The 72,089-nt window shown below is 39.0% G+C and overlaps 1 pseudogene; it reads left to right on the forward strand.

Moving 5' to 3' along the window:
- Nucleotides 1-39,244: 39,244 nt before the first annotated feature.
- LOC110139328 (myosin regulatory light polypeptide 9 pseudogene) lies at nucleotides 39,245-39,817 on the forward strand (annotated as a pseudogene).
- Nucleotides 39,818-72,089: the final 32,272 nt, after the last annotated feature.

Consider the following 72,089-nt stretch of genomic DNA (forward strand, 5'->3'; position numbering starts at 1 on the left):
GAAACCTGTATGCAGGTCAGGAAGCAACAGTTAGAACTGGACATGGAACAACAGACTGGTTCCAAATAGAAAAAGGAGTATATCAAGGCTGTATATTGTCACCCTGCTTATTTAACTTATATACAGAGTATATCATGAGAAATGCCAGGCTGGAGGAAGCACAAGCTGGAATTAAGATTGCCAGGAGAAATATCAGTAACCTCAGATAGGCAGATGACACCACCCTTATGGCAGAAAGTGAAGAAGAACTAAAAAGCCTCTTGATGAAAGTGAAAGAGGAGAGTGAAAAAGTTGGCTTAAAGCTCAGCATTCAAAAAACTAAGATCATAGCATCCAGTCCCATCACTTCATGGCAAATAGATAGGGAAACAGTGGAAACAGTGGCTGACTTTATTTTTCTGGGCTGCAAGATCACTGCAGATTGTGACTGCAGCCATGAAATTAAAAGACACTTACTCCTTGAAAGGAAAGTTATGACCAAACTAGACAGAATATTAAAAAGCAGAGATATTACTTTGTCAGCAAAGGTCCGTCTAGTCAAGGCTATGGTTTTTCCAGTGGTCATGTATGGATGTGAGAGTTGGACTATAAAGAAAGCTGAGTGCCAAAGAATGGATCTTTTGAAGTGTGGTGTTGAGGGATCCAACCAGTCCATCCTGAAGGAGATCAGTCCTGGGTGTTCATTGGAAGGACCGATGTTGAAGCTGAAACTCCAATACTTACTTCAGCCACTTGATGTGACGAGCTGGACTCATTTGAAAAGACCCTCATGCTGGGAAAATTGAGGGTAGGAGGAGAAGGGAACGACGGAGGATGAGATGGTTGGATGGCATCACCGACTCAATGGACATGGGTTTGGGTGGACTCCAGGAGTTGGTGATGGACAGGGAGGCCTGGCATGCTGCAGTTCATGGGGTTGCAGAGTTGGACATGACTGAGTGACTGAACTGAACTGAAAGCTTTTGATTTCTCCTTCATATTTGAATGAGATCCTTGCTGGGTATAGTAATCTGGGTTGTAGGTTTTTCTCTTTCATCACTTTAAGTATGTCCTGCTCTTCCTTCTGGCCTGAAGAGTTTCTATTGAAAGATCAGATGTTATCCTTATGGGGATACATTGTGTGTTATTTGTTGCTTTTCCCTTGCTGGTTTTAATATTTGCTCTTTGTGGTTGATCTTCATTAATTTGATTAATATGTGTCTTGTGGTGTTTTGCCTTGGGTTTATCCTTTTTTGGGCTCTCTGGGCTTCTTGGACTTCAGGGGCTATTTCCTTGCCCATTTTTGTGAAGTTTTCAACTATTATCTCCTCAAGTATTTCCTCATCCCCCCCCCTTTTTTTGTCTTCTTCTTCTGGGACTCCTATGATTTGAATGTTGGGGTGTTTAGCATTGTCCCAGAGATCTGGTACAGGGATTTTCAATGTGCCTATTACCCAAAATGTAGCATCTCCCCTGTTATTAATATCCTCCCCATTGATGAAACCATACACATCACATCACAATATGAGTTTAAATAAAAATATAACTGGAGATAGAGAAAGAGTGTGCCATGCAGGAAGCTTGCTTCTGATCTCAAATCCTGGATAAAACACGTTTTGATCTACTGACTTATTCAAGCAAGAAGCAAGGATCACAGAGATAATCTCTAAGGTATTTCCTGCCAGGACATGAGCTCTTGAAATTGGGTGAATATTTCGTGTCTCAACCAAGCCGCACTGACTTCTAGACACAAGTGAGACAATGTGCCAAAGGTCCGTAACTGTCTCACCTGAGATAAACTTTCTTCCTCTCAGGGAAAAAGGCAGCATCAGTCTGTGAAATTGCTTTTTGAAAATCAGACATAGGCTTCACTCTTTGGGCCAGCTCAGTGCTTCTCAAAATTTACTGAATTATTGAAAATAATGCTTCCTAAAGACAATTTTACTTTGCTATGGTACTGAAAATAGCTTATGAAATTCTCAAAAACATAAACTTAGCATTTTCATGTAATTATGAAATAATATATATATTGTATATGAAAGTCAGAAAACATCAAAGAGCTGAGAAGATAACACAAATTGAGTATAAATATGTTGGATTTTTGGATATACATATACACACATATCTTTGTGTATATATACATATATCTGTGTAAAAGTGAAAGTCGCTCAGTCGTGTGACCCCATGGACTGTAGCATGCAAGATTCCTCTGTCCATGGAATTCTCCAGGCCAAAATGCTGGAATGAATAACCGTTTCCTTCTCCAGGGGCTCTTCCCAACCCAGGGATCAAACCAGGTCTCCTGTAATGCAGGTAGATTCTTTACAGTTTGAGCCACCTGTTGGGCTTTTGTAAGTATTCACTTAATTCTCAAAACACCCCAATGAGTTAAAGACAATTACTTTCCATTTCGCAGATAAGGAAAATGAGGCTTAGAGAGGTTAAATGACTTGACTTAATTCATACGGAAAATTGTAGAACCTGAATTTTAACTCAGGCACTGTGACTTACATCTCTGTTCTTCAATTTCTGCTGTGCGTGTGGGCACAGATATGTATGAAGAAATTTAGGGTAGTATTGTATATACTCTATGGAAACCTGTTTTTCAACTGATTGTAAATATTTGGCTTAAATTGAAGAAAGTAGAGAAAACCATTAGACCATTCAGGTATGACCTGAATAAAATCTGTTATGATTATACAGAGCAAGTGACAAATAGATTCAAGGGATTAGGTCGATAGACAGAGTGCCTGAAGAACAATGGCCAGAGGTTCATGACATTGTACAGGAGGCAGTGATCAAGTCCATCCCTAAGAGAAAAAAATTGCAAAACGGCAAAATGGTTGTCTGAGGAGGCCTTATAAATAGCTGAGAAAATAAGAGAAGAAAAAGGTAAAGGAGAAAAGGAAAAATATATACATTTGAATGCAGAGTTCCAAAGAATAGCAAGGAGAGATAAGAAAGGCTTCCTCAGTGACCAATGCAAAGAAATAGAGGAAAATAATAGAATAGGAAAGACTAGAGATCCCTTCAGGAAAACTAGAGATACCAAGGGAACATTTCATGCAAAGATGGGCACAATAAAGGACAGAAATGATATGGATCTAACAGAAGCAGAAGACATTAAGATGAGGTGGCAAGAATACACAGAAGAACTATACAAAAAAGATCTTCACAACCCAGATAATCATGATGGTGTGATCACTCAACTAAAGCTAGACATCCTGGAATGCGAAGTCAAGTGGGCCTAAGGAAGCATCACTATGAACAAAGCTAGTGGAGGTGATGGAATTCCAGTTGAGCTATTTCAAATCCTGAAAGATGATACTGTGAAAGTGCTGCCCTCAATAGGCCAGCAAATTTGGAAAACTCAGCAGTGGCCACAAGACTGGGAAATGTCAGTTTTCATTCCAATCCCAAAGAAAGGCAATGTCAAAGAATGTTCAAACTACTGCACAATTGCACTCATCTCACATGCTAGGAAAGTAATGCTCAAAATTCTCCAAGCCAGACTTCAACAGTATATGAACCGTGAACTTCCAGATGTTCAAGCTGCATTGAAAAGTCAGAGGAACCAGAGAGCAAATTGTCAACATTTGTTGGATCATCAAAAAAGCAAGAGAACACCAGAAAAACATCTATTTCTGCTTTATTGACTATGCCAAAGCTTTTGACTGTGTGGATCACAAGAAACTGTGGAAAATTCTTCAATTCTTCAAGAGATGGGAATACCAGACTACCTGACCTACTTCTTGAGAAATCTGTATGTAGGTCAAGAAGCAACAGTTCGAACTGGGCATGGAAAAACAGACTGGTTCCAAACCAGGAAAGGAGTATGTCAAAGCTGTATATGGTCACCCTGCTTTTTTAACTTCCATCCAGAGTACATCATGAGAAATGCCATGCTAGATTAATCACAAGCTGGAATCAAGATTGCCAGGAGAAATTTCAATAACCTCAGATATGCAGATGCCACCACCCTTATGGCAGAAAGCGAAGAAGAACTAAAGAGCCTCTTGATGACAGTGAAAGAGGAGAGTGAGAAAGTTGGTTTATTTGATTTATTTATTTATTTTCATTTATTTTTATTAGTTGGAGGCTAATTATTTTACAATATTGTAGTGGTTTTTGCCATACATTGACATGAATCAGCCATGGATTTGCATGTGTTCCCCATCCTGAACCCCCCTCCTACTTCCCTCCCCATCCCATCCCTCTGGGTCATCCCAGTGTACCAGCTCTGAGCACTTGTCTCATGCATCCAACCTGGACTGGCGATCTGTTTCACACAAAAAATTGATAACATATATGTTTCAATGCTATTCTCTCAGATCATCCCACCCTCGCCTTCTCCACAGAGTCCAAAAGTCTGTTCTATACATCTGTGTCTCTTTTTCTATCTTGCATATAGGGTTATCATTACCATCTTTCTAAATTCCATATATATGCATTAGTATACTGTGTTGGTGTTTATCTTTCTGGCTTACTTCACTCTGTATAATGGGCTCCAGTTTCATCCATCTCATTAGAACTGATTCAAATGAATTCTTTTTAATGACTGAGTAATATTCCATTGTGTATATGTACTACAGCTTTCTTATCCATTCGTCTGCTGATGGGCATCTAGGTTGCTTCCATGTCTTGGCTATTATAAACAGTGCTGCAATGAACATTGGGTTGCACATGTCTCTTTCAGATCTGGTTTCCTCGGTGTGTATGCCCAGCAGTGGGATTTCTGGGTCATATGGCAGTTCTATTTCCAGTTTTTTAAGGAATCGCTACACTCTTCTCCAAAGTGGCTGTACTAGTTTGCATTCCCACCAACAGTGTAAGAGGGTTCCCTTTTCTCCACACCCTGTCCAGCATTTATTGCTTGCAGACTTTTGGATAGCAGCCATCCTGACTGGTGTGTAATGGTACCTCATTGTGGTTTTGATTTTGATTTGCATTTCTCTGATAATGAGTGATGTTGAGAATCTTTTCATGTGTTTGTTATCCATCTGTATGTCTTCTTTGGAGAAATGTCTGTTTAGTTCTTTGGCCTATTTTTTGATTGGGTCATTTATTTTTCTGGAATTGAGCTGCAGGAGTTGCTTGTATATTTTTGAGATTAATCCTTTGTTGCTTCATTTGCTATTATTTTCTCCCATTCTGAAGGCTGTCTTTTCACCTTGCTTATAGTTTCCTTTGTTGTGCAAAAGCTTTTAAGTTTAATTAGGTCCCATTTGTCTAGTTTTGCTTTTATTTCCAATATTCTGGGAGGTGGGTCATAGAGGATCTTGCTGTGATTTTTGTCGAGAGTGCTTTGCCTATGTTTTCCTCTAAGAATTTTATAGTTTCCAGTCTTACATTTAGATCTTTAATCCATTTTGAGTTTATTTTTGTGGATGGTGTTAGAAAGTGTTCTAGTTTCATTGTTTTACAAGTGGTTGACCAGTTTTCCCAGCACCACTTGTTAAAGAGATTGTCTTTTCTCCATTGTATATTCTTGCCTCCTTTGTCAAAGATAAGGTGTCCATAGGTGCATGGATTTATCTCTGGGCTTTCTATTTTGTTCCATTGATCTATATTTCTGTCTTTGTGCCAGTACCATACTGTCTTGATGACTGTGGCTTTGTAGTAGAGTCTGAAGTCAGGCAGGTTGATTCCTCCAGTTTCATTCTTCTTTCTCAAGATTGCTTTGGCTATTCGAGGTTTTTTGTATTTCCTTACAAATTGTGAAATTATTTGTTCTAGTTCTGTGAAAAATACCGTTGGTAGTTTGATAGGGATTGCATTGAATCTATAGATTGCTCTGGGTAGCATAGTCATTTTCACAATATTTATTCTTCCAATCCATGAACATGGTATATTTCTCCATCTATTTGTGTCCTCTTTGATTTCTTTCATCGGTGTTTTATAGTTTTCTATATATAGGTCTTTTGTTTCTTTAGGTAGATATACTCCTAAGTATTTTATTCTTTTTGTTGCAGTGATGAATGGTATTGTTTCCTTAATTTCTCTTTCTGTTTTCTCATTGTTAGTGTATAAGAATGTAAGGGATTTCTGTGTGTTAACTTTACATCCTGTAACTTTACTATATTCATTGATTAGCTCTAGTAATTTTCTGGTAGAGTCTTTAGGATTTTCTATGTACAGGATCATGGCATCTGCAAACAGTGAGAGTTTTACTTCTTCTTTTCCTATCTAGATTCCTTTTATTTATTTTTCTTCTCTGATTGCTGTGACCAAAACTTCCAAAACTATGTTGAGTAGTAGTGGTGAGAGTGGGCACCCTTGTCTTGTTTCTGACTTTAGGGGAAATGCTTTCAATTTTCCACGATTGAGGATAATGTTTGCTGTGGGTTTGTCATATGTAGCTTTTATTATGTTGAGGTATGTTCCTTCTATTCCTGCTTTCTAGAGAGTTTTTTTTTTTTTAATCACAAATCGATGTTGAATTTTGTCAAAGAAAGTTGGTTTAAAACTCAACATTCAGAAAATGAAGATCATGGCATCCGGTCTCATCAGTTCATGGCAAATCGATGGGCAAACAATGTAAACAGTGACAGACTATTTTCTTGGGCTCCAAAATCACTGCAGATGGTGACAGCAGCCATGAAATTAAGACACTTCCTCCTTGGAAGAAAAGTTATGAGCAACCTCGACAGCATATTAAAAAGTAGAGACATTACTTTGCCAACAAAGGTCCATCTAGTTAATGTTATGGTTTTTCCAGTAGTCATATATGGATGTGAGTCGGACTATAAAGAAAGCTGAGTGCTGAAGAATTGATGTTTTTGAACTGTGGTGTTAGAAAAGACTCTTGGGAGTCCCTTGAACTGCAAGGGCATCCAACCACTCCATCCTAAAGGAGATCAGTCCTGAATCTTCATTGGAAAGACTGATACTGAAGCTGAAACTCCAATAATTTGGCCACCTAATGCAAAGAACTGACTCATTGGAAGACTCTGACGCTGGGAAAGATTGAAGGCAGGAGGAGAAGTAGATGACAGAGGATGAAATGGTTGGATGGCAGCACCAACTCCGGGAGTTGGTGATGGACAGGGAAACCTGACATGCTGCAGTCCATGGGGTCACAAAGAGTCAGACACGACTGAGTAACTGAAGTGACTGACTGATAAATATTTCTGAAATCATTAGTGTTTTTTATGATATAATTTTGGGATATGGCATAGTTATCCATTGTACAGCAGAATTTACTTAAAAAGACATCATTAGACATAAAGACATACTTTGATAAATATCAAACCCATAAGCATAATGGGGTCTACAAAAAAGCATTCCTAGAAGGAGATTCCTTGGTCAAATGATATGCATATTTTTAAGGCTTTCAATATATATTGACCAAGGTGTTCCAAGAATTGTTGCATTTTTTTCTCTAAAACGGAGGTCTGACTAACCAGTTCTGGCCTAATGTCTGTATTTGCAAGTGAGGGTTTATCAGAACACTTCCAAGCCTGTTGTCTGTGGTCGCAGTTGTGCTAGCAGAGCAGAGTTGGGTGGTTGTGACTGAGATCATATGACTCACGAACCTGGAAATACTTATTATATGACCTATTGGGGAAAAGATTTATAACCTCCTCCCTACATATTAGATTTAAAAATCTGTTCTGGTTTTTCTGCCCATCTTGGATATAAAAAGGCAGGTAGACATACATACGTATATATGGTCATAAATTTGGTTTGGTAGACTAAATTACTATTTCAATGTAGGAAAGAAAATTTCTTATCTTTTCTGTCCATTTGCCTGTCTTCTTTTCTGCCCATTATCTTTATTTGTTTTTTTTTTTTTTTTGGTGTTTTTACTCTATATGCCATTTTGTTTCTTGAGTTCTTTATAAGTCAAATATATTTGCAAATTTCCATATATGTCTATTTCACTTTGAGTCATCTATTTTGCATTCTTTGCTACTGCTCTTGATACATAGGAGGTTTTGATTGCTCTATAATTAAAATATGTCAGTATTTTTATTTAGGATTCTATCATTCATTTATTTATTTTTCCTTTTTAAAAAAATTTATTTTAGTTGGAGGCTAATTATTTTACAGTATTGTAGTGGTTTTTGCCATACATTGATATGAATCAGCCATGGGTTTACATGTGTCCCCCATCCTGAACCCCCCTCCAAATTCTACTTAGGAAACCCTGCTTTTCCTTTGTGCTCTGTGCAGTTCATGTGTATTTTAACTTGGCTCTTTTATAGTTTACTTATTTATTTTTTTATCCATTTATTACTATTTCTTTAATTCATCTAAGCTATATTTTGAATGAGTCTTTAAGTGAAGAACTAGCTTAAACTGTCTAGTCAGGCAATTATCCACCATTATTGATGAGACTATCTTTCCCTACTGATTCACAATTCCACTGTTAAGATCTGCTAAATTCTGGTTCACATGAGTATCTATTTCTGACTTCTGTAATGGTCCACTCATTCTGTCTGTACTCATTTTATCCACTAAATTCATACACAGTTATAATTGATGAACATAATTCCCTCATTAATTTTTATAATTTTTCTACCTCTTCAATCCTGTTTATTCTTTCAATTGAATGAGTATTAAAATTATTTTTTCAGTTTTTTTTTTATTGGAATATAATTGCTTTACAATGTGGTGGTCTCTGTCATACATCAAGACAAATCATTCATAATCATATATATAATTCAGTTTTTAAAAAATTTATCAGAATTTAAGTTGAAATTCATTAGAACAATACATTAATTTGAGAGGGATTGAATCCTACCATATTAATTCTTTTCATTGAATCAGATTCTTTTATGTTTCTGAGAAATATTCAGGAGCTTAAACAGTATAGATCCTGCACACACTTTGGATTGCTTATTCCTACATAAACCAAATTTTCTGTGCTAATAAACTTTCATACATGACATTTTCTAATTGGATGCTATTGGTATTTTAAAAAGCTATTATTTTTCTAAACAGTTACATTTGTGTCTGCTCTTAATGTAGATTATTCCTCAGTTGATTCATTTTAGTTTCCTAGGTGAAGAATCTTTTAAAATATTATAGTTATGATTTAAGCTTTTTATTATCAGTCAGAAACTCCAGATAGTGTCAAACACTAGGAGTAACAGTAGGCATCTTATCTCTGCATCATTTCTCACTTTAAAGTAATTCCTTGAATGTTTCTTAGTTATATATGAGGTTGGCTTCTGGGTTAAAATCAATTTTTGACATGTTAAGGATCTATCCTGTTATTCGTTTCTTATTAGGCAATCATTTGTTAAAAAATAAGTAGTTATTGAAATTTGGCAAGTGGCTTTAGATATTCAGTTCAGTTTAGTCACTCAGTCATGTCCAGCTCTGTGGAATCCCCATGAACCGCAGCACGCCAGGCCACCCTGTCCATCACCAACTTCTGGAGTCTTACCCAAACCCATGTCCACTGAGTCGGTGATGCCATCCAACCATCTCATACTCTGTTGTCCCCTTCTCCCCCTGCCTTCAATCTTTCCCAGCATCAGGGTCTTTTCAAAAGCTCTTCACATCACGTGGTCAAAGTACTGGAATTTCAGCTTCAGCATCAGTCCTTCCAGTGAACACCCAGGACTGATCTCCTTCAGGATGGACTGGTTGGATCTCCTTGCAGTCCAAGGGACTCTCAAGAGTCTTCTCCAACACCACAGTTCAAAGGCATCAATTCTTCTGCGCTCAGCTTTCTTTATCGTCCAACTCTCATATCCACACATGACCACTGGAAAAACCACAGCCTTGACTAGATGGATCTTTGTTGGCAAAGTAATGTCTCTGCTTTTTAATATGCTCTCTAGGTTGGTTATAACTTTCCTTCCAAGGAGCAAGTGTCTTTTAATTTCATGGCTGCAGTCACCATCTGCAGTGATTTTGGAGCCCAGAAAAATAAAGTCAGACACTGTTTCCACTGTTTCCCCATCTATTTGCCATGAAGTGATGGGACAAGATGCCATGATCTTAGTTTTCTGAATGTTGAGCTTTAAGCCAACTTTTTCCACTATCCTCTTTCACTTTCGTCAAGAGACTCTTTAATTCTTCACTTTCTGCCATAAGGGTGGTGTCATCAAACTTACTGATAAATACTGTGGATCTAGTGACTTTTATAAGGTTACCAGTTATGTTTTAAATTTGTTTCTCTCTAGCTAGTGATTTCTCCCAACATTTTTAAAATTTTGGATTAGTTTAAGAAGTATGCCCAATCAGAATATGATGAACTGTCCTGGGTCCCGAGGTTGAAAACGACAGTACCTATATGCATGTATGCTTTTCTGTATCATTTGTTTTCAGTAATAACTTCCTGCTCTCAAAGTCTCTGGAATCTACAAGCCCAGACATACTCTGCTTTACCCTCTCTAGTGGGTAAAATCACTCATCTGCAAGGTGAGAGATGTGGTTGGTAGGCTACAACAGGGAAGGGGTTCTTTTGTTTTCAGTCTCATCCTCAGAGGCAGCTAGTACTGCCAGTGACTAGGCTTTTGGAGGATTCTGTAGTGTACACTGGTTGGTTGTACCCACCCCTGGCTTCAGATTCAGCTCTTTGAATCTGTTAAGTGAATTACTACTACTCCATCTGCTTCCCTGTTTCCCAAGTTCTATTGCTCCTGCTCATCTCTTTGTCCTTGTGGATTTATACCCTTTAAAAGTCAATTCTGGGAGGATTTTGTGAGTCGGTGAAGCTACTTGCATTATTTACTTTTGTGTTTTTCATTATTTTTAAAAAAAAATTTTTGTATTAAAAATTTCAAGTCTATGAAAAGTTTCAAGAACATTTCCTTTAGATGTATCGATTATTATTGATTTGTTTTAAATCTCTACATATCTTTGATATATATATATGTTAGTATGTATACACACACACACACACACACACACACACACAAATAATTGGAGAGTAAATTGCAGATGTCATGATCCTTTATTCCTAAAGGCTTTAGTATCTATTTCCTAGAAGCAGAACATTTCTGACAGTCATGACACAATGATAACATTCAGGAAATCTGGCACTGTTGCAACACTGACGCACTGTTGTATCTAAGAGAAAGCCTGTGTTCAAACTTGGCCAGTGTTCCTAGCAGTGTCCCTTTCAGAAACTCAGGTTCTTACACTGCATCTAGTTGTCCCATTGTTTTTGTCTCCTTGATGCGGAACAGTTCCTTTCGTTTGAAGAACTTCCTTGGTCTTTCTTCATCTTTCATGACATTGACCATTTGCAGAGTAACAGTTGTTTGTACAGGTTAGCATTTCTGGCAAGACTGCTTTGTAAGTGATATTGTATCTTTCTAGTCATGAAATTAAGTCAAATGTTCTCAATTTCTCCACTATTCTTGATGTTAAATTTGACCACTGTTACAGGCAGAACTGTATTTCTCCCCAACACATATGTTGAACTTTTAACCCCCAATATATGATTGTATTGGAAAACAGAGTCTTAGGAGGTAGTTAATGTTAAATGAAATCAGAAAAGTGGGCCTGACTCTCCAGAATTGGTGTTCTCATAAGCAGAGGAGGGGATGCCAGGAGTCTGTGTGCTTAGGGGAAAGACCATGTGAGGAAACAGCAAGAAGGCAGGTGCCTGCAAGCCAAGGAGAGGAACCTGGCTATAAACCAACCTGTTGGCCTTTGATCTTGGACCTCCAGCCTCCAGGAATGTGAGAAAATAAGTGCCTGTTTTTTAAGCCACACAGTCTGTGGTATTCTGTTATATCAACACAAGCAAGTTAATAAAACTGCTTAAGGTTCTGTCTGCAAGAATTCTCCATTTTAAAGGAAAATTCATCTTTCTTTATATAATCAACAAGTAATATTTGAGGAGGTACTTTGAGGAGATATTTTATAAATATCTTAATACTCATCAAATTTTAACTAAGTTTCTTTCATTAGCGTTCTTCCTTGAACAATTATTCACACAGTGGTTTCAAATGGTGATTTTTTTTTTTTTACCTCTATCATTCCTTCCACCTTTAGTAACTGGCGATCTTCTATTTATTTATTTGTTTATTTTTTCATTTATTTTTATTCATTGGAGGCTAATTACTTTACAATATTGTAGTGGTTTTTGTCATACATTGACATGAATCAGCCATGAATTTACATGTGTTCCCCGTCCCGATCCTCCCTCCCGCCTCCCTATCCATCCCATCCCTCTGGGTCTTCCCAGTGCACCAGCCCTGAGCACTTGTCTCATGCATCCAACCTGGGCTGGTGATCTGTTTCACCCTTGATAATATACTTGTTTTAATGCTGTTCTCTCTGAACATCCCACCCTCGCCTTCTCCCAGAGTCCAAAAGTCTGTTGTGTATATCTGTGTCTCTTTTTCTGTTTTGCATATAGGGTTATCGTTACCATCTTTTTAAATTCCATATATATGCATTAGTATACTGTATTGGTCTTTATCTTTCTGGCTTACTTCACTCTGTATAATGGGCTCCAGTTTCATCCATCTCATTAGAACTATTTATCCGTTTATTCGGCACGGTCTCCTGAATATTTTATTTTAACCCATTAGGTAGTACATTTTACTGACCTTTTTCTTTTGGATGATCAAAATGTCCCAGATTCAGCCAGTGTCGCCTTCTTCAGGCTGACTTACTTTCCGGCACATGGTGTTCTTTCCTACTCCACCTCTTATGTCTTTCATACTTAATACTGCAAGGAGATCCAACCAGTCCATCCTAAAGGAAATCAGTCCTGAATATTCTCTGGAAGGACTGATGCTGAAGCTGAAACTCTAATACATTGACCACATGATGTGAAGAGCTGACTCATTGGCAAAGACCTTGATGCTGCGAAAAATTGAAAGCAGGAGGAGAAGGGGATGACAGAGGATGAGATGGTTGGATGGCATCACCAACTCAAGGGACATGAATTTGAGTAAACTCCAGGAGTTGACAATGGACAGGGAGGCCTGGCATGTTGCAGTCCATGGGGTCACAAAGAGTCGGACACAACTAAGTGACTGAACTGACTGATTGCCTTCATACCTGGAACAGGCCGTTTCGCTAAGGAACCCTTGTTTCTCTGACTGGGGCACAGGGATGGATGTTGCAGCTGAGGTGTCATTTTTCCTTGCCATTTCAGAAGACAACCAGGGCAAAAAGTGTGAGGGAATGACTTCAGAACAATATCTGAAATTCATGTTTTTGTCTCATCTCCCTTTATTCTAGTTCATTTAAAAATTTTCCTTTTTGATTGCTTTTATTTGCTAGAAAACTAAAATATGATGTCAAATTCAGCTGAGGTCAAGGAGGTAAAATAAATAGTTGGAGTTTTGAGGAAAAAGAAATGTGAAATGTAATCACAGAGTAAACTGATTATAAGAATATCATAGGATTATGAGTTATCCTTGAGGGCCCACTTAAGCTTTGCAGGAATAAAGTGGATCTAATCTCCATATTTCTGCATTTTGTTTTTTTGTTTTTTTTTTTTTTTTTTGTAGGCCAAGGTCTATAGCTGCAGAACAAGCCAGAACTGAGCTTAATCAAGCTCAGATTTTGCTGACACATATGATGAAGTCAAAGAAGTTGAGAATAAATGCAAGAGAGGGATTAAAATGATCACAGAGTCTAACTAGATAAACAAGTGAGTAGGGAGATGCACAGTGAAGAAGCTGCATGGTAAAGGACAGGGGGTCAAAGGAAGTTGGCTGGAAAGTTGAATGATGTTGATCAGAGATGCAGATCCTTGCAATGGGAAGTCAGGAAATGCTGCTAATGTCAGCACTGAAATTTGATTAGGGGTGCATGGTAGACTGGACCATGTGACAAAACACTGAAGGAAAAAATAAAGAAACTGAGAGGCCAGGGTTTGGATGGGACTCTCCATGTTGATGTTGAAATGAAGAATCACCATAGGAGTAGTGGTAACAGTGAAATGAAGCAGGACCCTACGGCCTTCCCACCCCACATCCTCCACCTGCCTTCTGTCTGTAGAAGAACTTTAGCCACATGATAAGCTTTATCAGAGAAGAGAGAAAATGCAGAAGCAAAAGAAAACAGTCAAACAAGACCAAATAACACTATGGTCATTAAGAAAAGTCAAGGACCTTTAATTCCTTCTCAAGGGCTACGGGTGATATTTTTAGGCAAATCCTTTGAGCTGCCTTGTAGATACTGAAACCTCTACAAGGTAGAAGAAGTTAACTATGTGATGACCAGATTGTAGCCGTTGACATAATCTGCCACAATTCTGGGGTCTTGCCTCAAAAAAAAAAAGGGGGGGGGGAATCAACCCTGGAACTAAAGTCTGGCTGTACTTAAAACAATCAACACTGATCAGATCACTGCATGACGGATTTTAAGATGACTGTCACACTGTTCTCCACAGCGGCTGTACTAGTTTGCATTCCCACCAACAGTGTAAGAGGGTTCCCTTTTCTCCACACCCTCTCCAGCATTTATTGCTTGTAGACTTTTGGATAGCAGCCATCCTGACTGGTGTGTAATGGTACCTCATTGTGGTTTTGATTTGCATTTCTCTGATAATGAGTGATGTTCAGCATCTTTTCATGTGTTTGTTATCCATCAGTATGTCTTCTTTGGAGAAATGTCTGTTTAGTTCTTCGGCCCATTTTTTGATTGGGTCATTTATTTTCCTGGAATTGAGCTGCAGGAGTTGCTTGTATATTTTTGAGATTAATCCTTTGTCTGTTGCTTCATTTGCTATTATTTTCTCCCAATCTGAGGGCTGTCTTTTCACCTTGCTTATAGTTTCCTTTATGAAGAACAGTGTGGAAATTTCTTAAAAAACTGGAAATAGAACTGCCATATGACCCAGCAATCCCACTTCTGGGCATACACACCAAGGAAACCAGATCTGATAGAGACATGTGCACCCCAATGTTCATTGCAGCACTGTTTATAATAGCCAGGACATGGAAGCAACCAAGATGCCCATCAGCAGACGAATGGATGAGGAAGCTGTGGTACATATACACCATGGAATATTACTCAGCCATTAAAAAGGATTCATTTGAATCAGTTCTAATGAGATGGATGAAACTGGAGCCCATTATACAGAGTGAAGTAAGCCAGAAAGATAAAGACCAATACAGTATACTAACACATATATATGGAATTTAGAAAGATGGTAATGATAACCCTATATGCAAAACAGAAAAAGAGACACAGATGTACAGAACAGACTTTTAGACTCTGTGGGAGAAGGTGAGGGTGGGATGTTTCTAGAGAACAGCATCGAAACACGCATATTATCTAGGGTGAAACAGATCACCAGTCCAGGTTGGATTCATGAGACAAGTGCTCGGGCCTGGTACACTGGGAAGACCCACAGGGATCAGATGGAGAGGGAGGTGGGAGGGGAGATCGGGATGGGGAATACATGTAAATCCATGGCTGATTCATGTCAATGTATGACAAAAACCACTACAATATTGTAAAGTAATTAGCCTCCAACTAATAAAAATAAATGAAAAAAAAAAAAAGATTACTGTCAGATGCGATCAGGCGCATTCAAGGTGGTATGGCCGTAGACAGCTAATCAATGAATATAGTAAACTTGCAGGATATAAAATTAACACACAGAAATCCCTTGCATTCCTATACACTAACAATGAGAAAACAGAAAGAGAAATTAAGGAAACAATACCATTCACCATTGCAACAAATGAATAAAATACTTAGGGGTATATCTACCTAAAGAAACAAAAGACATATATTGAAAAGTATAAAACACTGATGAAAGCAATCAGAGATGACACAAATAGATGGAGAAATACACCATGTTCATGGATTGGAAGAATCAATATAGTGAAAATGAGTATACTACCCAAAGCAATCTATAGATTCAATGGAATCCCTATCAAGCTACCAACGGTATTTTTCACAGAACTAGAACAAATAACTTCACAATTTGTATGGAAATACAAAAAAACCTCGAATAGCCAAAGCAATCTTGAGAAAGAATAGAACTGGAGAAATCAACCTGCCTGATTTCAGGCTATACTACAAAGCTACACTCATCAAGACAGTATGGTACTGGCACAAAGACAGAAATATAGATCAGTGGAACAAAACTGAAAGCCCAGAGATAAATCCACACACCTATGGACACCTTATCTTCGACAAAGGAGGCAAGAATATACAATGGAGAAAAGACAAACTCTTTAACAAGTGGTGCTGGGAAAACTGGTCAACCACTTGTAAAAGAATGAAACTAGAACACTTTCTAACACCATCCACAAAAATAAACTCAAAATGGATTAAAGATTAAACATAAGACCAGAAACTATAAAACTCCTAGAGGAGAACATAGGCAAAACACTCTCTGACATAAATCACAGCAGGATCCTCTATGACCCACCTCCCAGAGTAATGGAAACAAAAGCAAAAATAAACAAGTGGGACCTAATTAAACTTAAAAGCTTTTGCACAACAAAGGAAACTATAAGCAAGGTGAAAAGACAGCCTTCAGAATGGGAGAAAATAATAGCAAATGAAGCAACAGACAAAGAATTAATCTCAAAAATATACAAGCAACTCCTGCAGCTCAATTCCAGAAAAATAAATGACTCAATCAAAAAATGGGCCAAAGAATTAAACAGACATTTCTCCAAAGACATACAGATGGATAACAAACACATGAAAAGATTCTCAACATCATTCATTATCAGAGAAATGCAAATCAAAACCACAATGAGGCACCATCTCACGCCAGTCAGAATGACTGCTATCCAAAAATCTACAAACAAATGCTGGAGAGGGTGTGGAGAAAAGGGAACCCTCTTACACTGTTGGTGGGAATGCAAACTAATACAGCCACTATGGAGAAGAGTGTGGAGATCTCTTAAAAAACTGGAAATAGAACTGCCATATGACCCAGCAATCCCACTCCTGGGCAAACACACCGATGAAACCAGAATAGAAAGAGACACATGTACCCCAAGGTTCTTTGCAGCACTGTTTATAATAGCCAGGACATGGAAGCAACCTAGATGTCTATCAGCAGATGAATGGATAAGAAAGCTGTGGTACATATACACAATGGAATACTACTCAGCCATTAAAAAGAATACATTTGAATCAGTTCTAAGGAGGTGGATATAACTGGAGCCTATTATACTAAGTGAAGTAAGCCAGAAAGAAAAACACCAATAGAGTATACTAATGCATATATAAAGAAATTAGAAAGATGGTAACAATGACCTATATGTGAGATAGCAAAAGAGACACAGATGTATATAGAACAGTCTTTTGGACTCTGTGGGAGAGGGCGAGGGTGGGATGATTTGAGAGAATAGCATTGAACCATGTATATTACCATATGTGAAACTAATCGCCAGTCCATGAGACAGGGTGCTCGGGGCTGGCGCACTGGAATGACCCAGAGGGATGGGATGGGAAGGGAGGTTGGAGGGGAGTTTAGGATGGGGAACACATGTACGCCCATGGTGGATTCATGTCAATGTATTGCAAAAACCACTACAATATTGTAAAGTAATTAGCCTCCAATTAAAATAAATAAATTTTAAAAAAGTTGACTCTTAGAGCTGACTGTGTTGTTTCTGCATTTATCTTCCTCCCTCTGTCTATATACCCCTGAAATTCCCCTTTAAAAGCTCTTGCCCACTGATTATCAGCGGAACATTGGCCTTTGGACATGAATCCACCTTCTCCCTCAATTGCCAGCCTCCAATATAAAACAATTTTTCCTTTCCACTGATCTTGCCTCTGGAGTGTTGGCTTTCAAGCAGTGAGCCACCAGATGTGACTTCAGTAAGAACTAAGAAAGTCACAGGCAAGTCTCAATCAGTCTCTTGTGGGGTCACTGCTTCTTTCTCCTGGGTCCTGAAGTAATGCTCAAAATTCTCCAACCCAGGCTTCAACAGTATGTGAACTATGAACTTCTGGATGTTCAAGCTGGATGTAGAAAAGGCAGAGGTATCAGAGATCAAACTGCCAACATGCGTTGGATCATTGAAAAAGTGGAGAGTTCCAGAAAAACATCTACTTTTGCTTTATTGATTACACCAAAGCCTTTGTGTGGACCACAACAAAGTGTGGAAAATTTTTCAAGAGATGGGAATACCAGACCACCTGACCTGTCTCCTGAGAAATCTCTATGCAGGCCAATAAGCAACAGAGCTGGACATAGAACAACAGACTGGTTCCAAATTGGGAAAGGAGCATGTCAACCCTGTTTATTTTCACCCTCTTATTTAACATATGCAGAGTACATCATGCAAAATGCTGGGCTTGATGAAGCACAAGATGGGATCAGGATTGCCAAGAGAAATATCAATAACCTCAGATATGCAGATGACACCACACTTATGGCAGAAAGCAAAGAAGAACTGAAGAGCCTCTTGATGAAAGTGAAAGAAGAGAGTGAAAAAGCTGGCTTAAAGCTCGACATTCAGAAAACTAAGATCATGGCATCTGGTTCCATCACTTCATGGCAAATAGATGGGGAAACAAAGAAAACAGTGGCTGACTTTATTTTTTTGGACTCCAAAATCACTGAAAATGGTGATTGAAGCCGTGAAATTAAACAGCACTTGCTCCTTGGAAGAAAAGTTATGACCAACCTAGATAGCATATTAAAAGGCAGAGACATTACTTTGCCAACAAAGTCTGTCTGGTCAGGGCTATGGTTTTTCCAGTGGTCATGTATGGATGTGAGAGTTGGATTATAAAGAAAGCTGAGGGCCAAAGAATTGATGCTTTTGAACTGTGGCATTGGAGAAGACTCTTGAGAGTCCCTTGGACAGCAAGGAGATCCAACCAGTCCATCCTGAAGAAATTCTACCCTGAATATTCATTGGAAGGACTGATGCTGAAGCTGAAACTCCAATGCTTTGGCCACCTGATACAAAGAACTGACTCATTTGGAAAGACCCTGATGCTGGGAGGGATTGGGGGCAGGAGGAGAAGGGGACGACAGAGTATGAGACGGTTGGATGGCATCGCTTACTCAATGGACATGAGTTTGAGTGAACTCGGGGAGTTGGTGGTGGACAGGGAGGCCTGGCATGCTGCAGTCCATGGGGTCGCAAAGAGTTGGACATGACTGAGTGACTGAACTGAACTGAAGAAAGTCACAAATAAGGTATTAACAAGTTACTAGCAACTGGGGAAGGGTTGACTAGAGGCTCAATGGACAGTTCCTACAGGTGACATGTCCTTCAGAAAAGCTGTGATTTATGAGAAAAGAGGCAGAAAAATTATCTGAAGGTGTTAGCAAGGAGCAAGAAGGACCCACTCTACCTCCAGACCCTGGAAAATATGCAGCATTGGAGGAAAAAAGGCCTCACTGAAGCAGCTATTGGCATAGTCCTCAGAATGGAATCAGATTTCAGTTCCAGCAGAGAGTAAGGCCAAGGCTCAGTTATGAGTTTGATGGTGAAGCGTATTTTATTGATAAGTAGCCTGCAAGTTGCAGAATTCCCAGCTTAGAAGGTCTCAGAAGGGTTGGAGGTTGGGTAGGATTAGGGGTCTGCAGAGCTGTGTATGATGATTCCAGGTTACAAAAGGTAGTTTTTAAGTCTGGGACTGAGCTCAACAAAGATGTAAAGCAGAAAATTAATTCCACTGTTTTTTTGGGGGGTTGGAGGAACTAAATGAATCTTACCTTTTCTTATGAATATCAGTAAAATTAGAAAATCATGTATTTAACTTAATGGTCATAAAGCGAGATAGTGATAAATAAGGTCAAAAACTTGAAATTAAAGCTGAATTTTGATAATATGGGGTGAATGTTGGTCTCACATATTTGTGAACAAAAGACATATAGGTATTATGTCTTAAATACTCTTGAGCACTGAACACTAAGCAGGTATAACAGAAGTAATTTGAAATAATCTTTACAAAGTAGATATTCTCTGGCATTAAATGGAAGTCTTTGTTATGAGCTATTAATTATTATTTGAAAATGCTGCTTGTTGAATTATTTCATTCAAAATGACTTGCTACAGTACTGTAGGAGAACTGATAATTAGTAAAATCAGATTATCAGGACAAAATGAAAGAATAATAGACAAAACAAAATCAAGTCGGGAAACAATAGGTTTGACATTTTATTGGTGGATTTGAAGAAGAATCAGAATTAACCTTTAGAAGCAGTGTGCACTTACTCACTTTGCTTTCTTTTTCTTTTTCTTCTCCATTAGGAAAGCACATTTGTTCTATGTCTCACACTTTCTGATCCCAGAGTCTGATTTTTTTGTGTTTGGTAACATTCTGCCCCTCTAGCTGCATCATGGATGAGGTTATGTCATTGGGTCCAAGAACAAGTGAGAGGAAGGTGTCACGGCGAAGACGTAGTTTCACCACCCACCAAATACAAGAGCCCAGCCCTTTGCGGATAATCCTTCATGTTATAATTAGGCTTACTCCTGTAAGTCTGATTGTCACCTGTGAATGCCAACTACGCTTCCATATCGTGTTTCACATTTTATCTCCAGAGACCGAGCGCCCAGGAAAAAAAAAAAAACAAACAAAAAAAAACGGCTTAAAGAATGTGCAAATTCACACCCCTGAATTGCTTAGAAATTCCTTAGCCCTAACTTAGTAGCTGTCAGAGGAGCTATATTTGCTTTCTATGACTGATGTGAAACAGCAGTTCAAGGATCACTTATTTTTCATTCCATTATTACAAATGAAACTAAAAATAGAAAACAAGGGCTTTGCTCCAAAGTTTAATAAAAAAAAATCACCCTGAACAACACATGCCACACACCAGCATGACAGCCAGCTTGGAGACGTCAGCAAGCCCTTTTTGGACTGCTGAAGGCACCCACCCTTCCTTCTCTGAGCAGGAAGGTCTGTGAGGCGGTGTTTTCCTTGAGCAAATAGGACTCAGGGCCAATGTAGGTGTCCTGGAAAATTTCACCAGGACAGGCCACTCTTCTGCATGGTTTTAATGCAGTCATCATCTCCACAATATTTCTCCTGGCATTGACATTTCCTGGGAGTAATTTGAAAAAGTGGAGGCATAAGCAAGGAAATGAAATATTTCCATTTCTCTACTAACTTCAGAGCTGAGGAGGAGATAAATGCCGAGGCTGAAACCGTGAAGGAAGGCTGGCTGTTCCCAGCAGAGGGGTGGTTACCACTTGATGAGAACAGGAGGGAGAGGCTGAGGAAAGCGTCGTCTACCACAGACAGGGCACGAACTTGAGCCTGAGGCTAGCTACATCATGGGTCTCAGCACACGACGTCTACCTTGAGTTCAGATTTGTTTTATTGGCATGCAGTGCGGCAAGAGGGCTTCCCTGGTGGCTCAGTGGTAAAGAGTCTGCCTGCGATGCAGGAGATCCAGGTTTGATCCCTGGGTTGGGAAGATCCCCTGGAGAAGGGAATGGCAACCCACTCCGGTGTCCTTGCCTGGAGGATCCCATGGCAGGGGAGCCTGGCGGGCTATGTAGTACGTGGGGTTGCAAAGAGTTGGACACGACTGAGCGGCCGACACTTCACTTTCACAGTCAGTGTGGTGAGAAGTCTGTCTAGGATCTAGGTGGATGTGTTTGAAGAGCTGGATCCTACAAGGCTACTCTTTTTAATTCTCCTCTGAGTTTGTTGACAGCTCAGGTCAGGCAAGCAGACCTCAGCCTAAGTAATGCTGGGGAAGGAGCTAGTGAAGGGGAGGTGGAAAGGGGTGAGAGGAGCATGCATTACCTCCGAAATAAATAAGGACTTTTCAGGACAGTTATACTGAATTTCAGCTGCTGCCTTAGTCATACAAATAACACTTAAAACAGCCTTCCCCCCTCCATACCTCCCTCTCTCCCCTTTCCGTCCTTCCTTTCTCTCTCTTTCACTCGCCATTTCCTCCTTCCTACTTTCCTTTCTGTTTTTTTTTTTTTTCTTCTTTTACTTGTCAGACAACTTGTGATTTGTATTGCGTTAGTGCCATGTGGTGATGTGTGTGGGTTAAGCCTTGGTATAGTATTAAGTTGGGATCAGGTGGGTTTCACTTTGCTGATAAAAGATGTGAATGTAAGCCCACTCGCCATTTTTTTATCCTCTCCTCTTCCAGATGCAGAATGGTCTTTGATTCTCTTTAATTCCCACCTCCCTCACAAGCTTGTTCGTTTTATTATCCGCAATGATGCTGTTGTCAGAATCTCTTTAGAGCAGTGTTTTTCAAACTGACCTATACTGGGTCTTGAAATTAATTTAGTGGGGTGTAACCAGCATTTAAATAAATGAAGAAGAAGGGAATATGTGAAATTAGGATACACATTCCAAAGTATAATACAGAGTCTTGTTTTAATGAAATGGGTTTGATTATCTGGATATGGCTATACTGTGGGCTTCCCAGGAGGCTCCATGGTAAAGAATTTGCCTGCCAATGCAGGAGCCACAGGAGAAACGGGTTTGGTCCCTGGGTCTGGAAGATCCCATGGAGGAGGGAATGGCAACCCACTCCAGTATTCTTGCCTGGAAAATCCCAAGGACAGAGGAGACTGGCAGGTTACCATCCATGGGGGCACACAGAGTCAGACATGACAGAGAGACTGAGCATCCAAACACTATGGCTGTACTAGAAAGCCATGCAAAACACACCCCTACACGTGGGACGCAGATAAGAAAGACTGAAACTCCTTGCTGAGGGATGGTGAAGATTGAGTGGTGGCGAGGGATGGCGGGGGCCCCAGGAATGTGGCCACAGCAACCCACAGACATACGGTTTGGTTACTTGAGGTGGCATCTTATTCAGATACTGTTTGTCTGTCTTCTGAGCCTCTTGGAGTTGCATTAGTTTCTGTTTCCCAAGGCTTCTCCTTTAGATAGTTTTGTAAGACCCCACCATCCTTCTGGTACATTATTTTGCAGCCTAAATGAACCAGAGTTGAACCATAGTAGCTTGGAAAAGTCTCTGAATTATGTCTTCATATAGAAGAGTTAATGTTAATCCACCTGATACTAATGTTGCAAGAGTTCTCATACAGGCAAGGTCAGGTGTAACTGGTGTCACAAATCCAAAATTAATGTGGTTTACTCCCTTTCCCTTTTTTTACACCAGGAAAAGCCAAGCTGAATTCACTAATTAGGGTCAAAACAGATCCTCCAGTGAAGCAATATTCTGATTATTGGTGATGTCATTTAAAGTTTTAATGAAGTTTAATATGCCACATCACTCTTAATTAATGTTCACTGAGAGCCTACTGTTATACTTGGCAGTTAGACTTGGAAAGGATTGTAAAGGCTAAAATCACCAGATGAAATGATTTGAAGTATGAAAATTTGTTTCTGTCCTAATAATTCAAAAATATTAAATAAAGGGTTTAGGATCTAAGCAGAGTCCTGGGCTACAAGTAAAATACATGTTTGTGTGTGTGTGTGTGTGTGTGTGTGTATAGAGAGAGAGCTTCCTTTGTTCCTAACTGTACAAGATAAGATGTAATCTAAGTATTCATCAATAGGGAATTTTAACAATTAATTGGATATTTATACAATTGACTATAAAGCAATGAAAAAATTTAATTGAAAAAAGCAAAGTGTAGAGTGATGCTTATAGTAAGCCCCATTTGGTTAAAAAATAAGAATATTACGTATTTGTTTGGTTAGGCATAGAAACACCTATGGAAGGAGCCATAAGAAACTGATGCCTTTGGCAAAAGAGACTGGAAGACAGGGAAGGCTACTTTCCTATATCTTATGAACATTTTGAATTTTGCATTAAAAAAGCCAGCAAATTTAAAATTCAAAACATTTTTTTAATGTACTAATCTTTGACCCTGGCTGTTTTGGGACTTTTTTAAAGCTTCTTTTTCTCTTTTTTACCCTAGCCTTGGTGTGATGAAAATTAGACTTTCAGAATTCCCCATTTGGGAGAATGTGGAATTGAGAAGAATTATTAGCCTGGATGAATCCTGAGATACCAGGGACCCTGCAGCCCGTGACCTTCCAGGATAAAGTTTGGCCCTTGTCCCTTGGACCATGTGTGTTCTGGCATGTTTGTGTGAGCAGCAGCATCTGTTTCATTATTTTGTATAGAGTTTGATCACTTGTACATGTTTCTACAAATGGCAGGTATTTAAACATAACGCCAAATGTGCACAAATAAAAATGCCCCCAGTGATGAGGATTCAGTTGCTATCATAACTCATCAGTGCTTCTGAAACTGACCATTTTATGACACCCAGGATTATCATTTGCTAAGACAGACACTTGGTACTATCCACTTCTTATCAAGGCATCACTATGAATATACATGATGACCAAATGACCAAAAATGTATTTTATATTTAAAGCAGGTGAAAAAGTCTGATGCAATATGCTGGTATTTAAAAAGGCACTGAATCCTACAGCATAAAGAACAATACTTAGACTGTAATCTTCTAAAGAATCCAAGAGAAAGGAAAATAATTAGATAATAAGATACTTATTTGTACATTTGTTTAATAATTTAAACACTTATGCTTCCTATATCTCTATTTTTCCATGTTCTTTGAATTTTTCTAGTACTCAGAATGAAATAGATCTAACATGGCTCTGTATTTTTCCCTTTGAGCCTTCATTTAGATGATATTAGCATATTTGATCAATAAAAAAAATATTCTGTCATATTGATAGCATATTTTAAGAACTTGACCTAAACTTCTTGACACATATTGGATAAGTGGGTGCATTAAAAATATTCAAAGGTTCTATGAAGTTTTGTTAGTAGAGGTATAATTTTAAGATAAAAGTTTAAACTTTCACTGTTTTGCATATAGTGTTATCATTACCATCTTTTTAAATTCCATATATATGCGTTAGTATACTGTATTGGTCTTTATCTTTCTGGCTTACTTCACTCTGTATAATGAGACAAGTGCTCGGGCCTGGTGCCCTGGTAAGACCCAGAGGAATCAGGTAGAGAGGGAGGTGGGAGGGGGGATCGGGATGGGGAATGCATGCAAATCCATGGCTGATTCATGTCAATGTATGACAAAAACCACTACAATATTGTAAAATAATTACCTCCAACTAATAAAAATAAATTTAAAAAAGTTTAAACTTTCAGGTTCAATTCCATAATGTTTAATTCACTGCATGCATTTTAAAAGGTGTCGTATTTTCCACTGATGCAACTTTCATACCATCTGTTTGGTGAGGGGATATTTGGAATCATGCCAGCTGGCAGCAATAGGTATTGTTGAAGCTTCAATTTGACACTTAATACCCTCCTTTGTACCCCTAACACTTATCCATTCGTCCATGAATAAATGTACCTGAGCTAAGCTGACGGATTTAAACAATTCAGCCATCCATCCACAGGGTTTTTCTCTCTCTCAAACACAAAAGGATCATGGTAGAATCTACAGTAAAGATGATTACCTCTTCCACTGCTGCCTATGAATTTTGGAACAGAGAATGTTTTATCTAATTATTTACCTATCTATATCACTGTCTCTAGGTTTATATCTACACATAGATTAAGGTTTCTCACTATGAAGTGAGCCTCCAGAAGACAGCAATAGAAAGTATAAAGCAGCAGTATGAGGAATAATGAAAATTCTAGGCTGAAGGACACTGATGACTCTGGAGAAGATGAGGAGGAAGGAGAAGAGAGTCCTTTTGCAGTGTAACAGATGTCTTAAAACCAAAAGAGATCTTAGGTTTGGCAAGAATTCATAAAAGCTTCAGAGATAACCTCTGTTACCAAAGTTGACATCATCTTTCTTTATCTAGCAATCGCTTAACTTCAGCAATACTGGCACTTTGGGCCAACAACTTGGCAAGGACACTGTTTCAACTTGAAATAAAGATATTAACTTTTAAACAGAAACGCCCTTAGGTTTTATCTGATTATAAAATTGTTTTAAATAATGCAAACAAATGAAAAATTTAACTTAGATACTGAAAATGTTGTTATAATTTCAGGTTTTTTTTTTTATAATAATACATGCCCAGTGGTGCTCTGCCTTTTGATACTGTTGAATTGATGCTTTTGAACTGTGGTGTTGGAGAAGACTCTTGAGAGTCCCTTGGACTGCAAGGAGATCCAAACAGTCCATCCTAAAGGAAATCAGTCCTGGGTGTTCATTGGAAGGACTGATGCTGAAGCTGAAATTCCAGTATTTTGGCCACCTCATGTGAATAACTGGCTCACTGGAAAAGACCCTGATGCTGGGAAAGATTGAGGGCAGGAGAAGGGGATGACAGAGGGTGAGATGGTTGGATGGCATCACCGACTCGATGGACATGCGTTTGAGTAAACTCTAGGAGTTGGTGATGGACAGGGAGGCCCGGCATGCTGCGGTTCATGGGGTCGCAGAGAGTCGGACACGACTGAGCGACTGAACTGAACTGAATTGAGTAGTGCTTTTGCTACTTGGCTTCTGGCTTCCAGAGAAACTGTGCTACATACAGAGCAATATTCAACCAGAAATGCATTTGGTTATTTAGATAGAGGTATCTGCATTTGTTTTTCCAATTTTGCTTCCAAAAACATAAACACTCACATGGATTATTCTACTGAACTGTTTCATCAGGAAACATGGCAAGTATACATTCTTGAACTGATTAGGAATACTGACCTTATTTTGAGACTAGACATAGAGAAACACTATCAATTTATCAATCATATACATGAAACAGCGTTTCCAGTTTTGCTTTCCGTAGGGGCACACTCTTATAACTGTATTGTGTATCTACATAGAGATACACAAAGAGATCTAGAGAGTGGGGCTTTAGGATTAAAACCATAAACTTCGCTGTAAAATAAGTTTTGAGGTCAGATCTCAGCTCACCAGTTATTGGCTATATGACTTTGGGCAAACTACTTAATCTGAATGTCAGTTTTCATTTGTAAAATGAGGAAAGTAATTTTATACCTACATCAGCGATAGAATTAAATGTGCTGTGGGTAATGTGTATTTTTCCTCTCTGGTCGGTTAATTTCCTTTCCTGTTTTTTTTTTTTCTTTGTCTGATATCTTAATATTTTACTTGTTGATAATCAAGTTTTGTATTTAATGCCAATAACTTATTTGTTGTAAACAATTTTTCCCAATTCATACATAGCCTTGCATTGTTTTTGATATTTTAAATGTGCAGTTTCAGAATTCTGATATTGGCAAAATTGCTTTGTTCTCTCTAAATTATTTCTTTCATTGTGTTTTATGTTAAGAAAGGCTTTCCTTATCTAGAGATCAGGTCCTCTCAGATACATATACAGTTGACCTTTGAACAATGCCAGGATAAGAAGCATCAACCTACTTCATATCGCGCAGTACTATAGTACACATTTATTGAGCAAATCTGTGTGTAAGTGGACCTGTGTAGTTCACACACACACACACACACACACACACACACACACACACTTGTCCCTCAGTATCCACAGGGGATGTCAGGACCTGCCCATGGGTACCAAAATCCATGAATGTTCAATTCCCAAATTTACTTTATCTGCTGATTCTGCATCCACAGATAAGGACTGACTGTATGTGTATTTCATGATTTTTATGCTACACTTTACATTTATTTATTCAATTCATTTATTATATATTTAGTGTATAATGTCAGACAACAACTTAAATGAATGTTCTTCCAAATAATTGGACAATTTACCCAAAGGCAAAAAGCTTCCCACATTTTCAAGTTTTTAAAAAAATAATACATTAAGTTCTGATTTTGCTAGGATTGACTTGAAGCTATTTTTTTTCTGTTACATTGGTCTCTGTTCATTCTTCTGTCAGTTCTTTACTGTTTAAAATTTTTCTGTTTATAGCAGGCATTACCATATGTCAGGGCCAGCCCTCCTTCATTAGACATTATCAGAACATAGCAGTCTTTTTTCCTCCTATTTTTCCAAATGTACTTTAGACTTTATGTAATGTTTTTATAATTTTAATTTTTATGTTTTTAAAAATAGTAGCTCCACAAGCAATATTGTGTGGAAGAAATATTCCTATTAACTTTGACTCCCAGGTTTTCTTCAATGAGGCAAATTATTTAGTGGTTATTAACACTGGTTCTGGAGACACACTGGCGACATTCAAATCACCGTGTGTAGCTGCTGCATGTAAGAACTTAGGCAGATTACTAATCTCTGCCTCAGTTTCCTCATCTGGAAATGGGGATAATAATTATAGCCAACACATTGAACTTCTTAGATGGTTAAATAAGTACATCAATGAGAACAATGTCCAGGCTATTGTAGTTGCTCTATAAAACTTGGCTGTTGCTATCAAGTAGCAAATGTTCTTGTAAATCCTTCTAGAGATAGACTGTGCTATGAAACACATGTACTTTAATGTTTTATACAAAAAAATGGAAGCGAAATGTGCACATTCTTCTGCAGTTCTTTTTAGAAAAATCAAATAGATCATGGAAGTCATTTTCCATAAGTATGTGTGTGGGTGTGTGTATATGTGTGTGTGTGTGTGGTATATAGATATAAATATGTATGTATTTTTTAAATTGCTTCATAATAAATTGTTGCATATATTTATTTTAAAAGTCTACTGCTAATGAATATTTAGATGGTTTCCTGCCTTTTGCTACTGTGAACAGTGTGGCAATGGATGGCTTCACCTTTTGCACATTTATAAGTATATGTGTTGATCAATTCCTATCAGTATGGTTGTGGATCAAAGCATATTTTCATATTAAGTAGTAATAAATCTTTTTAACTTGACCTCCACATATATTATATCAACTTGTTATAGACATCAGTGATGTTTGATAGGTTCTGTGTCAATACTCTATTACTAACACAAAAGATTACCAATCTTGGTCTTTGTTAGTCAAAGAGGTAAAAAGTGATGTCTCAGTGTTTTTAATTTGCATTTGTTTAACTATGATTAAGGTTGATTTCCTCTAATGTGCTTACAAAATTGTATTTATTTTTATTTGAATAGCCAATAAATGTCTTTTGTCCATTTTAAAAATTAGTTTGGTCTTTTTTTTAAATTTATTTTTTAATTGAAGGATAATTGCTTTACAGAATTTTGTTGTTTTCTGTCAAACCTCAACACGAATCAGCCATAGGGATACATATATCCCCTCCCCTCTGAACTTCCCTCCCATCTGCCTCCCCACCCCACCCCACTAGGTTGATACAGAGCCCCTGTTTGAGTTTCCTGAGCCATACAGCAAATTCCCGTTGGCTCTCTATTTTACATATGGTAATGTAAGTTTCCATGTTACTCTTTCATACATCTCACCCTCTGCTCCCCTCTCCCCATGTCCACAAGTCTATTCTCTATGTCTGTTTCTCCATTGTTGCCCTGTAAATAAATTCTTCAGGACCATTTTTTTAGATTCCACATATGTGCATTAGAATATGATATTTATCTTTCTCTTTCTGACTCACTTCACTCTGTATAGCAGGTTCTATGTTCATCCTTATATATTGATGTGTAAGAGCTTTGGGATGTTAAGAATATTTGGTCTTTGACATATATGTGGCAAATATATTTTGTCCACCTCTTCACTTGTCTCCAACAGTCTATGACTTTTTTGAGGTGTAGACATCTAAAGTTGCTCTGTATGTCAAGTTAATACACCTTCCTGTGACTTCTGGGTTCTGACTTTTCTTTTGAACTGGTCGTAGGTAACATCTGCTGTTCTCTATATCTTCTGGGTGCTCTTCAGGAATGAGCTCGCGAGAACTAGGGATTAGGAATGAGATGTCGATGTTCTGATGGTGATTTAGCTCAGTTCAATAGGTTTGAGGGCATGCCACCAGAAGATTAAAGTCATGGAGTCAGAGCAAGGCAAGCACCGTCATGCTCATCTGTCACGAGAATCAGCCTGCTGCCTTCCTCCCAGACAGGGACTCCTTGCTGGTGAACTGCCCACCCAGACCACGAGGCATACTATCATTTTCTCCAAATTGGTAACTCCCTTTCTTTGGGCAAGTTACTATAAGTGGAATTTTAGACCCCAAAGCAGGGCTATTCTTAAGATTTTTGATGTCCATTCATATATTCTCTTCCATAATTTGTGGAAATTTTTGCCAACAGTGGATGACAGTTCCCTTTCCTAGAGCCCTTGTTAATTTTTTAAAGTCTCTTCCAATTTTGTAGGCAAAATATGAAATCCCATTAATTGTGTAATTTGTTGTTGGTTTTTTTTGATTGCTGGTAAGGCTAAAATTATTTTTCTTGCTGTTTTTATGTTTTTTCCAAAAAGATTATGTACTTAAGTAATTTCAAAATTTTTTGGTGTTTGACTTTTTATTGTTGATTTATAAATGCTCATTATATAATAAAGTTATTAATCCTTTAACTGTCATCCAGTGCACTGATTATTCAACAATCCAAAACTTCTGGTTTTGTTAATATATATGTATATAACATACTTACACTTAATTTTTACATACCATTTTACCATCTCTCTTACATATAAGTGCGTTTATAAATATAAACCTTTATATAAATATAAATTAATGCCCATAAATATGCATTTTATTGGATTTTAGATAACAACATGATTATAAAGGACATTAATTTACTGCAGCATATTGTTTTGAAATTTATTTTAAAAATGTTATAATTATAAGCCTCTTTGTTAAAATTTTAGTGTCAGTTTTAGAAGTTCTATCCTTCTTGTATTGAGGGCTATGGACATTTTGCTCTGCTATGTTGTTTGAGATGCTTTCTTTTACGAAGTAATCACTTCTAGGAGGGACATCAGCATCATGGTGGTGTGAGACACTTTTTATCACCTTCAATTTAAAAACAGTAAAGCAATGATAAGTCAACGAAGACTCCTCTATCCAACACACTAGGGCACCAGAGAATTCCGCTCATCTGTCCTCCTGAAGGTGGGTGGATTTGAACAGACAGAAGAAGCGAAGCTGCTGGAATAACCCAGGCGGAACCCACACCCAGGCCATCCTAGACTCAGCAGAGGCACCACGGTGCGTGTGCCCCGGATGGAGACAACAGCGACAGCCGTGGTCCCGGCAACGACAAAGCGCCAGCGACCCTGCAGGCGCGGGGCACCGGTGACTTTACCAGCAGAGACAATGGAGGTCCTAAAAAGGGCAGGTTTTCCAATACAGCCAGAGGCAGCCAGAAAGAGAAGCCAAACTCTGGTGCTGTAGCGCCATCTGCTGAAGAAGAGAAGGACATCTAATGATCAAGTCCTGGAATCGTTCGGGGGCTTCCCTGCTGGCTCAGAGGGTAAAGAAAGTGAAAGAAGCGTCCGACTCTTTGCGACCCCATGCCTACACAGCCCATGGAATTCTCCAGGCCAGAACACTGGAGTGGGTGGCCTATCCCTTCTCCAGGGGTTCTGAACCCAGGTCTCCCGCATTGCGGGCAGATTCTTTACCAGCTGAGCCAGCAGGGAAGCCAAAGAATACTGGAGTGGGTAGCCTATCCCGTCTCCGGGGGATCTTCCAGACCCAGGAATGGAACTGGTGTCACCTGCATTGAAGCGGATTGTTTGAGCCTGGTAAAGAATCTGCCTGCAATGGGGAAACCTGGGTTCAATACCTGGGTCGGGAAGATTCCCTGGAGAAGGGAATGGCTATCCACTCCAGTATTTTTGCCGGGAGAATTCCATGGGTAGAGGAACCTGGTGAGCTAAAGTCCATGCGGTCTCAAAGAGTCAGACATGACTAAGCAACTATTATCTTAATCAAGTGAAAAAACAGAAACAAATCCCCTCTCTCTAAGGAAGAAAGGTGTTTCGTATTTCAAGTGCACCAAAAGACAAACAACTTATTAAGCACATGAATAAGCAGAGTATCACAGTATCCTACAAAGAAATTGATAAATTCACAGAATATTGTGATCTGATAGAGAATTCAAAATAGCTGTCATGAAACAACTCTGTGAAGTATTAGAAAATTCATAAAGAAAGTTCAGCGAGCTCAGGAATAAAATTAATGAACAGAAGGAATATTTACCAAAGAAATGGAAACTCTAAAAAGAACCAAGCAAAAATATTGGAGCTGAGTAACTGAATACATGAGATCAAGAATGCATTAGAAAGCCCTTGAAACAGCAGATTATTAAGAGAGAGAAAATTAGTGAGCTCAGTGATAGAAACAATACAGGTAGAAGAAGAGGGAGAGCTAAGATCTTAAAAATTCTGCAAGAACTATCAAACTTCATTAGGAAGTACAGCATGAAGATAAGGGGTATCCCAGAGGGAGAAGGGAATAGGGTTTGTTAAACAAATCATAGCTGAGAGCACCCCAAATCTGGGAAGGAACAGGGTATGCAAGTATATAAAGCTAAGGGAATACCTAGTTACCTCCATGCACAAAGACTGTTTCTAAGACACATTATATTAAAACGTCAAAAAATCAATGAAAAAGAAAGAATTTCAAAGCAGCCAAGGAACAAAGGATGTCTGTCTCAGCAGAAACTCTCCAAGCTAGGGGAGAGTGTAATGACAAACTCAAAATATTGAAGGCAAAAACTGCCAACCAAGAACACCCTGTCCAGCAAAGTTACCCCTTTAGATACGGAGAAATAAAAGCTTTCCTGGACAAGTGAAAGCCGAGGGAGTCCATCACCATTAGGTCTGCCTCACAGGATATTTTGAAAGAGCTAGTCGCCCTTAAAAAGGAAAAGAAAGGGCAAAAATGCAGAAAATCTTAAGTAAGGTGATAAATAGACCGAATCAGAAAATCACAACTCTGTATCAGAAGAGGTTGTTAAACGCTTAATTATAGCATAAAGATTAAAAGGAGAAAAAACAGTAAAAGTAACAACAGCTATTTCAATTTGGTAACAACCTTGCAACATAAAAAGGGATATGTGAGACATAAAAACATAGGAGAGGAAGAGAAAATGGATGGAATCTGTATAGGCAAATAAAGACAAATTGTTATCAGCAGAGAAATGACTATTTTAACTATGATTTTTTTTTTTTGCATAGGAGTATTTATTTGTATAAAAGGATTATTTTAGGAAACACAAAACATAAATCTAGCAGAGACAGGAAACATAAAAAGAGAGGGGAATCTGAAAAAAAAAAAAGAAAACAGCCAAACTAAAATGGCAGACAGAAACACAAGGACGAAGAAACAATGGAGATACAGGACAATCAGAAAACAAAAGATAAAGTGGCATGACTAAGTCTTCATCTATCAATAATCATCCTAAATATAAAAGCATTTCATTCACCAGTCAAAAACAGAGTGGTTGGATGGATTAAACAATAAGATCCAACTATATGCTGACTCTAGGAGAAACACCTCAGCTTTAGAAACAAACATAGGCTCAAAGAGAAGGGATGGAAGGTGATACTCCAAGCAGGTGGCAGGCAACATAAAGAGGATGTAGCCACACTCACATCAAAAGAAATAAATTTCATGCCGAGAGAGGTAACAAGACACAAATATAGACATTTTATGATAAAGGGGGTAATTTTGAAGAACATAGAATCAGTTCAGCTCAGTCGCTCAGTCCTGTCCGATTCTTTGTGACCCCATGGACTGCAGCATGCCAGGCCTCCGTGTCCATCACCAACTCCCAGAGTTTACTCAAACTCATGTCCACTGAGTTGCTGATGCCATCCAACCATCTCATCCTCTGTCATCCCCTTCTTCTCCCGCCTTCAATCTTTCCCAGCATCAGGGTCTTTTTCAAGGAGTCAGTTCTTCACATCAAGTGGCCAAAGTATTGGAGTTTCAGCTTCAACATCAGTCCTTCCAATGAATATTCAGGACTGATCTCCTTTAGGATTGACTGATTTTTATCTCCTTGTAGTCTAAGGGACTCTTAAGAGTCTTCTCCAACACCACAGATCAAAAGCAGCAATTCTTCAGTGCTCAGCTTTCTTTATAGACCAACTCTCACATCCATACATGACTACTGGAAAAACCATAGCCTTGACTAGATGGACCTTTGTTGGCAAAGCAATGTCTCCGCTTTTTAATATGTTGTCTAGGTTGGTCATAACTTTCTTCCAAGGAACAAGCATCTTTTAATTTCATGGCTGCAGTCACCATCTGCAGTGATTTTGGAGCCCAAGAAAATAAAGTCTATCACTGTTTCCATTGTTTCCCCATATACTTGCCATGAAGTAATGGGTTTCCCAGGTGGTACTAATGGTAAAGAACCTGCCTGCCAATCCAGGAGAGATGTAAGAGACTCAAGTTCGATCCTTGAGTAAGGAAGATCCTCTGGAAGCAGGGTGTGGCAATCCACTCCAGTATTCTTGCCTGGAGAATCCCATGGACAGAGGAGACTGGCATGGGGTTGCAAGGAGTTGGACATGACTGAGTGACTTTCACTTTCATTTTCACTTTCAATGGGACTGGATGCCATGATCTTCATTTTTTGGATGCTGAGTTTTAAGCCAACTTTTTCTCTCTCCTCTTTCACTTCCATCAAGAGGCTCTTTAGTTCCTCTTCACTTTCTGCCATAAGGGTGGTGTCACCTGCATATCTGAGATTATTGATATTTCTCCCACAATCATGATTCCAGCTTGTGCTTCATCCAGCCTGGCATTTCACATGACGTGCTCTGCATATAAGTTAAATAAGCAGGGTGGCAGTATACAGCACTGACATACTCCTTCCCTAATTTGGAACCCGTCCATTGTTCCATGTCCAGTTCTAACTGTTGCTTTTTGACCTGCATACAGATTTTTCAGGAGTCAGGTAAAGTGGTCTGGTATTCCCATCTCTTGAAGAATTTTCCACAGTTTGCTGTGATCAAAGGTTTTGGCATAGTAAATAAAGCAAAAGTAGATATTTTTTCTGAAACTCCCTTGCTTTTTTCTACGATCCAATGGATGTTGGCAATTGGTTCCTCTGCCTTTTCTAAATCCAGCTAGAACATCTGGAAGTTCTCAGTTCACATACTTTTGAAGCTTTGCTTGGAGAATTTCGAGCATTACCTTGCGGGTGCATGAGAATGCAACAAATGCAGTACTGAGAGGGAATTTTGTAGCAATTCAGCAATTCAAAACTCAAGTAAGTAATCTAAACTTACATCTAAAGGAAGTAGGAGAAGAAGAAAAACAGAGCTCAAAGTCAGTATAAGGAAGAAAATAAAGATGATAACAGAAATAAATAAATGGAGACTAAGAAACACACCAAAGATCAATGAAACTAAGAACCTATCCTTTGGAAAGAGAAATAAAGTTGACAAACATTTATCTAGACTTGAGAAAATAAAAAGAGAAAAGGGTCAGATAAATAACATCAGAAATGAAAGAGAAGAAATTGCAACAAGTAAAACAGAAATACAAAAGATTATAAGAGAATATTATGATCAGCTCTCCACCAACAAATTGGTCAACATAGAAGAAATGGATAAATTCTTAGAATCATACAACCTTTCAAGACTGAATCATAAAGAAACAGAAAATCCAATTAGACTCATCACTAGCGAGGAGATTGAGGCAGTAATTTTTTTAAAAAATCTCTCAAAAAACAAAACCCCAGTACCCAATAGCTTCACAGTGAATTATACAAAACATTTTAAGAAGATTTAACTGATCCTTCTCAAGTTCTTACAAAAAATTGAATAGGAGGGAATGTTTCCTAAGTCATTTTGCAAAGCTAGCACCATCTTATACCAATACCAGGTAAATACAGCACACACATACAAAATTATAGGTCAATATCTCTAAGGAACAGAGATGGACATACCTCAACATAATACTAGCAAACCAAATATGACGATATATTATAGTATCATAGACCGTGATCAAGAGGGATTTAGTCCATAAATGTAGGATGGTTCAAACCTGCAAAGTAACTAGCATGATAATCAGATTAACAACATGAAATATAAAAATCAACTTATCATCTCAAGAGGTACAGAAAAAGCATTTGACAAGATACAATACTCATTCATGATAAAACTGTCAACAAACAGTATATAAGGAGTATATCCCACATACTAAAGCTCATATATGAGAAATCCACAGCTAACTTCATCCTCAGTGGTGAAAAACTGAAAGCTATCCCTCTAAGATCTAGAGCAAGATGGAGATCCTCATTCTTGCCACTCTTATTCAACATAGTCTTAACCATAATAATTAGGCAAGGAAAAGAAAAGCATCCAAACTTGGATGACGAGGTAAAACTGTCATCATTTGCAGATAACATGAATATATATATACTCATATTATATATATATATATTTTTATAATATATATATATTCATTATATATATATATAGCGCATATATATAATGGCTTCCCAGGTGTTGCTAGTGGTAAATAACCTGCTTGGAAATGCAGGAGATATGAGAGATGTGGATTTGCTCCTTGGGTTGGGAAGATCCCTTGAAGGATACATGGCAACCCAAACCAGTATTCTTGCCTGGAGACTCCCATGGACAGAGGAGCCTGGCAGGCTACAGTCCATAGGGTCACAAAGCATTGGATATGAATGAAGTGACTTAGCATGTACACACACACACACACACACACACACACACGTATAACTTTAAAGTCTCCACCAAAAACTGATAGAAATGATAAATGAATACAGTAAAATTTCAGGGTAGAAAGTCAGTATAAAAATTTGTCTAATTTCTATACACTAAAAACAAACTAGCAGAATGAAGAAATTAAGAATGCAATCTCTATATCTTCTTTGGAGAAATGTCTATTTTGGTGTTCTGTTCAGTTTTTGAATATTTCTCTTCTTTTTATTGAGCTCTATGAGCTGTTGTATATTTTGGAAATTAAGCACTTGATTGCATTATTTGCAAATATTTTCTCCCATTCCATACGTTGTCTTTTCATTTTCTTTATGGTTTCCTTTTCTGGCAAAAGCTTGTGAGTTTGACTAGGCTCCATTTATTTATTTCTGCTTTTATTTCCTTTGCCTTTGGAGACTGATCTAGGAAAGCATTGATATGATTTATCACACAGAATGTTTTGCCTCTGTTCTTTTCTAGGAATTTTATGTGCTGTGTTATATTTAAGTCTTTAGACCATTTTGAGTTTATTATTGTATATGGTGTGAGGATGTGTTCTAACTTCATTGATTTACATGAAGCCATTCAGCTTTCCCAACAACACTTGCTGAAAGGACTAGTTTTTCTCATTGTATATTCTTGCCTCTTTTGTTGAAGATTAAATGATCTTAGGTGTGTGGGTTTATTTCTGGGCCCTACTCTGTTCCATTGATGAATATGTCTGCTTTTTTTTTTTTTTGCCAGTACTGTGTTTTGATTAGCGTAGCTTTGTAGTAGTGTCTAAAGTCTGGCAAGGTTATGTCTTCAGCTTGTGTTCTTTTTTCTCAGGATTGCTTTGGCATACAGATGACCAGCAGTCACTTGGAAAGATGCTCAACATCACTAATTATTAAAGAAATGTAAATCAAAACTGCAATGAGGTATCACCTCACACCAGTCAGAATTGCCACATCAATAGGTCTACAAATAATAAATACTTGAGAAGGTGTTCAAACTACCACACAATTGCACTCATTTCACATGCTATCGAAGTAATGCTCAAAATTTTCCAAGCCAGGCTTCAACAATACATGAACTGAGAAATTCCAGATGGTCTAGCTGGTTTTAGAAAAGGCAGAGGAGCCAGAGGTCAAATTGCCAACATCTGTTGAATCATCAAAAATGCAAGAGAGTTCCAGAAAAACATCTACTTCTGCTTTATTGACTACACCAAAGTCTTTGCCTGTGTGGATCACAACAAACTGTGGAAAATTCTTCAAGAGATGGGAGTACCAGAACACCTTACCTGACTCCTGAGACATCTGTATGCAGGTCAAGAAGCAACAGTTAGAACCAGACATGGAGCAATGGACAGGTTCCAAATTGGGGAAGGAGTATGTCAATGCTGTATATTGTCACCCTGTTTATTTAACTTATATGCAGAGTACATCATGTGAAATTCCAGGCTGGATGAAGCACAAGTTGAAATCATGATTGTCAGGAGAAATATCAATAATCTCAGATATGGAGATGACACCACCCCTATGGCAGAAAGTGAAGAGAAACTAAAGAGCCTCTTGATGAAAGTGAAAGAGGAGAGTGAAAAAGTTGGCTTAAAAGTCAACATTCAAAAATCGAAGGTCATGGCATGCAGTCCCATTTCTTCAGGGCAAATAGATGGGGAAACAATGAAAACAGTGACCGACTTTATTTTCTTGGGCTCCAAAATCACTGCAGATGGTGACTGCAGTCATGAAATTAAAAGACACTTACTCCTTGGAAGAAAAGTTATGATCAACCTAGACAGCATATTAAAAAGCAGCAACATTACTTTGCTGACAAAGGTCCATCTAGTCAAAGCTAAGATTTTTCTGGTAGTCATGTATGGATGTGAGAGTTGGACCATAAAAAAGGCTGAATGCCAAAGAATTACTGCTTTTGAACTGTGGTGTTGGAGAAGACTCTTGAGAGGCCCTTGGACTGAAAGACGATCAAACCAGTCCATCCTGAAGGAGATCAGTCCTGAATGTTCATAGGAAGGACTGATGCTGAAGTTGAAACAACAATGTTTTGGCCACCTGATGCGAAGGACTGACTCCTTGGAAAAGACCCTGATGCTGGGAAAGATTGAAGGCAAGAGGAGAAGGGGAGGACAGAGGATGAGAGGGTTGGACGGCATCACCGACTCGATGGGCACGAGTTTGCGCAAGCTCCGGGAGGTGGCGATGGACAGGGACTGTCCTGGAACTGTGCTGCTGCCCATGGGGTCACAAAGAGTCAGACTCCAGTGAGTGACTGAACTGAACTGAAGAGGGTGCGGAGAAAAGGGAAGCCTCCTATTCTATGGAAAGTAGTATGGAAATTCCTTAAAAGCTAAAAATAGAGCTACTGTGTGATCCAGCACTCCCGCTTCTGGGCATATCCTCAGACAAACCTATAATTCTAAAAGAGACATGCACCCCAGTAATCACAGCAGCACTGTTTACAAAAGCCAAGACATGGAAACCATCTAAGTGTCCGTTAACAGATGCATGGATGAAGATGTGGTCTATATATACAGTGAAATATTACTCAGACAAAAAAGTGAAATAATGCCACTTTCAGAAACATGGATGGGCCTAGAGATAATCATACTAAGTGAAGTAAGTAAGACAGAGAAAGGCAAATATTATATGTGGAACCTAAAAAATGATACACATGTACTTATTTACAAGATAGAAACAGACTCACAGACATAGACAACAAATATGTGGTCCCCAAAGGCGAACAGAGTGGGGAGGATAAACTAGGAACTTGGGATTAACAGATACACATGATTATATATAAAATAGATAAACAACAAGGACCCACTGTATACCACGGGGAACTGGATTCAATATTTCATAATAGTCTATGATGAAAAACCATTCAGGGAAGCGATCTGGTAGCAGTGCCAGGGCAGCAAGGGGATCCCTGACGCTTTCGGATTCTTGCAGCTGAGCAGGGATTTAACTGCCACCATGTTGAGCAAAAGAGCAAAGACCAAGAAGCACCCCCAGTGCACAGCCTCCAATGTGGTGTCCATGTTCATCCAGTCGCAGATTCGGGAGTTCAGAGAGGCCTTCAACGTGATCGTTTAGAACACAAATGGCTTCATCAACAACAAAGACTTGCATGATATGCTTGCCTCCCTGGGAAAAATTCCAGCTGATGAGTATCTGGATGCCACGATGGATGAGGCTCCAGGTTCCACAAATTTTACCATGTTTCTCACAATGTTTGCTGAAAAGTTAAATGGTGCAGATCCAGAAGATGTCATCAGAAATGCTTTTGCTTCTTACTTTGATAAAGAAGCAACTGGCACCATTCAGGAAGACTGCCTGAGAGAGCAGCTGGCCACAAGGGGAAACCGGTTTGCAGAGGAGGAAGTGCAGGGGCTGTACAGAGTAGCAGCTATTGACCAAAAGGGGAGTTTCCATTATATCGCTTTCGTGCACATCCGTAAGCATGGACCAAGACCAAGACAACTGAAAAGAACTTCAGATTCCAGTCACACGCTTCTTTTTGCCACTGAGTATTTCTGAGACTTTCCCCCAGAGCCTATTACATGCCCCTAGCTTTACAGCTTCTGCCTTGCTTGTTGTATTTATTCTCAGCCATTTGGGGAACATTCATCTCTATAATCAGACTGGATGTAGGACTTTTTGTCATTTTCAGAATAGAAAATAGGGTAATTTAACTTACCAGCTGCCCCCTACCCTCCCTGCCCCCAGTAACTGCAGTCTACAGAGGCTTCCCTGTGGCTCAGTGGTAAAGAATCTGCCTTCAGTGTGGGAAACCGAGGTTTGATCCTTGGGTGGGGAAGATCCCCTGGAGGAGGGCATGGCCACCCACTCCAGTGTTCTTGCCTGGAGGATCCCATGCACAGAGGAGCCTGGCGGGCTACAGTCCACGGGGTCACAAAGAGCTGGACACGACTGAACAACTGACACACACCGAGTCAATATATTTTTCCAGAGAACGTCAGTCACTCAATTTTTTCTGAACCATAATCAGATGTTATGATAAAAAAGCATTTGAAAAAGAATACATGTGTGTACACACACACACACACACACACACACACACACACATCTAAATCACTTTGTTGTTTACCTGAAACTAGCACAACACTGTAAATCAACTATATTTCAATAAAAAAGAAAAAAATCTCATTTACAATCTCCAAAAATAAAAAAATACCAGGAATAAATTTAAACACTAAAAACAACACCAGAAATGATAAGATATTATTGAAAAATAAGACACAAAAATGGGAAAGTATTCTGTGCCCATGGATTAGAAGGATTAAACTGTTAAAAATGTCCATTTTTTCCTATAATAGTTTATAGATCCAATGCAATCCCTATTAAAAACCCAATGACATTTTTCACAGAAATAGAACAGAAAATTTTAAATTCATTTACAACCATAAAAGACTGCAAATAGCCAAAGCAATTCTGAGAAAAAACAAAGCTAGAGGCATCGTACACTCTGCTTTTAAATTATAATACAAAGCTGAGTGAGTGCTAAGTCCCTTCAGTCGTGTCTAACTCTGCAACCCTATGGACTGTAGCCCACCAGGCTCCTCTGTCCATGGGATTCTCCAGTCAAGAATCCTGGAGGGGGTTGCCATACCCTCCTCCAGCGGATCTTCCCAACCCAAGCATCAAACCTGTGTCTCTTACATCTCCTGCATTGGCAGGCAGGTTCTTTACTGCTAGCGCCACCTGGGAAGCCCACTACAAAGCTATATTTAACCAAAATAGCATGGTTTTGGCAGAAAACGGACACATGGATCAATGGAATAGAATAGACATCCCAGAAATAAGTGCATACAGATACTGACAACTAATTTACAACAAAGGAGCAAAGAATATACAATGGAGATAGTCTCTTCTGTAAATGATACTGGGACAATGGGACTGTCACAAACGAAAGAAAGAAACTAAAACACTATCCCATGCCATCGACAAAAACTAACTCAAAATGGATTAAAGACTTGAATATAAGACCTGAAAACATAAGACTCTTAGAAGAAACATAAGCAATACATTCTCTGATATTGGTCTTAGCCATCTTTCTGGATGTGTCTTTTCAGGCAAGGGAGACAAGCAAAAATAAATAAACAGGACTGCACCAGACTAAAAAACTTCCACACAGAAAAAGAAACCATCAACAAGATGAAAAGACAGCCTGCCAAATGGGAGATTACTCAAAAATCATATAACCAATGAAGGATTAATGTCAAAAATACACAAAGAACTCACACAACTCAAGAACATTAGCAATAACAAAACCCAAGCTAGTTAAAAATGGGCAGAGGATCTAAGTAAGAATTTTTCCAAGAAGAAAAATAACTCAAAGACACTTGAAAAGATGCTTGACAGCACTAATTATCAGGGAAATGCAAGTCAAAACCACAATGAGATATCACCTCACATCCATAAGAACAGCTGTTATCAAAAATATTAGAAACAGCAAGTGTTGGACAGTATGTGGAGCAAAAGGAACCTTCATAAATTGTTGATGGGAATGTATATTGGTGCAGCCAATGTGGATAACAATATGGAGAGTCCTCAAAATATTAAGAATAGAACTACTGTATGATCTAGCTGTTTCACTTCTGGGTATTTATCTGAGGATATGAAAACCCTAATTCAGAACTATGCATGCACCTCTGTGTTCATTGCAGCATTGTTTACAATAGCCAAGATATGAGAACAACCTCACTGTCCATCTGTGGATGAACAGATTCCACACTGGAATACTGCTCAGCCATAAAAAAGGTGAAATCATGCCGTTTGTGACAACATAGATGGGCCTTGAGGGTTTTATACTAATGATATAAGTCAGATGGGGAAAGAAAAATACCATATGACCTCACTTGTATGTGGAATTTAAAAAAAATAAATGAACAAACAAAACCCAGGGAGCAGAACAGTGGTCACTGAAGGAAAAGGGGAGTGTGAAGGAGGTGTAGTGGGTAAAAGGGGTTAACCATATGGCAATGGATGGATGCCAAACCATTATGTCCACTGAGCTGGTGATGCCATCCAACCATCTCATCCTCTGTCATCCCCTTCTCCTCCTGTCCTCAATCTTTCCCAGCATCAGGGTCTTTTCCAATGAGTTAGCTCTTCACATCAGGTGGCCAAAGTATTGGAGCTTCAGCTTCAGCACCAGACTTTTAAATGAATATTCATGTTGATTTCCTTTAGGATTGACTGGTTTGATCTCCTTGCAGTCCAATGGACTCTCAAGAGTCTTCTCCAGCAGCACAGTTTGAAAGCATTAACTCTTCAGCCCTCAACCTTCTTTTTGGTCCAACTCTCACTTTTGACCATAAACTGTATGAAAAGTTATTGTTACCTCAATTAAAAAAAAAAAAGACTCACTTGAATACTACTGACATATTTTGAAGCACGTTTTTTAGTTACTTTCAAGGTGAATTTCATGCCTCCTTGTGATTAGTTACTTCAATGTGCACAGAATTTTGAAACTGAAGATGCTTCTAAAGGGCTTTTCATTTTGTTGAGCACATGCAATGCTTTCTTAAAGGAAATCATTAGGTTGGAAGTCTGCATAATTCAATTGTTTCTGTACTTCACAATATACATCTTGCTGATCAGTGTACATCATTTTCCTATGTCCTTTTCAATGCTCACCTCAAGAATTCCAAGCCTCAGTTTATCAAATGCAGCAGCAAGTACTGTTACTACTAATGTTGTTGTTGTTTTAGTTGCTAAGTTGTGTCCTACTCTATGCGACCCCATGAACTGTACCCCACCAGGCTCTTTTGTCCCTAGGGTTTCCCAGGCAAGATACTGGAGTGGGTTGCCATTTCCTTCTCCTAGGGATCTTCCTGACCCAGGGATCGAACCCATGTCTCCTGTATTGGCAGATGGATTGTTTACTGCTAAGCCATCAGGGAAGCCCTAATAAAACATGTTACTACTAATACGAAATATGTGTTACATACACTGTGCTAAGTACTGTTCCAAGTACTTTCAGCACATTGTCAATTAATCTTCAACAAAAGTCTTATAAAATGAAGTATATTGTTGTTCCTGCTTAGTGGATGAGGAATTTCAGACATAGGATAATTGCACAAATCATTCAGAGAAGTTAGGGCTAGATCTACAGAACTTCAAGTGAATCAGAAAGCTCTAATTTTATGTAAAATCTTCAGGTTTGTTAACATTGGTAACTAACTCATAAATTTTAAATATTGTGTGAATCAACAAAATCCCAGCAAAAGCCAATGTACCTGCCCACTGAATGTATTATGCAGTATGCATTCAGTTTTTTGACTTAAGACTTAGGATTTCTTGCTCACTTACATCTTCCAAGTATTCCTGTCTTTGCTTATCACTGCTGCCTCTTCTTCATCTTTCTATGAGTCATTTATCATACTTTGGTATCTACATTATTGAATTGAGTTTGTTCATGTGTTTCTTCTTACATTCCTGCTATTTAAAAGAACAAATAAATGCAATTGAAGGAGGGGGTACTGTGGGCAATGTAAATACATTTACTTATCAAAAAAAATTTCACATATAAGTAGACCCATGCACATATTCAAGGGTGAACTGTACACCGAAATAGATTTTTGAAGATGATTTCAGGAAAATGAAAATATTATTCTGAGATGAATCAGGCAATCTTATAAAGAAGCTGTTCCTTGCCTCTTACCCTCTAAAATGTTTTTTGGGACGAATTACTGCAGTGCTGTCTCATTAGTGGGGTACATTGTTTATTCTAGGCTTAAGCTATCTCTCATCTTCATCCTGTTGTCTGTAACCTCCTTTTAGAGTTTGAAAACCCGTCATTTGAAGTTCTTTCCCATGCTCTTTCTTGTGTGACATTGGTCACATTTATGCTCTTTTCTTCCTTTCTTTTTTTTGTGTGTGTATGCATATATGTTGCTAGTGGTACTAGCCTTCACATTTCATCCGCACTTTAATTGGCATATTTCATTTGAATCTTTAGGCTTGTCAGTTTTATGCTGTCTTGCTCACAACATCCAGCAGAGAAATCAGTCCCATCAGCTCTTTCCTCTCCGAGTTGACATGGTTGAAGTGCTCTACAGGAAAGGTAGGCTTTTATTCCAGAAATAGAGAGCATATTCATGAACTGAAGGACTGGTGTGTGACCTGCAGAACCAAAAACAGGATTGACTAAACTGGGACATCTCTGCCTCTTCCTGCTGCACTAAAATAGAATCTATCCAGGTGACCCCATTTGTAGTCTGCTGTTTGAGGGCTTTGTGATAAGGGCTAAATCATTTCAGGGAGTACAATCTAAATGATTGCAGGATTTAAAAGTATATATATTTATGGAATTCCTCTAAATATATAACTGATGCTACATTATATATTTTTTTAAAAGAGATCATCATTGACTCTTTTTTGTAGTTGAAACATTCCCCCTCAATTTTTGTGAACAATCCATTTTTATTCTTATCCAATAATGTTAGCCAATCAAATAGATAGAATAATACATTATAGTTTATCTGTATGTTCCCTATATTCTATGCACAGTTGTTTCATACTCAAGGGGGAGAAAAGACTTTTAAGGCCAAAGAAAGCTGCTGGAGGCAAAGCAGAAATGAAGCTCTTGAAGGAGCCTTCCTGCATCAGGATTTTGCAAGCAACTCGATGACAAACTGCCCAGGAGCTAAGAATGATTTTTACATTTTTAGATGGTTGAACAAAATCAAAGGAAGAATAAATTTTGTGACATGTAGGAATTATATAAAATTCCAATTGCAGTGTCTATCACGTACTGGATTTGTATGTAGTTGATGGCTACTTTCACGTTACAGCAACTGAGTTCAGAAATTGCAAAAGTGACCATGTATTTGATCATCTGACCATTTCCAAAAAGCTTGCTGATCCCTAACCCACAGTAACTTTTTTTCCTATAATATTTTATTCTTAATTTGCAAAAATCAGTGTATTTGATGGATTGCCAACTCATTCTCTTGTAGTCCAGCTACAAGTTTTTTGTGCCCCAGATCATTCATTTACATGTAGGTACTCTGCAAAATTATTTTCAGTCTTAAAGCAAACTCTTTATCCCTATTTCTGTCTCTATTTGTGCAGAAAACATCTTGAGGCTGCACCCAGCCTTTGGCAAAATGGAGAGGAAGAGACAGAAGTGAGACTGGTCTTGGGGAATACTCCCAGTGTGCCTCAATACTCTCTCTTATTGAACCTCACAGCCCTTGATGGAAGTCATTTAAACTGCCAGTTTGCTGCCCAGCAATAATAAACAGCACATAAGGTGATAATGTAATGCAAATTCCACACTCATTATACTGGCATACAATGCCTGCTACAACCTACTCTTGTCTTGTCTTCCATATTCTTCACTTCTGTCACAAGAAGCCTCTCATTCCTCCCCACATGACTTTTGCCTTTCCACTGACTCAGTCGACTTGAGTCTGAGCCAGCTCTGGGAGATGGTGAAGGACAAGGAAGCCGGCTGTGCTGCAGTCATAGGGGTCACAAAGAGTCAGGCACGACTCAGCGATTGAACAGGAGCAACTGGACCTCCCTGCTCATTATCATTATCCTTGGTTTTTAATCTACTCAACATTTGAGATGGCATCACTCTGGTTCAGGTCATATATCATCTTGATTCATTTCATTTCAATGCTATGAACATTTCATGTCTTCAAGATCAGAAGCTGGTTGAAGAGTTTTCATGTCCACTTAGTTCAGTTCAGTTCAGTTCTGTTCAGTTGCTCAGTCATGTCTGACTCTTTGCGACCCCATGGACTGCAGCATGCCAGGCTTCCCTGTCTGTCATGAGCTCCCAGAGTCCACCCAAACCCATGTCCATTGAGTCGGTGATGCCATCCAGCCATCTCATCTTCTGTCGTACACTTCTCCTCCTGCCCTCAATCTTTCCCAGCATCAGGGCCTTTTCCAATGAGTTAAATCTTCTCATTAGGTGGCCAAAGTATTGGAGTTTCAGCTTCAACATCAGTCCTTTCAATGGACACCTAGGACTGATCTCCTTTAGGATGGACTGGTTGGATCTCCTTGCAGCCCAAGGATCTCTCAAGAGTCTTCTCCAACACCATAGTACAAAAGCAGCAATTCTTCAGCACTCAACTTTCTTCATAGTCCAACTCTCACATCCATACATGACCAGTGGAAAAACCATAGCCTCGACTAGACAGGCTTTTGTTGGCAAAGTAACGTCTCTGCTTTTCAATATGCTGTCTAGGTTGGTCACAGTTTTTCTTCTGAGGAGCAAGTTTCTTTTAATTTCATGGCTGCATCACCATCTGCAGTGATTTTGGAGCCCAAGAAAATCCTGTCACTGTTTCCATTGTTTCCCCATCTATTTGCCATGAAGTGATGGGACCAGATGCCATGATCTTCAGTTTTTGAATGTTGAATTTTAAGCCAACTTTTTCACTCTCCTCTTTCACTTTCATCAAGAGGCTTTTCAGTTCCTCTTCACTTTCTGCCTATAGGGTGGTGTCATCTGCCTATCTGAGGTTTTTGATATTTCTCCCAGCAATTTTAATTCCAGCTTGTGCTTCATCCATCCTGGCATTTCACATGATGTACTCTGCATATAAGTTAAATAAGCAGGGTGACAATACACAGCCTCGATGTACTACTTTCCCAGTCTGGAAAAGGAGTCTGTTGTTCCATGTCTGGTTTTAACTGTTTCTTCTTGACCTGCATACAGATTTCTCAGGAGGCAGGTCAGGTAGTTTGGTATTCCCATCTCTTGTCCACTTATTCCTCATTGGATAAATGCCTAAGCTATGACCTTTATATTATTGGTCTTAGGTTTAGGGGTAGAAAACTGAACAATCTTGGGTGCCATTCTGGTTTTGTTTATGTTTGGTTCGTGGAATAAAAAATATGTAAAATACAGAGAATTGCAGGCTCCCAACCCTAGCCACTGGAGATGATGTCTATTTTTAGGATATAAAAGGGCAGAAGCTGTGGTTTCTGATGAGACTATTCACATCCTCCTTCAGTGTTAATCCCATTAATTCTTATCAGGAGGCAAAGTTTCAAGTGAATCCTTAAACTAATAGAAGGGATTAGCATGGAAAATGGAACTTTAAGAGGGAAATTTGGACTTATTAGCAGTCCTGCATTTTTGTTTGCTTTATTTTAATTTTTTTTCCTGATTCATTGATTTCTGCTTTTATCTCAAATTCTGTTGTAGTTTCTCCATTTTGTTTAAATTTTTATTTGTTTTTCATTTTTTGGCCACACTACATGTCACATGGGATATCAGTTTCATGACCAAGGATCAGACTTGCATGCCCTGCATTGGAAGTGCAGAGTCTTAACCACTGGAAGTCCCTGTTAGCCCCATCTTACAGACAAGAGTGGAAACATCTCCATATTTACTATAAGATCTGGGATATAAAACCTGGGCTTCCATACTCACAATTACTCTTTGTCTGTGACTTTCTGATACATCATTTAAAAGTTATCTGATTTCACAGTGGTTCACAGTATGAGTAATACCTATAACATATAATCCTGACAGGTTACCTCATGAGCCAACCAACTTAATTATCTCAAAATCTGGCACATATTAAGGCATTGTTAATACCTCCAACTCAATCTCATAGCTATGTTTATGTTACGGAAGAACCTTTTGTATCTTATTATAGTCTCCCTTTTTTAGTGAAAACATGCAAACATGTCACAGAAAAGAAATGGGTGCAGTGATCTTCGACATGCCCTGTTTCAGAATAATGGCCACATTTTGATTAATACTATTTATTACAATAAGAAAATAGTTATATAGCGGGGTGATAGCAAGTTTCGGGATTTTCTTTAAAATATTTCATAGCAGAAAGAAACTATTCTTTCTAATACTTTGTCTTTTGTTCTCCCCGGCAAGTATGTATTGGCTTTTTGTCAGTTATTGTTATAGGCATGGGCTTCCCCAATGTCTCAGCAGTAGAGAATCTGCCTGCAAGTCAAGAGCCCCAGGAGATGCAAGTTCTATCCCTTGGTTGGGAAAATTGCTTGAAGGAGGGCATGGCAACCCTCTCCAGTATTTTTACCTCTAGAATCCATGGGCAGAGGAGCCTGGAGGTCTACAGTCCATAGAGTCACAGAGTCGGACACAACTGAAGCAACTTAGCATGCATGCACACACATTCTAAGCATTAGGTAATATATTGAGGGGAAAACAGAACAAAATCCCTGTTCTTATGGAGCTTATATTCTCATGGGAGGAATCAGCCAAAAACTGTAAAGAAGAAAAAGAGGAAGGAAGAGGAAAAAATGAGGAGGAAGAGAGAAGATGGAGAAGAAACAAAAATAACAATAGTAATAGAGATCAGTAAAGTTTGTAGATAATTTGGAGGTGAAGCAAGCTAATGAATTATTTCTAATGGGGAAAATCTTGTTAAAGAGGGAAGAATGTAGAGAAGATATAACATATCTGTCTGCTGGGTCAGACTTCTAGCTGTGAAAATTTCATTTCAGAAGAAAAAAAAAAATAAAAGTACCTGAAACCTCAAATCCAAGATGTGTGAAAGCCTCTCTGCTGTTGTAGGTGGTGAATAGATGGAGCACTAGCCTCTCAATCTTCCCCTGACAACTCACTGGCTGTTTCTGTCCCTAAAGAAATAGTGATAGTGATGTAATACACAGCATGGTGACTGTAGTTAATACTATTACAATGTATATTAGAAAGTTGCTAAAAGTTCTCATTGCAGGAAAAGAAATTCTGTAACTATATATGGTGATGAATGTTAACTAGATGGATTGTGGTGTTCATTTTGCAAAATATACAAATGTCAAATCGTTATGCTTTATACCTGAAACTAATATAATATCATATGTCAAATATATCTCAATAAGAAATTTATTATCTGTAGACTTGCCAGAGAAGGTGGTAGAATGTATTTAAAGGTAAATATTTAAACTATGAAAGAGTGGGTAATTCATGGGTCAATTTCTCATCTTTTGGCCAAGTCATGTGGCACACAGGATCTTAGTTCCCCAACCAGGGATTGAACCTGTGCCCCCTGTAGTGGAAGCATGGAATCTTAACCACTAGACCACCAGGTAACTCCCCATGGGTCAAATTTTTATAGAGACAGGTTAGAATGTTTAGAACTCAACTCTGAAGAGGAAGCAGAACATAGTTCTTTGGCAGAGAGAAATAAATATGAAAAATAGGAAGTCTGTCGAAATGTAAGGGTCATGTCAATTGGAGGAGTTTTTGCCCTGTCTCTTACTTCTAGAATTATCATCAAAGCTACAACAAGGCTGATTCATGTTGAGGTTTGACAGAAAATTCTGTAAAGCAAAGGTCAAAGGGAAGGGGAAAGAGAGGTCACATTGGATCATTTCATCCTTCTCAAGAAAAGTAGAAGATTGACTTGGAAAAAGGAAAAAAAGATATCTGGAGAGGCAATGAAAGGTGTCACATAAACAAAATGGATTTTAATAATGTAGCTTACAGACGTTCTCAATCCTTACTACTTAAAAAAAAAAGAAAAAATCTATTTTCTTCCTAATTAACAGTAACGAGTAAGTAATACTCTTGCTACATCCCTGAAAATTTACTCATTTAATCTCAAAATACTTATTTATCTTTGGTCCTAAGTATTGCTATTATTATTGTTTGTGTTATTTTTATTTGCAAATATGTACTACTAATCCACAACACTAGCAAAAGTGGTTAGTGTTGAACCGCCTAGATGAATACCAGAATTCCGATGAAATAAAATTTCAAATAAAGAGTAAAGATGATGGGGCCCCTTTAATACACTGTGAAAAAGTCAAAAGTTGGATGTGACAAAAACATCTAATGTTCCAGGAAGGTTGTTGCTCTTAGCATCGATTCTGTACTGGGATCATCATGATGATAATCTATTACCTGTCCATCCAAGGAAGGTAATTGTTGTATCTAATGATTGCTTTGGGGAAGAAAAGGGTGACTATTCTTAGGTGAAATTGATGCTTCTACCCTGATGCAGATCGGGGACTAGGAATTTAGTGGATGTGACAGCTCCTTTGCTGGAGAACACTGCTCTTTAGCCCTGGAGTCAGGAAGTAGTCAAAAGGATCAATCAGGTAACATCTGAGTTCCATATCTTTCACTTTGTGAAACAGAATTCAATTCCTTCTTTTTGGGAAGACTATGTGATTTAGTCAACAGCAGAATAGAGAAATAATGAAACATTCAAGCCTGAAATAAGAGGACATGCATGCATGCTAAGTAGCTTCAGACATGCTTGATTCTTTGCTACCCTATGGACTATAGGACAGCTATAAATAAAAGTAAGATCCTTCCATGTAAAGTCCTCCTTTATTCAGGGATAGACATCAATCAACCATTTCTACCTCTTGATTTTCCCTCTCGCTCATTCCTGGGGAGATGCCCTCCTCTATGGCCTGAGGAGCTGGACGCCTTCATGAGATGTTACCTGCAGACCTGCCTTTCACAGGCTGCTTCAGACCCTGTCTACTCTCTTTCCTTATCAAGATCCTCAGATTTTCTTCTCTGTCATCACGATGTCGCATTGGGTTTTATGGCCTGAATATCTCCCCCTTACCCTCAATTCTCATGTTGAAGTCCTAACCCTAGTACCTAAGAATGTGACCTTGTTTAGAAATAACTTTGCAAAGTGTTTGAAGATAATCAGGGTAAGATAAGATCATTAGGGTGGGCCCTAGTCCAACATGATAGTGGCCTTATAAATTGGGGAAATTTAGACACAGAGGTGAATCACAGAGAGAACACAGTGTGAAAATGCAGGAAGAAATTGGATGGTGCCTCTTCAAGTCAAAATAACCCAAAGATGGCCAGCAAACCACCAGGCATGGAACAAACATCAGACATTTGAGAAAAGCCTGTAACATGAATATAGAGACCCAAAGGTAAATATCAGGAAAGCAGAATTTGTGAAATGAACTCCAGAGACAATACAGGAGCAGAGGGATATATCAACAAATTCTACACTATTCATAGAAGACTCCTAGAAGATGTTGCTTTTGTAATAATGATAATAATAATAACAATACCCAAGTAGCTATAAAAGAGGGTATATTATTCTGTAAAATGGAAAGAAATATAAAATACAGTAGCAGAAATAGAGCACAGCTAATAGACATAAAACATTGAAGACATTTTTCAGAAAGTAGGAACAAAGGATAAAATAGGAACAAAACTGATGGAAAATAGGAGACTATATATTTAAAAAGCAGAGGTTCAATCCAGGAGTCCTAATATTTGACAGTTCAGAGCTCTGGGCAGTGAAACCAAAGTCAATGGGGCAGAAGAGATCATCAACAGATCTGCCATACAGCCTTTCTGTTGAAGAATCCACCCAACTTCACTCTCAAATCACCAGCTAAATGTGAGGACAGAAGAAATACTTTTTACACATGCAGGGTCTCAAAACTTTATTTTTTTTTATATTTTCTAAAGAAATAGATTGAGAAAGTGCTCCACCAAAACTAGAGAGTAAACAATAAAAGAGAAGAGGCAGGGTCAGAGGACAGAGGGTCTTAACAAAGGAAATAGGGCGAAGGGAATTCCAAGCCTTCTGGTGGAGGGAGGTGCCAGGCCTTCAGCTGGACAACCCTGGGTTAGAGCAGGGCAACTGGAGGCCACCCCTTGGAAGTCTCCCCCAAAGAGCACAATGGACTGGTGAGATACCTGATGTGTTTGTACTGAGATGAATATGAGAGTTAGGAGATTTTTTTTTAATTGTTTATTTTTAATTGAAGGATAATCCCTTTACAATATTGGTTTGATTTATTAGTAATGAATGCACAGAAGACTAAGCAAGCAATCAAAACCAAGTAAACAAATGAGCAACAGTAACAAACAAAAACATCCCAGTCAAATATAAACACTAGGAAAAGTAAATGAAAATTACATATTACAAAGAAAGAAAATGTAATTACACATGTACTATGTGAATGAACTATAACAATGTATATATAATCACAATTTTGTTAAAAATAAATATTGACTTAATAAAAAAACTATGATGATATAACCATATTGTGAGAATGAAGTAAGATGTACATATGTTTAAAAGATGTGGTTTAAGAGATTTAAAACACATTTTTAAAGCATGTGGTTTAAGAGATTTAAAAAATGTGCTTCTGTGTATGATGCCAATGTATATTATCTAAAAATAAAGGTATGACATAAATCAAATCCCTTACGACTATATGGTGGAAGTGAGAAAAAGATTTAAGGGACTAGATCTGATAGACAGAGTGCCTGATGAACTATTGATGGAGGTTCATACATTGTACAGAAGAAAGGGATCAAGACCATCCCCATGGAAAAGAAATGCAAAAAGGCAAAATGGTTGTCTGAGGAGGCCTTACACAGGCCTTAGCTGTGAAAAGAAGAGAAGTGAAAAGCAAAGGAGAAAAGGAAAGATATACCCATTTGAATGCAGAGTTCCAAAGAATAGCAAGGAGAGATAAGAAAGCCTTCCTCAGCGATCAATGCAAAGAAATAGAGGAGAACAACAGAATGGGAAAGACTAGAGATCTCTTCAAGAAAATGAGAGATACCAAGGGAATATTTCATGCAAAGATGGGTTTGATAAAGGACAGAAATGGTATGGACCTAACAGAAGCAGAAGATATTAAGAAGAGGTGGCAAGAATACACAGAAGAACTGTACAAAAAAGATCTTCATGACCCAGATAATCACGATGGTGTGATCACTCACCTAGAGCCAGACAACCTGGAATGTGAAGTCAAATGGGCCTTAGGAAGCATCCTACAAACAAAGCTAGTGGAGATGATGGAATTCCAGTTGAGCTATTTCAAATCCTGAAAGATGATGCTGTGAAAGTGCTGCACTCAATATGTCAGCAAATTTGGGAAATTCAGCAGTGGCCACAGGACTGGAAAAGGCCTATTTTCATTCCAATCCCAAAGAAAGGCAATCCCAAAGAATGCTTAAACTACTGCACAATTGCACTCATCTCACACGCTAGTAAAGTAATGCTGAAAATTCTCCAAGCAAGTCTTCAGCAATACATGAACCGTGAACTTCCAGATGTTCAAGCTGTGTTTAGGAAAGGCAGAGGAACCAAAGATCAACCTGCTAACATCTGCTGGATCATTGAAAAAGAGAGTCCCAGAAAAACATCTATTTCTGCTTTATTGACTATGCCAAAGCCTTTGACTCTGTGGATCACAATAAACTGTGGAAAATTCTGAAGGCGATGGGAATACCAGACCACCTGACCTGCCTCTTGAGAAACCTGTATGCAGGTCAGGAAGCAACAGTTAGAACTGGACATGGAAATGGAAAAGGAGTACGTCACAGCTGTATATTGTCACCCTGCTTATTTAACTTATATGCAGGGCACATCATGAGAAATGCTGGGCTGGAAGAAGCATAAGCTGGAATCAAGATTGCCAGGAGAAATATCAATAACCTCAGATATGCTGATGTCACCACCCTTATGGCAGAAAGTGAAGAGGAACTAAAGAGCTTCTTAATGGAAATGAAAGAGGAGAGTGAAAAAGTTGGCTTAAAGCTCAACATTCAGAAAACTAAGATCATGGCATCTGCTCCCATCACTTCATGGCAAACAGATGGGGAAACAGTGGCTGACTATTTTTCTGGGCTCCAAAATCACTGCAGATGGTGATTGCAGCCATGAAATTAAAAGATGCTTACTCCTTGGAAGGAAAATTGTGACCAACCTAGATAGCATATTAAAAAGCAGAGACATTACTTTGCCAACAAAGGTCTGTCTAGTCAAGGCTATGGTTTTTCCAGTGGTCATGTATGGATGTGAGAGTTGGACTATATAGAAAGCTGAGCGCAGAAGAATTGATGCTTTTGAAATGTGGTGTTGGAGAAGACTCTTGAGAGTCCCTTGGACAGCAAGGAGATCCACCCAGTCCATCCTAAAGGAGATCAGTCCTGGGTGTTCATTGGAAGGACTGATGCTGAAGCTGAAACTCCAATACTTTGGCCACCTCATGCGAAGAGTTGACTCATTGAGAAGACCCTGATGCTAGAAGGGATTGAGGGCAGGAGGAGAAGGGGATGACAGAAGATGAGATGGCTGATGGCATCACCGACTCGATGGACATGAGTTTGAGCAAACTCCGGGAGTTTGTGATGGACAGGGAGGCCTGGCGTGCTGCGATTCACAGGATCGCAAAAAGTTGGACATGACTGAGAAACTGAACTGACTGAAAAAATAATGATATACTATTTATAAGCCTGCTATTTAGAAATGGGAAGTAAAAAATATTAGGATAAAGAGATGTGTTCAGTCACTCAGTCATGTCTGACTCTTTGTGACTCTATGGACTGCAGCTCTCCAGGTTCCTCCATCCATGCGATTCTCCAAGCAAGAATACAGGAGTGGGTTGCCATTTCTTCCTCCAGGGAATCTTCCTGACCCAGGGTTCAAATCCATGTCTCCTGTATCTGCTGCATTGGCAGGCAGATTGTTCACAGCTAAGCCACCAGGGAAGTCCAGAATAAAGAGATAATATAGCTTAAAATGATTACCTGTTGGTTGTGGAAATAACTGGTAAGGAAAGATGAGGCAAGCCACTGATATTTTTTGTTTTAAACCTTGCAATTGTATGTCACTTCTGAAATGTATGTTCTTGTTTAGTCGCTAAGTTGTGTCCACCTGTTTGTGACCCCCAGGGACTGTAGCCTGTCAGGCTCCTCTGTCCACAGGATTTCCCAGGCAAGAGTACTGGAGTGGATTGCTGTTTCTTTCTCCAGGGGATCTTCCTGACCCAGGGATCGAATTCACGTCTCCTGCATTGGCAGGCAGATTCTTTACCATTGAGCCACCTGGGGAGCCCTCTAAAACGTATGAAAGTGAAAATGTTAGTCGTTCAGTCCTGTCGTACTCTATGCAACCCCATGGACTGTAGCCCGTCAGGCTCCTCTGTTCCTGGGGTTTTCCAGGCAAAAATACTGGAGTGGGTTGCCATTCCCTTCCCCAGGGGGCCTTCCAACCCTAGGGATCGAACCCGGGTCTACCACATTGGAGGCAGATTCTTTACTGTCTGAGCCACCCGTGTGTTATTTCGAACAGACAAGGAGGGAAGGGAAAAAGGAAGGAAGAAGGGAGGGAGGAAGGGAGAGACGGATGAAGCGGGAGGGCAGGAGGGGGCGAGAGAGAGAAAGAGGAAGAAAGAGAGAAGAAAAGAGAGAGAGTGACGGAGGGAATGAAAGACGAAAGAAGAGTTCCGAGGGGGCAGACCCTATAAATAAGTAAGAAACATATAAAAGACCTAAAACTCCAACAAAAGAAGATGAACAAAAGACATGAAAAAAAAGACGAGGCAGCGCAATTACAGCATGTAATAGAATGATTAAGACCTTCACCCCCGCAGAATACATCAACTGCTTGTGTATGTTATGAGGATGCTGGGATAGAGACAAAGGGGTGATATTTTCCTCTTAGGAACTGAAATCTCCAACTCTTTGTCATTACAGTGAGAATTCAACACCCAACCTCACTTCCATTGACGCAGGAGCACATGATCCAGGCTGATCAGGGCTACCTCTTGCTTCTGTAGGAAGCGATTGGTTCAGGGATGGACACATCATTGATACGGATGCTGGGGGAGGCAGTGTGTCTCTTTTTCCTCTGGTTTCCTTCGCTCTAACCTGGGGTTGCTGGGGATCATCTTTGCTGTCATGCCACTAAATCTTCCCGGAATACAGCAGGGGTAGAGGGAACTGGAATGTAGAAATAGTCTCATATTCAGGATCATATTGTACCTAGATTTTATCTTGCTTGTATTATATGTCAAGAATCCCCTAGTTACCTCTGCCAATGCATCTCTTTGGTGCTTTGGGTAGTTTGATCCGGCTTCTGCCCTCTGCCCCCAAGCATTCTCAGCAGCACTGAACCTCAGCCCCCTTCTTCAGCCCCTTCTTTGTGCCTGGCTTGTTCACACAACCAACGTCAGCACCCATAATGCTCTTTCATGAAAATCCACATTCAAAAAATATTCGGAAACCTAGTTTTGAAAGCTAATTAATATATTATCCTATTTGGAGGGATCTGAATGTTGATATGGCATGAAATATAGGTGAATATTATGGTGTTCTTTTTAGTTGTCATTTTTTATATTTAATTTACTTATTTCCTGGAGTATAGCTGATTTACAATACTGTATTAGTTTCAGGTGTACAATGATTCATATATATATATATATATATTAAGATTCATTTCCCTTATAGGTTATTACAAAGCATTCAGTGTAGATCCATATGCTGTACAGTAGGTCCTTGTTGGTTGTCTATTTTTTTTATGATTTATCTGTGTTTGACAGTTCTGGGTCTTCATTGCTGTGTGGGCGTTTCTCTAGTCGTGGAAAGTGGGGGCTACTCTCTAGTTGTGGTACGTGGGCGTCTCATTGTGGCGGCTTCTCTTGTTTCAGAGCACGGGCTCTAGGGCATGCAGACTGCAGTAGCTGTGACTCGTGGGCTCAGTAGTTGCAGCTCCTGGGCCCTAGAACTCAGGCTTAATAGCTGTGGCGCTCGGCTCCTAAGAAAGTAGGATCTTCCCAGACCAGGGATCTTCTACATCAGCTGGTGGGTTTTTCACCACTGAGCCACCAGGGAAGCCCTGGTTATCTAGTTTATATAGAGTACTGCATAAATATGAATCCCATACTCCTAATTCACCCTTCCCTGCTTTGTTATTCATTTATATTTTCTTTAAAAATTTTTTATATATTTAAGGTGATGATTTGATGGTTTGATGCACATGTACATAATGGAATGATCACCAAGGTCAAGTGAATTAGCATATCTTCCCCAGTACCATTTGTGTGTGTGCAGTGAAAGCACCTGCAATCTATCCGCTTAGTCAATTTCCACTTTAAATCCGCTCTTACTCACCACAGCTGTCTTGCTGTACACTGGATCTCTAAACTCTTTGATCCTTCATAAGTGCAACTCTGTGCCCTTTGACCAATCTCTCCCATTTTCCTTACCCAGCTGGTAATCACTGTTCTACTGTTTCTATGTATCTGACTTTTTCAGATTCCACATGTAAGTGGGATCATGCAGTTTTTTTCTTTCTATGTCAGGCTTTTTTCTCTTGGAGTATATCCAAGGATGGAAGGAATGAAATTTGTCCACTGAACTGTGGTATATAATACAATTTCTCCAACCATCCACTGATGAACACGTAGGCTATTTCCATGTCTTGGCTATTATGAGTACTGCTGCAAAAAACCTAAGAGTGCAGATTTTTTTTTTTCAAGATACTGATTTAATTTTCTTTAACTATAAAGCCAGCATAGGTATTGGTGGATGAAAGTACAGCTCTATTTTTAGTTTTTAAAGAAATCGTATACTGTTCTCCATTGCAGCTGCACCAGTTTGCATCCCCACCAACAGTATATAAGAGTTCCCTTTTCTCCATACCCTCACCAACACTCTCCTTTTTTCCATCCTTAGGATATTTTAACTGTCTGGCAATCTAGGTGATAATTAGTTAAGCTTCATAAAAGATAAAGAAGTCTACTTTAATTCTTGCAAACAACCTGAAATGTTAGCAAAAGCTGAGGCTACCACTGTCATTGACCTTGTGCTTGAATTAAAGAACTTATTTCAGTCAATTATTTGTATCTTTTTGGAAATAAAACCATATGTTTAAAATGTGTGAATAGTCAAATAATTGATTTTTTTCTTCCCAAAATTCAGACATATGCCACTTATCAGTACTATTTGAAAAGTAACAGTATTTTTCAACTACTTCTCTCTTTGATCATTTTTTCATCCCTCTTTGTTGGTCCTTTCATGGACCAGAACCTGGTGGTCCGGAGAGTAAGAGAGAAAGAGGCTGACATCCCCTGGTTTACGCGGAAAGCCAATAGAGCCCTGTTCTTAGGGCTCGCGCTGCTGCGCGGAGGCACCAGGCGCCCTCTCGAGTGGGTGAAGGCACAGTGCGCCTTCTCGAGAGGGTCTTAGAAGCCCAGGCAAGAAAGTGAGCTCAGCGGGCCTCCGCGCTCCAAGGAATTAGCCAGAAATAGAGAGACAGAGAGAGAGAGAGAGAGAGAGAGAAGAAAGAAAGAAACACACGGGGACCAAACCTCTGATGGAGCAAAGGTGTTTTAATCAACATGGCGTGGGCATATATACTGTAGTTATTCTCAGCAAAGATAAAGATTAAAATTCCAGACTTACAAAACATAAGATGATCCCTATCAAAGAGAGATTGCAAACAATCACCTTTTACCGTATGGCTCATAAAAAGGAAGAGGGTACTTATCACCGTAATGAGAAATGCCTGGATTCCTCAGCCCTGGGAAAGGCGTGCCTCTCCTCTTAATTCCTGAATATTCAGGAATCAATAAGGCCAGAGGGCTCCTGACAGGTCCAAAACAGCACACAGGAAGCCCCTTGTTAAATGCTTCCTGACACCTCCTATCATCCTGTCATTGCTAGAAATTTTAAGCCAGCTGGAGATAATCTTTTTGTTGTTTCACATTTTTTCTCTACCTCCTCTTTCTCCAGGGTGAGGATCTTAATTCTGAGCTGGCCATGGTGACTAGGCATGTGTGAGATGTTTTCTTTGGATTGTTACAATGTTTGTACAGATCACTTTTCTGAATGAACTTTTCTTGCTAAAAAGCAAGCAGAAACTGTAGTTAAAGGAGCATTAATATATAAGGCATTTTGTGATCTCTGGACTCATCCTATTAATCAAAAAGAAGTCACTGAATTGAACCTCTTAAAAATTTTTAATTGGAAAGTTCTCAGGAATCAGCTGTAATATAAATTCCCAAATGGAAAAACTGAAGATCAGCAAAACTGAAAATGCACTTAACTAGATAAATGCACTTGTGTTTATTTTGCACACCCTGATTATAATCATAAAATATCTGCCATGAATAGGGTGAAATTTTTGATAACTTGGTACAATTGTACACATTTACTGCTGATGGAGTCTTTATTTAGATTTTATGAACTCTTTAAATTCTCAGTGACTTAGCCTGAAACATTTTCTTTGTGAATGAGTAGCTTTCTATTCACCAGTACAGCATTTTTGCAGAGTACTGTTGTCACACAATCTCCTTCCTGTGTCAGATGAAGGTCAAACTCAGGAACTTCCTGTTGTGGTTGCTGATATTACTGCGGAGCCGTCATTACTGGAAAGATAAAGGTCAACCTGGAACTGAGCCAGCACACATGGTATGTGGAAGGAAATGTCAGAACCAGATGGAGGACAGTGGAATTTATATCCATGATGTAGGGGTGACCCCATCACTCTTGAATGGTTCTGCAAATTGGCAATGAGGACATCTCTGTGTGTAATTAATGCCAGTTCTTCAGCATGCAATATTTGTGACAAGTTCAATTATGAAGCTTTCCATGTTTAAACTTTTCCAGAGTTTAAATTCAGTGGTAATTGCTCCTAACTCCTCACTCTTAGGATTCATGCTGCCTCAGAATTCACCTTCAGAATTATGAGAGAAAGAAGAAAAAGAGATTTGTTTTTCTTGACAATTAACCTATAAGCATGGAAAAGTTATCCTCCCCCCTTCTTCACTGCCTCATTTTGACATCTTGCTCTTTCTTCACATCACAGAGATGTCTAATAATCAGTATTAGTGTTTTAAAATAGTAGCCCATATACTATTGAAATAAAAAATTGTTATTTTTAAGGAAAATATTTCCCAGAGTCACTGAAAGAAGAATCACAGAATACCAATTCTTAAGTGCAAAGTGCTAAGATAGTTTTCTCTGATAACAAAGCAATCTGAGATAGATTACCATGCATCCTGCTCCTAGGCTTTCTGAGCCTGGAGACTGTACTAATGTCTATTGAAGCCTCTTTCTTTGACTGGAAGATATTTGCTTTACAATGTTGTGTTAATTTCTGCCATACTACAATGTAAATCAGTATTTACAGATGCCCCCTCCCTCTTGAGCCTCTCTCCTACCTCCGCCTCCCACGCCTCTAGGTCATCACAGAGCACCAGGCTAGGCTTGTGTTACATAGCAGCTTCCCATTATCCGTTATATACATGGTGGTGTTTTTATGTCAATGATACTCTCTCAATTTGTCCCACCCTTTCCTTTCCCTCCTGTGGCCACAAGACCATCCTCTATGTCTGTGTGTCTACTCCTGCTCTGCAAAACAGGTTCATCGATACCATTTTTCTAGATTCCATACATATGCATTGACATGTGATATTTGTTTTTCTGACTGACTTCACACTGTATAACAAGTTCTAGATTCATTCACCTCATTTTAACTGACTCAAATTCATTTCTTTTCATGGTTGAATAATATTCCATTGTATACATGTACAACTTCTTTATCCATTCATCTGTTGATGGACATCTAGGTTGCTTCCATGTCCTGGCAAAGAAGACAGACAGCCAACAAACACATGTAAAGATGCTCAACGTCACTCATTATTAGAGAAATCCAAATCAAAACTATGATGTGGTATCACCTCAACATTAAAAATGGCCAGTCAGTTAAAAACATTAAAAAAAAAATGGCCAGTCAGAATGGCCATCATCAAAAAATTTACAAGCTGTAAATGCTGGAGTGGATGTGAAGAAAAGGGAAATTTCTTGCACTGTTGGTGGGAATGTAAATTGATACAACCATGATGGAAAACAGTAAGGAGTTTTCTTTAAAAACTATTAATAAAACTAATTACTGTTTTTCAGTCACTAATGCGTATCAGACTCTTTGCAATCCCACAGACTGCAGCACTCCAGATTTCTCTGTATTCCACTATCTCCCTGAGTTTGCTCAAACTCATGTCCACTGAGTCGGTGATGCCATCCAACCATTTCATCCTCTGCCACCCCCTTCTCCTCTTTTCCTTAATCTTTCCCAGTCTTATCCAATGAATTGGCCATCAGGTTGCCAAAGTATTGGAGCTTCAGCTTCAGCATCAGTCCTTCTGATGACTATTCAGGGTTGATTTCATTTAGGATGGACCTGTTTGATCTCCTTGCAGTCCGAGGGACTCTCAAGAGTCTTCTCCAGTACCACAGTTCAAAAGAATCAATTTTTGGTGCTCAGCCTTCTTTATGGTCCAACTCTCACATCCATATATGACTACTGGGAAAACCATAACTTTGACTATTTGGAACTTCATCTGCAAGGTGATATCTCTGACTTTTAATATGCTGTCTAGTTTTGTGATAGCTTTCCTTCCAAGGAGCAAGCATCTTTTAATTTTGTGGCTGCAGTCACTGTCCACACTGATTTTGGAATCCAAGAAAATAAAATCTGTCTCTGTTTCCACTTTTTCCCCATGTATTTGCCATGAAGTGATATGACTCAGCAATCCCACTACTGGGCATATACCCCAAGAAAACTATAATTTAAAAAGACAATGCATGACATACCCCAATGTTTATTGCAAAAGCCTATTTTTGAATGTTATCTCTATCAACAAATCATTCTTATCTCTAAGTCTCTTCTTAATCACAATATAAGTATACTTCCCACCTTATATAGTTCTCATAGTAGGGGCAAGCTTAGGAAGTGCACTTTATAAAAATCTCCTACTTTTTAAAGTAGTTGTCATTCCATTACATTCTTTTTTGAAGATTAAACAATCCAAATGCTTCATTATTTCTTAATGAGCTTTATCATCCTACCCATAATTTTTAAATTAATTTTTATTGAAGTATAGTTGCTTTAAAATGTTGTGTTAGTTTCTATTGTACAGCAAAATGAATCACCCATGCATTTACATATCTCCTCCCCTTTGCACTTCCTTCCCATTTAGGTCACGACTGCATAGCACGGAGAACTCTACCTACCCACAATATTGATCTTCCTTTTCCAGCCTCTTTTCAAATTACCCAAACTGCTCTTAAAATATGGAGATCAACATTAAGAGCATACAAGTATAAGGAAATCAGTGCTTACTCTCATCTGGCTGACTCCTCTAAGTAGGAGTTCTTTAATAACCCATTGCTGACTCACAATGAACTCAAGGTCTATTATCAGTTGCCACCATTTTTTTAACCTGTGGCCCTGATGCCTATCTAGTCAGTGATTTACAGAATTACAATAGTGTTTGGTTCAGAACAAAGTGTTGGGAGATACATGGTAAAAGCTTACTTTATTTCTAGCCTGATATTAATGATGTATTGTACCCCCCTTGTGGAAGTGTCAAATTTCTTTATCCTACATTGGTGAGTATAGCCTCATTAAGAACACAAAATGTTTAAATACTTCAGGAAGAGAAGAGCTATTTGTCAGCCAGCTTGACATTGTTGTGTAGAGATACCTCCTCAATCAGTAGAAATAGACCAGTGGTTGTGTTTAACAAAAACTTCCAATCTGAGATTCTCTTCAAGTTTCATATGCATTTACCTGCAATTTGTACTTTATCACATTTATAACACACATGTATGTTTATTGTGTATCTTCAGTGTGCTAGGCAGTGTGTAGAAAGGAAGCATAGTTCTAGTCTTTGCAAGATTTGGGGGAAAAAAAGGCTTTGCAAAATTGTAGCATGTCACAAACATAATATGCATCTGTATAAATATGGTCACATGTGTTTACAATATATAAATGCTACAATTCTACTTTTCTATCTTGGCACTTAAAATTTTTTTTTTTCTCATTAAGTTGTTTTTGTTTAGTTGCTCAGTTGTGTCCAACTCTTTTGCAACCCCGTGGACTGTAGCCTGCCAGTCTCCTCTGTTCATGGGATTTCCCAGGCAAGAATACTGGTGTGGGTTGCTATTTTCTTCTGCAGGGGATCTTCCCAACCCAGGGATTGAACCCGTGTCTCCTGCCTTGGTAGGCAGATTCTTTATCACTGAGCCACCAGGGAAAGCCCACTCTTATTAAGCAGATGCAGGTAGATATAGAGAACAGTATCAGACACATGAATCAAAATTTGAGACTCACTGCTTCCCAGACTCATACTTTTTCTGAAATGAGCTTGAATTTTAAAAAGATTTTTTAATGAAGGAGGAATGATGTTTTAACAGATGGCAGATGGGAACTTGCTCTAGGTTTTTGAAATAGCATAAACTGTCCTATAAAGTATCTATAGAAAGAGAGACAGAAGGGGAAGGGAGTGTTGTTTCTTGACTAGTGCACTGGAAACAGGTGGGGGAAGTGATCACGGTGATACAGGTAGCTAGCTGGGCTGCGGAGAGTGACGTGGACATCCGGACTGACTGGCAATTCAGGATAGGGCCCCATCGAGAGCTGTAAAGGAGGAAGATCATTCTTTTGCCCAGCAAATGAAGAACTAGCTATTTTCTAAGGGAGAAGAGATAGAATGCAGAAAGTGAAAAGAGGAGACTTAGCATATGGTGAACATTCAATCCCCTAGAAAGCACTGCAGCAGCCCCCTCTGACTTCTAATTATCAGCTAAGCATCATCCTCTGAACTGAGTGCAATGAGAAGCTGGTTTAACTGAATAATCTTTACTTTCCATAAACACACACCCATCAGCACCCCCACACAGGCATGCTTCAAGTCCACTGTGCGGTGCTCACCCTGGTGAACAGGAGAGGCTGGCCCCAGTCCTAGGGAACTTGTAGTCTGGGGAGAGACAAGAAACTAAGTAAGTGAGCAAGCAAATATCTAATCAATTACACTATTAATAAGTGGTGTGAAGAGGAGATAAAGCATGCAGTAAGAGACTATTGGGAAAGGTTGTGGGGGATGATAAAACTGTTTTGGACAGCATCATATTAGTAGAAGGTGCCCTGGGGAGGATATATTTGAGATTAGTCATGAGATCAGAGAAGTCTGCCGTGAGAAGAAAGAATGTTTCGGGTAGAAGGACCAGCCTCTGTGATGACCTTGAAGGGAAGAGCTCAGTGTGCTTGAGAACCTAAAGCAGGCCAGTGTGGCTGGGGCAGGACTTAAGAAAAGGAACAGGAGAGACGAAGCTGGGCCTGATCGCAGTCCTGTAGGCCTTGACAAATTAACTTTATTTTGCTCTACGTGAAGTGGGAATCATTAGAGTGCTTTTAACAGGAGTGTGACATGTTCAGACTTACATTTTAAAAGACTCTTCTGGCTGCTATAGTGAAAATAGCTGTAGTAAAGTAGGAAAGATTATACATAGACATTATAATAACTTAGGCAACAGTCATTGACGCAGCGGCAGCTGAGAAGAAGAGAATCAAGACAGTGTTGTTGTTGAGTGGATAGGACTTGAAAATCGATTAGACATGAGTGCTGAGAAAGGAAGAGGGATCAGAAACAGCCCTGGGCGAATGTTGGTGCCACACAGGAAAAATTGTGGAATAGATACAGCAAAAAAACTGGTGACTGACGCCAGTCAGGATGGCTGCCATCCAAAAGTCTACAAGCAATAAATGCTGGAGATGGTGTGGAGAAAAGGGAACCCTCTTACACTATTGGTGGGAATGCAAACTAGTACAGCCTCTATGGAGAACAGTGTGGAGATTCCTTAAAAAACTGGAAGTAGAACTGCCATATGACCCAGCAATCCCACTTCTGGGCATACACACCGAGGAAACCAGATCTGAAAGAGACACGTGCACCCCAATGTTCATCGCAGCACTGTTTATAATAGCCAGGACATGGAAGCAACCTAGATGCCCATCAGCAGACGAACGGATAAGGAAGCTGTGGTACATATACACAATGGAATATTACTCAGCCATTAAAAAGAATTCATTTAAATCAGTTCTAATGAGATGGATGAAACTGGAGCCCATTATAGAGAGTGAAGTAAGCCAGAAAGGTAAAGACCATTACAGTATACTAACACATATATATGGAATTTAGAAAGATGGTAATGAAAACCCTATATGCAAAACAGAAAAAGAGACACAGATGTATAGAACAGACTTTTGGACTGTGTGGGAAAAGGCAAGGGTGGGATGTTTTGAGAGAACAGCATCGAAGCATGTATATTATCAAGGGTGAAACAGATCACCAGCCCAGATGGGATGCATGAGACAAGTGCTCAGCCCTGGTGCACTGGGAAGACCCAGAGGGATCAGGTGGAGAGGGAGGTGGGAGGGGGGATCGGGATGGGGAACACATGTAAATCCATGGCTAATTCATGTCAATGTATGACAAAAACCACTACAATATTGTAAAGTAATTAGCCTCCAACTAATAAAAATAAATGAAAAAAAACTGATGAGTATTGTAGGCACTATATTTGAGATATATATGAAATTTGAGGGGGGAGGAGCCAAGATGGCGGAGGAATAGGACGGGGAGACCACTTTCTCTCCTACAAATTCATCGAAAGAACATTTGAACGCTGAGCAAATTTCACAAAACAACTTCTGATTGCTAACAGAGGACATCAGGCACCCAGAAAAGCAGCCCATTGTCTTCGAAGGGAGGTAGGACAAAATATAAAAGATAAAAAGGGAGACAAAAGAGCTACGGACGGTGACCCATCCCGGGAAGGGAGTCTTAATAGAGGAAGTTTCCAATCACCAGGAAACCCTCGCACTGGCGGGACTGGGGGAAGTTTTCGCATTCTAACTGGGAGGAAAAATTAAACAAGGCCCACAGATTACGTGCCTAAAAGCAACTCCCAGCAGAAAAGTACCCCAGACATCCGCACCCGCCAGCAAGCGGGGGCTGAACGGAGAGGAGCGGGCGGCATTGCTTAGGGTAAGGACCGGCCCGAAGACCCTGAGAGCAATCAGAGGGAGCTTTTCTAAACTGTGGGATAGCAAGGGACAAAATTAACCGGCCCGAACACACTGCCGGCTCTTTGCAAAACAAAGGGACTGAGAAAGTCCAGAGAAGAGCCGGCCCATCCCCGCTGGAGGTAGGAGGCGGGGGGGGGGGAGGGGAAAAGGGCAAACAGCCCGTAAGAAGCCACCCCCTCCCACACTGCAAACAGGCCCCCGGTTCCTATCTAAAGACTTCCTGAGACCCGACTGGCGGCACGCGCTGGGGCTGCAGAGGGAAAAAGCGCGCCGTATCCGGGGAGATTGTGCCCAAGCCTCTGGCTGCCTGGGCCGCTCAGGCCGGGGAAGGCACAAAACGCAGGAGCAACCGAATCTGCGCTTTTGTGGAGTACCCGAAAACCGGAACCGTACTCAACGCAGGGCCCGCTCCATATAGAGCAGCCGGGAGCCTGAGCAGTGTAGATGGCGAAAGCACTGACACCCGTGAGCGGGGCAAACCCAGTGTGGCCGGAACACGGTGAGCGCTATCCACACAGAGCGGTGTCTGTCTGCAGTGCCCAGCCCTCCCCGTAGCAGGACTGAACTGAACTAGAGAACCTAAATAAGAGATCACCTCCGCCCGCCTGTGTCAGGGCGGAAATTAGACACCAAAGAGACAGCAAACAGAAGCCAAATAAACAAAGGGAACCACTTCAGAAAAGACCAGTGCAACAAGGTAACACCGACTACACCGGAAGGGGCCTGTAGATATCGAGAAGTGTAAGCTGGAAAGAGGAGCTATCTGAAATTGAGCTGAACCTACACTGACCGCAACAACTCCAGAGAAATTCCTAGATATATATGTATATATTTTTTTAATAAAAAAAAATTTTTTTTTCTTTCCTTTTTTAAATTTTTTATTTTTTCTCTTTTATTTTCTTTTTAAAATTCCCTATTAATCCCCCATTACTCCTCAACTTTCATTTTCATATATTTTTTGATTTTTTTAATTAGGGAAAAAATTTTTTTTTTCTTTTTTCTTTTTTTTTTCTTTTTCTTGTTTTTCTCTCCTATTTCCTTTTAAAGTCCTCTAATACACCTCTATTATTCCTTAATTTTCATTTCACTATAACCTTGCCAAAAAAAAAAAAAAAGAGAGAGAGAGAAACCCTATATTTAAACCGAAATTCATATACGTTTCTAAATTTTTTGTGTTTTTGTTTTTGTTTTTAAGTATTGTATTTCAAAGAGTCTAACCTCTACACTAGATTTTTAATCTTTGTTTTTCAGTATGTGATATAAATTTTGGACATTTAAGAATCCAATATTCAGTTCCCATTTCTATTCAGGAGTGTGGTGATAACTCTCCCACTTTTGACTCTCTGTTTTCTACCTCAGAACACCTCTATGTCCTCCTTTCCCCTTCTCTTCCCAATCCAATTCTGTGAATCTTTGTGGGTGTCTGGGCTACGGAGAACACTTTGGGAACAGATAACTGCGTAGATCTGTCTCTCTCCTCTTGAGTCCCCTTTTTCTCCTCCTGCTCACCTCTATCTCCTTCCTCCCTCTCCTATTCTTCATGTAACTATGTGAACCTCTCTAGTTGTCTCTCACGGTGGAGAATCTTTTCACTATTAACCTAGAAGTTTTATTATCAGTGCTGTATAGTTGGAGAAGTCTTGAGACTATTGGAAGAATAAAACTGAAATCCAGAGGCAGGAGACTTAAGCCCAAAACCCGAGAAAACCAGAAAACTCCTGACTACACGGAACATTAAGGAATAAGAGACCATCCAAAAGCCTCCATACCTACACCAAAACCAACCACTACCCAAGAGCCAATAAGCTCCAGTACAAGACATACCACGCAAATTCTTTAGCAACACAGGAACATAGACCTGAGTGTCAACATACAGGCTCTCCAAAGTCACACCTAACACATAGACCCATCGCAAAACTCATTACTGGACACTCCATTGCACTCCAGAGAGTAGAAATCCAATTCCACGCACCAGAACACTGACACAAGCTTCCCTAACCAGGAAACCTTGACAAACCAATCGTCCAACCCTACCCACTGGGTGAAACCTCCACAATAATAAGGAACCACAGACCACAAGAATACAGAAAGCCCACTCCAGACAGAGCAATCTAAACAAGATGAAAAGGCAGAGAAACACCCAACAGGTAAAGGAACATGAAAAAAGCCCACCAAGTCAAACAAAAGAGGAGGAAATAGGGAATCTACCTGAAAAATAATTTAGAATAATGATAATAAAAATGATCCAAAATCTTTAAAACAAAATGGAGTTACAAATAAATACCCTGGAGACAAAGATGGAGAAGATGCAAGAAATGTTTAACAAGGACCTAGAAGAAATAAAAAAAAGTCAATTAAAAATTAATAATGAAATAAATGAGATCAAAAACACTCTGGAGGGAACCATGAGTAGAATAACAGAGACAGAAGATAGGATAAGTGAGTTAGAAGATAAAATGGTGGAAATAAATGTAAATGGGTTGAATGCCCCAACCAAAAGACAAAGGCTGGCTTAATGGATACAAAAGCAAGACCCCTAGATATGCTGTCTACAAGAGACCCACCTCAAAACAAGGGACACATAGAGACTAAAAGTGAAGGGCTGGAAAAAAATATTCCACGCAAACGGAGACCAAAAGAAAGCAGGAGTCGCAATACTCATATCAGATAAAACAGACTTTCAAATTAAGTCTGTGAAAAGAGACAAAGATGGACACTACATAATGATCAAAGGATCAATCCAAGAAGAAGATATAACAATTATAAATATATATGCACCCAACATAGGAGCACCGCAATATGTAAGGCAAACGCTAACGAGTATGAAAGAGGAAATTAATAGTAACACAATAATACTAGGAGACTTTAACACCCCACTCACAACTATGGACAGATCAGCTAAACAGAAAATGAACAAGGAAACACAAACTTTAAAGGACACAATGGACCAGTTAGACCTAATTGACATCTATAGGACGTTTCACCCCAAAACAATCAAATTCACCTTTTTCTCAAGTGTACACGGAACCTTCTCCAGAATAGATCACATCCTGGGCCATAAATCTAGTCTTGGTAAATTAAAAAAATTGAAATCATTCCAGTCATCTTTTCTGACCACAGTGCAGTAAGATTAGATCTCAATTACAGGAAAAAAATTGTTAAAAATTCAAACATATGGAGGCTAAACAACACGCTTCTGAATAACCAACAAATCTTAGAAGAAATCAAAAAAGAAATCAAAATATGCATGGAAATGAGTGAAAATGAAAACACAACAACCCAAAACCTATGGGACACTGTAAAAGCAGTGCTAAGGGGAAGATTCATAGCATTACAGGCCTACCTCAAGAAACAAGAAAAAAGTCAAACAAATAACCTAACTCTACACCTGAAGCAACTAGCGAAGGAAGAAATGAAGAACCGCAGGGTTAGTAGAAGGAAAGAAATCTTAAAAATTAGGGCAGAAATAAATGCAAAAGAAACTAAAGAGACCATAGCAAAAATCAACAAAGCTAAAAGCTGGTTTTTTGAAAAAATAAACAAAATTGACAAACCATTAGCAAGACTCATTAAGAAACAAAGGGAGAAGAACCAAATTAACAAAATTAGAAACGAAAATGGAGAGATCGCAACAGACAACACTGAAAAACAAAGGATCATAAGAGACTACTACCAGCAGCTCTATGCCAATAAAATGGACAACTTGGAAGAAATGGACAAGTTCTTAGGAAAGTATAACTTTCCAAAACTGAACCAGGAAGAAATAGAAGATCTTAACAAACCCATCACAAACAAGGAAATCGAACCTGTAATCAGAAATCTTCCAGCACACAAAAGCCCAGGACCAGATGGCTTCACAGCTGAATTCTACCAAAAATTTAGAGAAGAGCTAACACCTATCTTACTCAAACTCTTCCAGAAAATTGCAGAAGAAGGTAAACTTCCAAACTCATTCTATGAGGCCACCATCACCCTAATTCCAAAACCAGACAAAGATGCCACAAAAAAAGAGAACTACAGGCCAATATCACTGATGAACATAGATGCAAAAATCCTTAACAAAATTCTAGCAAACAGAATCCAACAACATATTAAAAAAATCATACACCATGACCAAGTGGGCTTTATCCCAGGAATGCAAGATTCTTTAATATCTGCAAATCAATCAATGTAATATACCACATTAACAAATTGAAAGATAAAAACCATATGATTATCTCAATAGATGCAGAAAAAGCCTTTGACAAAATTCAACATCCATTTATGATTAAAACTCTCCAGAAAGCAGGAAGAGAAGGAACATACCTCAACATAATAAAAGCTATATATGACAAACCCACAGCAAGCATCACCCTCAATGGTGAAAAATTGAAAGCATTTCCCCTGAAATCAGGAGCAAGACAAGGGTGCCCACTCTCACCACTCCTATTCAACATAGTTTTGGAAGTGTTGGCCACAGCAATCAAGGCAGAAAAAGAAGTAAAAGAAATCCAGATAGGAAATGAAGAAGTGAAACTCTCTCTGTTTGCAGATGACATGATCCTCTACATAGAAAACCCTAAAGACTCTACCAGAAAATTACTAGAGCTAATCAACGAATACAGTAAAGTTGCAGGATATAAAATTAACACACAGAAATCTCTTGCATTCCTATACACTAACAATGAGAAAACAGAAAGAGAAATTAAGGAAACAATACCATTCACCAGTGCAACAAAAAGAATAAAATACTTAGGAGTATATCTACCTAAAGAAACAAATACCTATACATAGAAAACTATAAAACACTGATGAAAGAAATCAAAGAGGACACAAACAGATGGAGAAATATACCGTGTTCATGGATTGGAAGAATCAATATTGTCAAATTGGCTATATTACCCAAAGCAATCTATAGATTCAATGCAATCCCTATCAAACTACCAACGGTATTTTTCAAAGAACTAGAACAAATAATTTCACAATTTGTATGGAAATACAAAAAACCTCGAATAGCTAAAGTAACCTTGAGAAAGAAGAATGGAACTGGAGGAATCAAACTGCCTGACTTCAGACTATACTACAAAGCCACAGTCATCAAGACAGTATGGTACTGGCACAAAGACAGAAATATAGATCAATGGAACAGAATAGAAAGCCCAGAGATAAATCCACGAACCTATGGTCACCTTATCTTCGACAAAGGAGGCAAGGATATACAATGGAAAAAAGACAACCACTTTAACAAGTGGTGCTGGGAAAACTGGTCAACCACCTGTAAAAGAATGAAACTAGAACACTTTCTAACACCATCCACAAAAATAAACTCAAAATGGATTAAAGATCTAAATGTAAGACCAGAAACTATCAAACTCCTAGAGGAGAACATAGGCAAAACACTATCGGACATAAATCACAGCAGGATCCTCTATGACCCACATCCCAGAATTTTAGAAACAAAAGCAAAAATAAACAAATGGGACCTAATGAAACTTAAAAGCTTTTGCACAACAAAGGAAACTATAAGCAAGGTGAAAAGACAGCCCTCAGATTGGGAGAAAATAAAGCAAACGAAGCAACAGACAAAGGATTAATCTCAAAAATATACAAGCAGCTCCTCCAGCTCAACTCCAGAAAAATAAATGACCCAACCAAAAAATGGGCCAAAGAACTAAACAGACATTTCTCCAAGGAAGACATACAGATGGCAAAAAAAAAAAAACACATGAAAAGATGCTCAACATCACTCATTATCAGAGAAATGCAAATCAAAACCACAATGAGATACCATTACACGCCAGTCAGGATGGCTGCTATCCAAAAGTCTACAAGCAATAAATGCTGGAGAGGGTGTGGAGAAAAGGGAACCCTCTTACCCTGTTGGTGGGAATGCAAATTAGTACAGCCACTATGGAAAACAGTGTGGAGATTTCTTAAAAAGCTGGAAATAGAACTGCCATATGACCCAGCAATCCCACTTCTGGGCATACACACCGAGGAAACCAGATCTGAAAGAGACACGTGCACCCCAATGTTCATCGCAGCACTGTTTATAATAGCCAGGACATGGAAGCAACCTAGATGCCCATCAGCAGACGAATGGATGAGGAAGCTGTGGTACATATACACCATGGAATATTACTCAGCCATTAAAAAGAATTCATTTGAATCAGTTCTAATGAGAT

This window comes from Odocoileus virginianus, chromosome 19, assembly GCF_023699985.2.
Source record: "Odocoileus virginianus isolate 20LAN1187 ecotype Illinois chromosome 19, Ovbor_1.2, whole genome shotgun sequence".
NCBI lineage: Eukaryota > Metazoa > Chordata > Mammalia > Artiodactyla > Cervidae > Odocoileus > Odocoileus virginianus.